This window comes from Anomaloglossus baeobatrachus, chromosome 8 (assembly GCF_048569485.1).
Source record: "Anomaloglossus baeobatrachus isolate aAnoBae1 chromosome 8, aAnoBae1.hap1, whole genome shotgun sequence".
In the NCBI taxonomy this organism is placed as follows: Eukaryota; Metazoa; Chordata; class Amphibia; order Anura; family Aromobatidae; genus Anomaloglossus; species Anomaloglossus baeobatrachus.
This window is the reverse complement of record NC_134360.1, coordinates 128,934,222-129,006,310: the sequence shown is the minus strand read 5'-3', so window position 1 is coordinate 129,006,310 and position 72,089 is coordinate 128,934,222.

Sequence of the window (72,089 nt, the reverse complement as noted above, 5' to 3'; positions counted from 1 at the left end):
AAGACTGTACAGGGTTTTCCGAAAAGGATAAGTATGAGCAGGACGCTCAGTGCAGCTCTGGTTGATTAACCCTTCTACAATGCGAGGTGTGGATCCATAGATTTTTCTGTGGTTGGATCAGGTCCTCTAGTGTTGACTCATGGCTGTTTCTCGCTTGTCCTTTAGGATCAATCAGTCTCCTGACTGGAGACCATATGCTAATAGCTCTGATTTAAGATCTGGAATTGGAGAATACACCTGTTTATGACACTATTCAGTCAATTATATAAAAATATACATGTCTATGCTAAACCAAAAAACATCTTACATAAAGACCTGCTTATTGCAAAAAGAAAACAAAACATATACATTTTGTACACGATTTGCCAGTTTCCACTTTTCTATAAAATATACACTTTTTGTAAACACATTTTTCTTTACATACCACCTTCATGTGCTTCTCAGCAATAATGTCGTTTTCTGCACTGAAATGCCTCTGACCAAACCTGGAGAGAGGGATTTACACAACACGCACAGACTTGCATACAACGTGCTCATGATATACATCTATAATCAGTTTGCAGTCTCTAAGAATGGGTAGAGTAGGTGCAGGGTGTTTCTACGGACTCTTTACAGTTTTTTTCTCACTTTGTTCTAGGCACTTGTCTTACAAGACTGGGTGAGTCAACCCACCTGGGTACTGAACTCTGGCGTCACCAAAGCACATACTGACAATTGTCTTTCACAGATGTTACCTGTGCCATCATTAAGAAGAGCTCTCATGGCAGAGAAAGCTTACCACCCTTTGTCCACAGACCTTCCTCAGTCAGCTGGCTCCCTGCATGTCACACTCCATTCCTTGTTGTATCGCTTGTTCCTGTAGGGATTTAAGAACACAAGGAGTGACAGAAGTCACTGACGTGACCGGTGTCACCAAGGCATGGTCGGTATTGGTGAAAGACTCTCAACTCTAGGCCCGTTCACTGCTTCTTGGTCAGCTGCACCTGTGCGAGGATCTCCATCCGAATCCATCAGCTCAGATCTAGACTTTCTTTTCGGCATACCTAATTCATTTGACAACAGGAAAAAATCTACAACCTACATACACCTCTAAAGACTCTTACCCACTCCTGTTCTACCCATCAAGAGAGGCATTAATGCATCACTGTCTCCTGTATCAATAGGATTGGAGGGAGTGGTCGAATTTAGACTACCTCATGTGGTGTAAACAGCAGCATATCCAGTGCAGAATCGACCACCATCTGGTTTCATCTATAAAAACAAAAACTAAAAAATATACATTAGATCATTCTTATAACTTTATCTCTGACCATAATACAGTTAGTAGTCATCTATACTTCACATCACTGAGAATACTTAATAAATAAACAAACAAATAAACAAATAAACATATAAGACAAGACTTTCCTATTTCAGTTAACAGATATACCTCATAGTAATCTAGTAAACATAACCTATGGAAAAAAGGTAAGCTTCAAAAAAGGTCAACTTCAAAACCTAAATAATATGCCTGCTGCGCCCTCGAAGAAACTGGAGAATATAATTAATACCTTATTCCCCCCTTGTTTAATTGTTTATTTACCAATATGGCAAAATTCAGCGTTTTTATACTGGTATTCCCTAAAAGAAAAGATAAAACAGCAGGTAATAAATTAGCCACATACTAAAACCTAAAATGAACAAACACTGAAAGTAACGTATATCTTACAACAATATACAGTTAGGTCCAGAAATATTTGGACAGTGACACAATTTTCGCGAGTTGGGCTCTGCATGCATTGGATTTGAAATGAAACCTCTACAACAGAATTCAAGTGCAGATTGTAACGTTTAATTTGAAGGTTTGAACAAAAATATCTGATAGAAATTGTAGGAATTGTACACATTTCTTTACAAACACTCCACATTTTAGGAGGTCAAAAGTAATTGGACAAATAAACCAAACCCAAACTAAATATTTTTATTTTCAATATTTTGTTGCGAATCCTTTGGAGGCAATCACTGCCTTAAGTCTGGAACCCATGGACATCACCAAACGCTGGGTTTCCTCCTTCTTAATGCTTTGCCAGGCCTTTACAGCCGCAGCCTTCAGGTCTTGCTTGTTTGTGGGTCTTTCCGTCTTAAGTCTGGATTTGAGCAAGTGAAATGCATGCTCAATTGGGTTAAGATATGATGATTGACTTGGCCATTGCAGAATGTTCCACTTTTTTGCACTCATGAACTCCTGGGTAGCTTTGGCTGTATGCTTGGGGTCATTGTCCATCTGTACTATGAAGGGCCGTCCGATCAACTTTGCGGCATTTGGCTGAATCTGGGCTGAAAGTATATCCTGGTACACTTCAGAATTCATCCGGCTACTCTTGTCTGCTGTTATGTCATCAATAAACACAAGTGACCCAGTGCCATTGAACGCCATGCATGCCCATGCCATCACGTTGCCTCCACCATGTTTTACAGAGGATGTGGTGTGCCTTGGATCATGTGCCGTTCTCTTTCTTCTCCAAACTTTTTTCTTCCCATCATTCTGGTACAGGTTGATCTTTGTCTCATCTGTCCATAGAATATTTTTCCAGAACTGAGCTGGCTTCATGAGGTGTTTTTCAGCAAATTTAACTCTGGCCTGTCTATTTTTGGAATTGATGAATGGTTTGCATCTAGATGTGAACCCTTTGTATTTACTTTCATGGAGTCTTCTCTTTACTGTTGACTTAGAGACAGATACACCTACTTCACTGAGAGTGTTCTGGACTTCAGTTGATGTTGTGAACGGGTTCTTCTTCACCAAAGAAAGTATGCGGCGATCATCCACCACTGTTGTCATCCGTGGATGCCCAGGCCTTTTTGAGTTCCCAAGCTCACCAGTCAATTCCTTTTTTCTCAGAATGTACCCGACTGTTGATTTTGCTACTCCAAGCATGTCTGCTATCTCTCTGATGGGTTTTTTCTTTTTTTTCAGCCTCAGGATGTTCTGCTTCACCTCAATTGAGAGTTCCTTAGACCGCATGTTGTCTGGTCACAGCAACAGCTTCCAAATGCAAAACCACACACCTGTAATCAACCCCAGACCTTTTAAGTACTTCATTGATTACAGGTTAACGAGGGAGATGCCTTCAGAGTTAATTGCAGCCCTTAGAGTCCCTTGTCCAATTACTTTTGGTCCCTTGAAAAAGAGGAGGCTATGCATTACAGAGCTATGATTCCTAAACCCTTTCTCCGATTTGGATGTGAAAACTCTCATATTGCAGCTGGGAGTGTGCACTTTCAGCCCATATTATATATATATAATTGTATTTCTGAACATGTTTTTGTAAACAGCTAAAATAACAAAACTTGTGTCACTGTCCAAATATTTCTGGCCCTGACTGTACATTACTGGGGAATTTTAAAACCTTACGATAAACAACACTGTTTCCATAAAGAAAAGAAAAACCTTTCATAGTAAAAATAACTGAGACATGATGAAATGACAGCTGTGACTAGGCGACTAACCTGCAAAAATATATGAATTGTTTAGAAATAATCGTAAAAACAGAAAAGGTGATAGAGTCACAAAATAAAAATATATTGTTCAAATAAATCGCCATTAAAAACAAAACAACACAAATTATATCGCACATCCCATGAAATCTAATATTCCCTATTCCGGTATAAGCAGTAAACTAAAAATGGGAAATCCTGAACTCCAAGGGTTAAACTAAACTTACGTCACTATTGGGGAAAAACACATTCCATTCTTATCTCTGACTATTCATCAATTCAATAAAAATTTCACTTACTTATCTTTGACTTGCATGTATGGGATAGCTGAGTAAACAAATATACAATTTATACTTATTCAAATGTGTTAGTCATTTATACCACAGAACACCTCCCACCGGGGATGGGTGGAGAGCTTTGAACAAAGAGCCATTGCGAGGGGTGTGGCTTATGAGGTGTACTGCCATCAGTGGGTGTAGCAAGACGGCTGCCACAGGAAGTTCCAGGCACCTGACTTCCGGGTGTAGCATCCATGTTGTGACTCCCTGGGTGTACTGGGAGTGTCTGGAACTACGTAGTAAACCAGGGATACTTTTAGTGCCTGTAAATTTGCATTCCAGCATACAAAGGAGAAATTTGATTAGCACCAGATATAATGACTTCTAGAGAAAAACAATGAGGCACAGCTAGAGAAAAACATTTAGTGATTCTACAAACAGCAACACACAGTGAATAGGGTCTTTGTCCTCCAGTATACTCTCACTGGAGATTAATCTGAACTTCAATACATGGGTTGCAGCCTGCCATCTAGTGGTAGTCCAACGATTTTACACAACTTTTTGCAATCTTTTATATTTTTTCCGTTTTTTGTAACTAGGGCGACAGCGTTCTCAGCTCCTACTAAAAACAACATATTTATTTCTTGAACAGAGTGTATACAAAGTGCTCTAATTGGACCGGCCGGCTCCAACTGGAATTCTTTCCCGCCTCGTTATGAAGACCTACCCCCTCATAACAGTGGCTCACGTTTAATACGCAGGGGAATACGCTAATTCCGACACTTTTACCTTAACTAAAATGAAATCCTTTCCCGTCTCGTCTGCTATGCAAACAGTGACTTGCGCCTGAACCGCAGGGGAATACGCTAATTCCACTTTAACTTAACAGAACCCTTCCCGCCTCGTTTATTATCTATCCAATATTCAATATGCAATATTTAATATTTAATATTTAATATGTAACAAACAGTGGCTGTGTCATCCGCAACACAGGGGAATCACTAGTTCTCATACTTCTGTTCAAAAAGAAAACAACTCAACTGAAAACACCAAAAAATGCATGAACCCGTCAGGTTCTGTTACAATTTAAACCAAAATAACACTTGTCTTTCTTTCAAATCATTACAACTTGCTTTACTATACAAAGGCTGCAACCACCTCCACTGACCCCTCCTCTCTCCTCACTCCAAAGAGCTGTTTTGACCCCTGGTGTCTGCCTCTTCACTCCTCCACCCCCCTTGCTTCTCAGCTAAAAGACAGCAGGGACGTAGCTATGTAATTCGATCTCTGCTCTTTCTCAAGCAGCCGGTGGGCAATGGCCAACACACACACTGACCCCCCTTCTCCTCCACAGAACAAAGACAGCAGCTGCGTCTGTGTGGGCTCTATCAACCCCCCCCTTTCTAACACACACAAACTTTCCTAAAAAAAAAAAAAAAAACTGAGCTGTGACAAATGTTCAATAAACATGCAACATTACAAGCATGTGAATTGCAGCCTCAAGACTAGATAAAAACCAAGGAGAAAATTGTAGAAAAAATACCCTGACTATAAATAAATAAATTGCAAGTGCTTAATAAACAGGGTACTTAGTATATACATTTTTGCAAAAAGGTAAGAAGCTGTCTCACCTCGTCACGGTGTACCCATCTGAGACAGTCCCTAACCTACTAAAGTTAAAAACATATTCTGTACCTGACTAGTGTCATGTCAAAACTTCAATATGGATGGTAAAGTGGTTAGCTGGGTCCCAGATTAAATACACAGCAAAAAGTGAGAAGCAGGTAATTGTTAAATGTATATACTAAGTACCCTGTTTATTAAGCACTTGCAATTTATTTATTTATAGTCAGGGTATTTTTTCTACAATTTTCTCCTTGGTTTTTATACACACAAACTTTCCTCCCTGCTGCCCTCTTAGCAAAAGAACGTAGCTGCGTGAGCGAGTGACCCCCCACCTTTTTCTTGCTTTCCTCTTAGTGGAGAAATGCAGGCAGTGGGTGATTAACTTCCCCCCCTGCTTTCTTTGTCTAAGAGACTGCAGGCACAGCGCGTAATACAACTCCCGCTCTCTGTCCCGTGTAAGCAGCCAGTGAGGGACTGACCCCCCTCCTTTTTGTGTAAGAGACTGCAGGCATGCTGGGCTTCTCTCCACCATTTCTATAGCTGTCTGCTCAGACAATTAACTCTCCGAGAACCAAACAGAGTAATCACAAGCCTGATTAACCATACACTATATATATATAAATCAACAGCTACTCAAAAAGCCCCCCATTTCTACCTTACTTACATCCAGAAATACAGACAGCCGGATCCTATACAAAAGACCTAAAAGCCAGCACCTATAGGGTCTGGGTTTTTCTCTAGGTCACCGGCGAGCGACAGTCACACCGTTAGGTCTCCGGTGCACTACCATTCTCCGGACTAGTGACCACCCCCTTTCGCCAGGTGTCTCTCGATCCACAGGTAAAACAGCACACACAATGTATATGATGCTTACCGTGAAACGGAGGGCGATCAAACCTCGATATCGAGCAACACCTGGATACTTGTGGAGTAGCCCCAGACGTCCGGAAAGTGGAAGCTCTGACTCACTCTTCTCGGTGGCCCCACACTTGGCGCGCCAACTGTCAAGGTCAGAATGACGATGATGATGATGAGACTCAAAGGATCTCTCGAGATCCGGCTGCTGTTTCTAATTAAAATGTCATGAGTACACTTAGAGATTAAATAACTAGACAGCAAGTCAGTTACATCTATCTCCATGACTGGCTCTTAACCAAGTGTACTTTTTATTGTTTGAAAGAAACTCTAGACCAAGCAGTAAGGGGGTGTAAACAAAAGTTTTAGTCCAATCAAGTATCGCAGGGCAGGGCTTCATGACGTAGAGAGATCTACACATCCTCCTTGGATTGGTCAGTCCAGACTCCAGGAATTTCCTTTGTCCATCTGTCTTGGGTGTAGAACAGGAAATAGCAGCCATCTTTACAATTACATGTGCTGGTATATACTGTGTCTAAGGAAAATACACTGAATATGCAATATACATATATACATGTTAGTAAGAAACAAAAGCATTCACAAATATGTGTGTTAGTTCACATCTACTGAACTATATAACTGAGTCTATGAAATGGCTGAATTAAGTATTTTTGGATACTCAATTCTTTATCCTCAACAGTAGCATACCAGGGTCCACCGAATTATTTATTTTTTTTTCCTTCTTTCTTTTCTTCTATTCTCCATTTTTTTTATTTGTTTTTAATTTTTAAATGTATTAATTCCTTTTTTCTGTTACAAGCTTTTCAACAATAAGTAAGACTAAAAGTATAAATAATTTTTATTGTATATAAAAATGCTGTGTCATAGGGGCAGTTGTTTGCCCGCTGATTTTTTTGACCGTGTAGTAGACACATTTACAGTGGTGCTCAAAAGTTTACATACCCCGGCAGATGTTTTGCTTTCTTGGCCTTTTTTCAGAGAATATGAATGATAACACAAAACTTTCTTTCCACTTAGTGGTTGGGTGAAGCCATTTATTTTCAAATTACTGTGTTTTCCCTTTTTAAATCATAATGACAACCAAACACCTCCAAATAACCCTTATCAAAAGTTTACATACCCCAGTGTTATTGGTGCCGGTTGCCAATAACAAATAATAATGCTTGCGACCAAGACCCTGAGCTATAAGCTGCTGCTACCCACTTGGCAAAGCAGAACTAAAATAATGATATATGTGTTCCACTCAGACGTGTGTTACTTCACACACTGAGTATAACCGAACAGAAATATTCCCTGTTACATCACAGAGAATATGCAAAATAATACTAAGTCGTCGTAACCTCTGTTGATAGTGTGACACCTTGGCCTATCAGGTCGTCACAGGGTATTGTGCAATCTGCCCTTCTGTGCAATATCCACCTCCTCCTTGGTTACGGGTCCCCAACTTATGATGTTGCCAATACCAGCTAATCAAAATCCTTGGAACACTCTGCACCACACCCACCAGACACCAGTGGACGGCCTGAGTGGAATAGGGTCGTCCACTTGGGGGGTTGGTAAGGGGAGGTCAGGAGTGTCAGGAGAAGGCAAGTGGAGTGTAGGAAGTGAAGGAGAGAGGAGGTCAAGAGCTGGACTCCATGGAAGTAACTAGGTGGCAGACGGTGGTCTAGGCCTGGTAGGAGCTGGACCCCCGGTCGCAGGGGATCGTGACAAGGGGCTCGGAACTGTCAAGGAGACAGCCGGCGGCCTTGTAGCATCACCGGTCTAGGACCAGGGCACGTCGGGGTACGTGGACCCTAGGTCAGGGAGTAGCTTCAGGCAACCTGATAATTTACCCGACAAGGATGGAGCTTTCAAGATCCGCTCTCCACCCGCTCCAAAATCGGGGTACTAGCGCAACGAGGGGATAGGACTTTCCACAGAAACGGTCCAGAAAATCCCAAGCATAAACCCTGAGAGCAAGTGTGCCGCCCCCGTGTCAGCTGCCGCAGCTGCTCGGGCCCGGACCTTCTGGTTGGTGGCTCGAGGGTCTCCGGACCAGGGGGTCTCGCGGACACGCCGAATAAATAGGGGGTGACGTAGATGTACGGGCTAGGCCATAGTAAGTTTGTGACGCCACCCACGGTGTGTGGTGAGGTGGGACACCACCGCTGCTGTTATGAGGCACCCGGGGAAGATGTTGTGCAGCAAGTTGTTAACCCCTCCATGGGCAGGGATGGTGGCCCAGGGACCCGGTGGTTCAGTGCAGGGGATAGCGACCGCAGGGAGTGTTGGTGTACTCACTGTTAATAAACCACACAAGTCTCTGGTAAACAAAGTTATGGGGAGATAAGGTATTCACACCAGTGACTATGTAAGGGGAATACATGAAATAGCAGAAACTGCTGTGTGAATACTGACTTGAAAAATCCAATAGCTATATGCAAGAGTGAAAATGTGAAAAATGGAATCTGCATTACTGCCATGAACATATGAATCAAGAGAAATTTAGCTACTGAATTGATCAATGCAATAGAGCCCCAACACTACGCCAAAGTATTTCTCTACGTTGGGGTCCCTAGCTTGTGTGTGTCCTCTCATGCAGTTAAAAAACATACCGTGTATGGGAAGCTGAGACCCAGGCTATTTATGCGTATGATATGGATTGGCAATAGGTGTGGTTGGGGAGGGTTCACAAACGAAAAAATACTAACAAATAGGAATAACGTTTGGAACACCATTCTAAGTCCGAACTGGGTGCAAAAACCTAAAAAAAACATCACTATGGGGAGATAAGGTATGCACACCAGTGACTATGTAAGGGGAATACATGAAATAGCAGAAACTGCTGTGTGAATACTGACTTGAAAAATCCAATAGCTATATGCAAGAGTGAAAATGTGAAAAATGGAATCTGCATTACTGCCATGAACATATGAATCAAGAGAAAATTAGCTACTGAATTGATCAATGCAATAGAGCCCCAACACTACGCCAAAGTATTTCTCTACGTTGGGGTCCCTAGCTTGTGTGTGTCCTCTCATGCAGTTAAAAAACTTACCGTGTATGGGAAGCTGAGACCCAGGCTATTTATGCGTATGATATGGATTGGCAATAGGTGTGGTTGGGGAGGGTTCACAAACGAAAAAATACTAACAAATAGGAATAACGTTTCATGTATTCCCCTTACATAGTCACTGGTGTGCATACCTTATCTCCCCATAGTGATGTTTTTTTAGGTTTTTGCACCCAGTTCGGACTTAGAATGGTGTTCCAAACGTTATTCCTATTTGTTAGTATTTTTTCGTTTGTGAACCCTCCCCAACCACACCTATTGCCAATCCATATCATACGCATAAATAGCCTGGGTCTCAGCTTCCCATACATGGTAAGTTTTTTAACTGCATGAGAGGACACACACAAGCTAGGGACCCCAACGTAGAGAAATACTTTGGCGTAGTGTTGGGGCTCTATTGCATTGATCAATTCAGTAGCTAAATTTCTCTTGATTCATATGTTCATGGCAGTAATGCAGATTCCATTTTTCACATTTTCACTCTTGCATATAGCTATTGGATTTTTCAAGTCAGTATTCACACAGCAGTTTCTGCTATTTCATGTATTCCCCTTACATAGTCACTGGTGTGCATACCTTATCTCCCCATAGTGATGTTTTTTTAGGTTTTTGCACCCAGTTCGGACTTAGAATGGTGTTCCAAACGTTATTCCTATTTGTTCCCTCCCAGAACACCTCAGGACCCCTAGGTGGGCGTCACCATCCGCTTGACCCCACCCACTGGTGTGTCCCTATTGTCATGGGGTGACAAGGCTTTGCTGGCTGATGTTGTGTACCTGGGTGTGGGTTTGTGTTTGTATGCCAAGGAGGATGGAGTCCTGCACCTGGAAGATTTGTGCAGTCTCTGTGACAACCTGGTTTTGCCAGGGCGTCACACTGGACAACAAGAAAGGAGCACACTCCAGTTCTAATGCTGAAATGTGGTTTAATGTTTAACTGAAGAATTCACCAAAACCTGGTGAGTGCCGTGGATTCTTTTATGTCTGAGAAGTTGTGGATATTTGGATAATTGTAGTTCCTGATATTTTGAGCACTGCTACATCTTTTAAATAATGGCGTTAATCATAGATGTTTGACAGAGGCTGACTAGTCTACTGTTTGAGTATTGACTTAGTCAATTCTAGAGAATGTTTTTATGTAATTTCTGGCTCTACACACATGTAAGTGAACAGTAATGTCATTTTGTCATGGAAACTTTGAAGTGAAACAGTAATCCATGGAACATTATGAATAAGTAATGAACTGTAACTGTCTATTTAGCCTAGAGATCTATAAACATGTCTATAAAGCAGTTTATACCCCGCTTTGAAGTCTGTATACAATAGTATTGCTCTATTTTTACAGGAAAATGTAACAAAGGAATGAAGACAGATGGCCAGCTTATAAATTTCCTTTATCGAAGTCTATCAAAGTTATGCTATAAAATTCACACTTAAAACACCACTCCAGCGTTTTGTTGTTTTTTAAATTTCCCAGCTGGAGTGGGGCTTATGTGGCACCCCTGAGTGTCAGGTGCCACAGGGTACAACATCTAACCCCGGACTCCTGGATGATCAGTGCTGATAAACACCACAACACACCCACAAACCACGACTTTTTCCCAGACTGGGTAACAGGCTAAAGATGGACTTGACGTATGTGATACAGCCATCGAATTTTGACAACCATAAGACTTGTCTAATTAGCAAAGATAATAGGCGAACTGTAGCTGCGGTGTTCAGGGATCATCTGAAGAAGTGCCCAGAACCTCTAAAAAGAGCAGAAGAACCTCAGTCCCAGCCTCCTGTGAGAGAGGAAAGAAAGAGGGTGATTCACACTATTCTAGTTGATTTTACAGAGGATTGGCCAATGCAGAATGGAGCAGTAATAGTCCCTGTGTTAACATTCCCACAACCCGTGGAGGAACCAGAGCAGGAAAGGCTTACTGACGCTGCACCCACTCCAACACCTAGAGTACGGCCAGTCCCCTTGCCATGCATAAGTAGGGTTCCTGCAGTTACACCCAACCTGGGGGGTGAGGGACCCGTAGAGAGTGTAGATGCTTCCCTAGAAAGAAGCGAGAGCCCAGAACTGAGGAGGTCGACCCGTGCAAACTTTGGTCAACCTCCACAGAGGTATAGGGAAGAATGTTAAATGCTACAGTACTAACAGTTGCGATGCCATAGTATGTTAGGTATCGGTGTTTCGTTTGTTATTTTCCACAGTTTGTTATTTTTCATATAGAAAATGTTAGTGAATCAACCAGTTTTAATGAAAAGAGTGAAAGTTACCTGATTTTCTAAAAAATTTGCCAAAGTGTGTACACCGGTACATGGACTCCGTTACAAGGTTTTATATATTTTAAGTAAAAATGGACCATGGTCACAGGACTGGCGTGATCAACACAAACTTGTGTCTTGTATAATAGTTGCACCTCCTGTGCCAGCCAGAGTCGTCAAAATCACAACACTCGGGACCTTAACCCGGTCACGGACACTTTAGGTTTCCAGGGGGAACAGGTTGTTTGGGTGGCGGGTTATTGGGATCCAGGATGTTGGGACTGGAATGTCACAGGAAGGGGCTGCAACGGAGTAAGTTGAGCCTCCGTTACCAGTAAAACCGGTAGCGTCCCACCGTTGGGCGACGAACTCTAAAGGGGTATTTTAGTAACGTTAAGTGCATTACCTCCCCTGTGTGGGATGGACCCGTTAAAATAAAAGTATGTTAAGCTATTTTCCTTTTCAGTTACAGCAAAACAAAATAAACCTCTGTCATCTTGTAGCTCGCGGACGAGCTACGTTTAACCAAGGGGGAATTTTTTTGCATTTTGGATCCATTTTTGTCAACAAAAACACAGGTCTGCCACATTGTTCCAGAATAAACTAATTCTCTATCTCTCTCCAAGCGCTTCATACTCACTATCCTGGGTTACTATCCTGTTCGTGACGCCATGTTTTGAGGTGTGCCACCCCCACGCCAGCAGCTGCCGAGCTGCTCGGATCCAGATCCGCAGTGTGGCTCGAGGGATCCTCTGGAGTTGGGGGTCGCGCGGACACTTCAAATAAAAGGGGATGTATATGTACGGGGATTGCCGTGAACACTTCGTGATGCCACCCATGGTGTGTGGTGAGATGTAGCACCACCGCTGCTGTTGGGGAGCACCCGGGGGCGATGGGATAGCAGCTAGATATTAACCCCTCAGTGGGTAGGGATAAATGCCCTGGAACCCAGTGTCCCTGTGCTGAGGATGGCAGTTGCAGGGGCCGGCGCGCCCGGTCAGACCGGGGGGTGCTGGTGTACTCACAGTCAAATGAATCACACAAGTCCAACGGGAAACCAAAGTCCCAGTGGCCGGCCGCTGCGGCCGGGTGTATTCTGGTCCTTCACCCGGAGTGATGGTCCGTGTCACTTTCCTCTGCACTACTGTTAGTTCTCCTTGGACTTCTCGGTATAGAACACGGGAGTCCGCTCCCAGAACTACGGGTGGGAGCCTTGCCCGCAGACGCTGACCCATGGGATCTAAAGGGGCCCTGGCGGATGCCCTGTCCCCCGTGGTGGGCTGCTGGTCTGCTTTGTGGGACTTTGGGTGGGACAGGACCTTTAATCCTGTCCTCAACTGGTTAATTAACAAAGCCAGTGGTTTTGGTCTCTGCTTCAGGGTCCAGGTACCCCCTCTGTGCACGGTTTCCGGGTCGGTTTTCCGGTGTCAGTATCCGGTGGATACGGTCCACCTCGGATCTCCGGCAGCCGTCTTCCCGTCTCCTGACAGACACGGACCACCGTCTGCCACCGAGCCAGTACGTCGGGTCTCCAACCCCAATGCCTCTCCTGTCTGGCTTGCACTTCAACTTCCCTTTCTCCTACCCCAACTGTCAGCTCCAACTTCCAACTTAACTGAATTGAAGTACACTCCTCTTTTTCCCGTCCCAGGTTCTCTAGACTCCTAGGTGGGCGTTTTCCTTCCGCCTGGTCCCGCCCGCTGGTGTGCGTTTCCTACCCGGGGGGGGTGACTAGGGTTTTGTCAGCTCGATGTAACCCTGTGAGGGATGGTGTTATGTTGGGGCCTATTCTGTGTGTGACCACCTGGCGGCGCCAGGGCGTCACATGAGCGCGGGCGGAAGTCGGCAGTGACCGGACCCGGAGGCTCCCAGTGTGCCCCAGTCCCCGCAAGAGTGTTGAGAGATAACCGAGGGGGACTGGCAAGATGGAGGCGCAGGGAAACAGTGATAGTCCTGGAGTCGCGGCATCCGACACTGTGCCACCAATCATGCCGGCCACTTCGCCACTGAAGGAGGAGACGGCCAGCAGTGATGAACCAGCCACGGTGGTCGTGGACGTAGACCAAGTCGTCCCAACTCCCACTGCTTGGGATCCAGAGGACATGGACTCAGGCTCCAGCACCACTGAGGCAGCCTGGGTCTTGCGCTTCAGAGGAAACGGCTACCGTGCCTCCCTGTCAACATGTTCTGTGATGGAGATACTGGTGGTGGAGCATGAAGAAGAATCCCCATCAGATGAGGAGCCTCCGTCTGACACCATTCATGTCCTGGTACCGATCTGTCACTGTAGCCTGCCAGGACACTTTGCCCGGGTGTGTTCGGAAAACGCCCGATGCCAGGGAGCCAGGACCAGCCAGTTCCCAGGTGCAGCCATGGTAGCTTGAGCCAGTAAGCTACCAAAACTCTGTGTCACCAGTTACTGTTCTCTTGTTAAAAGTTTTAAGATTGAGTTTTACAATTGTCACCCTTGTTGAACCCTTTTAATGAGTTTCATTGCAATAAAAGGGCCATCAGGGACCTGGGTTATACGAGATGACCCCAGGGACCCTAGGGGGAGGGTGGCAAAGTAGTTTGTGCTTTAAATGTTTATGTGCCATCCTTGCTTAACCTTTCCGCACTGTTGGGTAAAGCTGAAAAGGCCATCAGGGTCATGGGTGGTGCGCCACTAGTAAGTGGCACTAGAGGCCCCACAAAGGGTAATGGCTCCACAAGGTTACCCAGTTAATATTGTACGAGTTCCATCAGAATGCCTGAAAGTAACTGCACCCGTCACCATGGACATGGACCGAGGAGTCTGGGGGAGCTGCACCATGATTAGAGGTGGTACCCGGTATCCAGGTGTTTTGGGTGGCGGGTAGAAGGGGAGTAGGCTATGAAACCAGGCTACCCCAGCAGTTAAAAATATTTATTAAGTGTGTTTCTTATTTTCCTTGAAATGTTATAATAGCCTGCTAAGAGTTAAAAGAAAATTGATAAGTAATTATAGAATGTTTGAATAATTGAAAGAGTTTGAATCAACCGGATAAGTCACCAGATTTACTTGAATTAAAGAGTTAAAAAAAATGGACCATGGCTGCAGGATTGGCAGCAGCCAGCATGAACTTGTGCTTTTTCTATATAGTTGCACCCAGTGTGCCTTCCAGAGTAGTCCCAGGTAACCATCAAGACTTTACCACCATCACCATGGAAAGGAAGGTTGGAGGAAAGGTCTGGGATAGAGAAGGCCCAGACCTGGTCCCCACAGGGACCGGTGACCTTCCTCCAGGACAAAAGGGTTTTGGGGAGACAGGACCTTTTTGGGTGGTGGGTTGATGGGGGATGCTCAGGGGTTGTAACGTTAAAGTGTATTACCTCCCCTGCGTGGGAAGACTGTTATATTTATGCATCTTTTTTCTTAAAAAAAAAACCCAAAAAAACAAAAGACAAACAACAATAAATCTCTATCTTGCTACAGCCTGAGGACGTGCTGTGTTTAACCAAGAGGGAATGTAGCGCCCCTGAGAACATCAGGACACTACAAGGAACTGCATCCTCTTGGGGATTCAGGACCTACCCTCTTGGACCTGGAGTAACTGTACCATTGACTACCAAACACAAATCAAATCCTAGTGAACTCTCCACACCGGGCATAAAGGGTTAACAGAAGGGTTTAGCCAGCTTGGTGGAAGGAGTTAGGGAATCTGAGTCTGAGTCAGTAAGAGTCTGACGGCGCATGTTGAAGTGTGCGGACGTGCCGACACTGGGTCTGTGTAACGGTGACCCCGGGGCACAGGAGAGAGGTCGCCAGGACGGGTACCGGAGATACCACTGAGACCGGAACACAAATGGGGCACAGGGCCCTAGGTCAAATGTCAAGTTTTAAATGGTTTGATAAATACCTGCACGGTGTGGAAACCTTCACGGACTTCACCGAACCAAATAAGCTGGGGGCATCAGCAGCAAACTAGGATCGGGGTTCGGACACTTACCTCCCCGCAGAGTCCGCGCTGCCTGCCGTACAGAGAAGGAGACTGTACCCCAAAAGGCTCAGTTGGGGCCCCCAAATGCTTTAAGCTACGGGGACTCAACTAACAAGAGAGTGACGGGCACAGAGCAACCTGGGTCACTACATTGGTACTGATACTCCTGGGACCGGAACCAGCCTACTGAGAGTCCATGTAAGTAGAGACTGTTAAAGTCAATTTGGTGTGGTCTCCATCATTCTGCACTCTCACAGCTCCCAGACACTGCCCTACCTGTGGAGGGCCCAACACCACAGCTGCCGTTTACCATCAGCTCTGGGAGTACCCACGTTTGGCAGTGGCGGTTCCCATCCTTAATCACAACCCGCAGGTGGTGTCACATGACAATAACTTTCATCCCCTGTAAACACACCCCATTTACAAAAGGGGCCCAGGGCACGGAAACGGGCAGCGGCCACCAGAAGTGACATTCCCCTGTTGTGAATGTTAGTTATGTTTTGGCTGCTGGGAGGCTCCCTCTGGTGGCCAGGAATGGTTTGGACTTGGACCAGGTGTGTTGTGCAATGGGCGTTTCCTTTGCTAACTCTCTGCTTATTTAAATCCTGGTCTGATAGCAGGCTACGCCGGATGTCAGTTGTTCTTTGTTTCACCAGCCTGCTTCATTCTGCTCCACACCACATCTACCCCAGATAAGTGCTTGCTCTTTATTTATTGTTTGGTTCTTTTGCTCTTATCTGGGTTTGTCATTTGCTGTGGTTGTTTTCAGTTTATTTGCTTGCAGGGATTTTCCCCCTCAGTTGCTTGGCTGGGGAACTCCCTGCAGTTCTGTTTGGAGTATAGCTCCTTTGGGTCCATGTGTTTGTGGCTTGTTGAATTTGTAATGATTCTTGTTTTCTGTTCATTGGTATGACAAGAGCACCTGGTATAGGACGGAGTTCATATCGTGCGATCTGAGAGCCTTTTTGTACTATCAGGAATTTGTAATTTTGCAGGGTTTTACTCTGGCCACCATCAGTCCCCTTCCTGTCCTTTCCTATGTTAGTCAGTGGGTGCCTCACCTTTTGCTAATCCTGTCATCTATCTGTGTATTGTGTTTTTCCTATATCACCGCAGTCTTTGAATGTGGGGGGCTTGCTATTCTTGTCTATTTTCTGAGGCAGAGAGTTATTCATCTTTCCTTCCTTTAGGATAGCTAGTTCTCCGGCTGGGTTCGCAGTGCACAGGATGTTAGTTCACCCCTCGGCTACTTCTAGTGTTGATGGTTAGTAAGGGGATGGCGGCCAGATTAGTTGCCAATGCTCTTGTCACCTTTTACCAATGATTTGTGGTGGTCTTCCATGGTACCGGATCATAACATTCCCCATATGCAGAGTCTGCCCAGTACCGAGTACCCCATTCCCTGGGCGCTACAAGGGCATTAAGAGAGCTTTAGGGGCTCTCTGATGTCCAGATAAAAGCAACTGACAAAGGGGGAAACATTGTTGTGTGGCCTAATCAAAAATATGAGAGGGAGGTTATGAGACATCTCCACGATAAAGATACTTATTGCAGATTGGATTTCAATCCACTACTCATATTTGTGGCTCGACTGCAAAAGATCCTGATAAAAACTGTTGAAGAAGGTATCTTTACCAAAAAAGTACTTGATGGCCTCACGGTGAGATCCCCTAAGACCCCAACCTTCTATCTCCTTCCTAAGATGCTCAAAGACCCCGTTATCCCATCGGGGCATCTGATTGTGTCCGGCATTGGCGGCTTATGTGAACCAGCGTGCAGATTTATAGACTTTTATTTACAGCCGCTGGTAGTGACCTTGCCGTCATTTGTTAAGGATACAATGAATGTCTTCAAATGGGTTGATGGGGTCTTTGTGGATCCTGATACATTGATTGTATCTGCTGATGTAGAACCTCTGTAGACATGTACTTCACACAGTGATCGTTTGCGAGTGGTCCGCTATTTTCTGATGGCTAGCGGTCGGGACAGCCTTCTCTGTGAGTTGATCATTGAGTTGCTCTACTATATCCTGTCTCACAATTTTTTTGTATTTAGGGATCGCTTCTATTTACAGACGCGCAGCACTGCCATGGGCGCGGCCTGTGCGCCCTTGTATGCTAATCTCTTTCTCGATTTTTGGGATAAGGAGATATTTGTTGACGAGGTTGCGGGGGCCGCCTCCCATGTGCAGTGTTGGATGAAATATATCGATGACATCCTAATACTTTGGCAGGGTACAGTGGAGTAACTCAGGTCATTTATGGATGCACTAAATCATAATCCATTCAATATCAGACTTACCTTTAAGTTTGATGCTCAGAGGATGGATTTTCTTGATATTTCTTTGATGGTGGATAAGGAGTGGTAGTTACAGAGAGATGTCTATAGATAGGACACGTATGTAAATGAACTCCTGCACGCATCCTCTTCTCACCATTCCAGTATGGTTAGGGCTCTTCCGATCGGACAATATCTATGTATGCAGCGTATCTGCTCTACCCCAGAAGCTTTTGAAAAACAAGCTAATGATTTACGTACTCGGCTTCTTGAAAAGGCACTATAGCCATCGCTGTGTGAAGCGTGGTTACAATAGGGCTAAAAATACACAAAGACAACAGTTACTGCACAGTAAAGGGAGGAATGATGATAGCCAGAATACTCTTAGATATATTGGGACCTTCAATGAACAGTGGGACACCATGAGGTTGATCCTAAAAAACATTGGCCCATTTTGCGCATCGATCCTACTCTTGGGAAAAGTATCTCTGGTGAGCCAGCTATGACACCCAGGAGATCAAAAAATCTAAAGGACCTCCTGGTGCATAGCCATTATGCCCCTATTATTGAGAAGCCCTTTGGGCCACAATGCAGCCTGTAGTAATATATGCAGGACTATAATGTTCAGGGGCGTGGTACTGTGAAAGAATTCTCAATTGAGCATTATGTATCCTGTAGTGCAAAAATGGCAATGTGAAAAAAATGCTTGCCCAGCGGGAGAAATGATTCATTGTGACATTAGACTTCATGAAAGCCTTAGTTTTGCCCATTTTTGTGATTGATTTTTTTCCTTGATGTTGGCTTTCTATGTCTCACTTTGGTAGGCACCTTTTGCATGTTTTATTTGTTTTTAATTATATTTTATATTTCTTTTTATAGTTGTATTTATGGCTATTCATTTCGGCCGGACCAATCAACATTTTCATTTTTCCGCCAGTGGCAGTGTGTACTTCGATTATCTCCTGATGTGTCTTCCTGATTTTGGTCTTATAATTGTTCAGACTCATATTTATGTTTTTGTGGCATCTGTGTGATTTTCTGGAGTTTGTGCATACATGCGAGTTATGTATCTTATGTATTTGTCATTTTTTTCTGCATAATATGTATACTGTGGGAACTTCACATAATGCATTTACAATGCGGTTAGCATGTTTTATATTTCCATAGGGTTTGTATATTCCCATATGCAGTACATGTGGCTATTCTAAAAGTAGTGGTGATGTTTGCCATATGCATTTTCCATGTACATATTTAATGGCATTACTATGAGCCCGAGTTCACTGTGTCTCCTCGGTGTCCGACTGCGTGCGGTGACGCATGAGTGGGAGGGATGGTGACACGTCCCTCCTCGCACTCTGTGCGCGGTGTTCGGACTAGGGTTGAGACACAAAAGGACCTGCTGGTCTCAGAGCGCATGCGCACAATAGTGCACTGAAATTTGTCATGCGATAACACATGACCTAGAAGGCGATTCTATAAAGGTCCTGTCTGTATTTGATTTGACCACATCATCTTTGCCTGGTTTGAAGAAGCGGTACACGAAACGCGCCTCCCGAGCTGGGTGTCCTGTCTCCTTCACCTTGTTGGGTCACCGGTATATGAATGCATCATTATTATCTGGTTGATATTTATCCTCCTTATATATTATGAATATTGTACTGTATATTATGAATGCCACCCTTACAACTTTTGAATGGTGGATTAATGGTTAACCCTGTTTCTTTGTGAGCAATAGGGCATGGTAACTAATGATGTGAAATATGAGCTAATGGCTATACAAAGGCAATTGCCGCATATATTGCACACAATACTTTATGTAGAACACGATCTTATACAGCCTTTGAATTGTTAACCCTGGTTTTCTGTGGGCTAGTGTGCAATAAGGCATGGTAACTAATGATGTCAAATTTGAACCAATGGCTATAAAAAGGTAATTGCCGTATATATTACACACAACACTTTATGGGTAATTTTGAATTGTTTTAGTTGATATTTATTCAAATTGTGCGCTATGTAAAGTGTATTATGAACGCCACTTCATACAACCTTTAAATGGTGGGCTAATAGACAACTCTGTTTCCTTGTGGGCTAGTGTGCAATAAGGCATTGTAAACTAATGATTAGTGTTAAACTTGGGCCAACGACTATGATAAGCTAACTTTTGCACATATTGCACACGTTAATTTAAGAGTACTTTCACCCTACAGGGATGACTATAGCAAGTTTTGGATAATCTAATATATAAAGCTGAATGTGTGTGTGTATGTGTGTGTGTATGTGTGTGTGTATGTCATGGATTGGCATCCACACCGTTACAGCTACAGCCACAAACGTTTGCACACTCACACTTCTGGACCCCGAGAGCGTCATAGGCTATGTTTCGAGGGGAAATTTTAACCCCGCTCTTTACAGTTATTCGCCAAAAAACCTGCCTCCATTAAAGCGAATGGAGCTGGGAGCCACAGTGCAGCCAGAACTTCAGAAGAATGCGCAGCCACGCCCTTATATGGACTGTTGGCGTGTCACAATGCAGCCAGGGAGAGAGACAGACACAGACAGGGAAAGAGGCAGACACAGACAGGGTAAGAAACAGACATAGACAGGGTAAGAGACAGACACAAAGAGACAGACACAGACAAAGAGACAGACTGACAGGGAAAGAGACAGACAGGGAAAGAGAGGGAAAGTGACAGACAGGGAGTGACAGACAGGGAGAGTGACAGACAGGGAAAGTGACAGACAGGGAAAGAGATTGATAGACAGACAGGGAAAGAGATAGACAGACAGGGAAAGAGATTGAGACAGATGGAGAAAGAGACAGACAGGGAAAGAGACAGACAGACAAAGAGATAGAGAGAGAAAGAGATATATACAGAGGTGGAGACAGACAGAGAATGGGAGAGAAACAGAGAGACAGTTACTATCCCGGGCAGCGCCGGGTGCTATGTTGTGAGGTGAAATTTTAATCCCGCGCGTTTCAATTTACCAATCAATTTTGCCCCTATCTACATAATGGGGAAAAAGTGAAACGAAAAGTGTTGGGGGCAAATTGACAGCTGCCAGATGTGAACAAGGGGGACTTAAAGAATGAGAGCGATGGCGCCAAAGAGTATATACTGTACAGTTGCTAAGGTGGGGCCCCGACATGGGATACTCACCGGACTTGGGGATATGAACACACACCCAAAATGCACCACACACTAACACGTGCTTGAACACATATACCACCCTCAGCACACATTTCACCACACATACACCAACCTCGCCACATAATCGCCCTAAACACACACAAGTCTGGTATTATCCTTAAAAAATAAAAATCTGATTAATAAGCAGCCAAACTACAAGAACAACAAATGTACCATATAGGAAATACGGCAGCTGTCAGTCACATGACCTGTCTATTATGTGTATGTGTGAGCTAATATATACTGTCAGGGGGAGGGCTTTCTGTTGCCTGGAGATTTATCAGGCTGATATAGCAACCAATCACAGTTTAGCTTCTATTTTGCTACAGTTAATTAATCTGAGCTCTGATTGGTTAATATAGGCAACAAAGGACATTCTCAGTATGTGTGAGGTCATAGGATGCTAAAGCTGTGTGGAATATCTGTGGTGTTGAAATATATGTTGTGAAATGCTTCTATTAGCTTAGTTTTTGCCTTTTAATAATTACATTTCTATCTATTTGTTTTGTGGTTTTTGTGTGCAGAATACATTTTTGTTAATACATTCTATTTTGTTAACAGCAGCTATTAACCCGGGCGAACCCGGGTAGTACAGCTAGTCTATATATATAATTGCCTAAAGGCCGCTTTACACGCAACGACATCGCTAACGCGATGTCGTTGGGGTCACGGAATTTGTGACGCACATACAGTGCCTACAAGTAGTATTCAACCCCCTGCAGATTTAGCAGGTTTACACATTCGGAATTAACTTGGCATTGTGACATTTGGACTGTTGATCAGCCTGTAAGTGTGAAATGCACTGCAGCAAAAAAGAATGTTATTTCTTTTTTTATTATTTTTTTTTAAATTGTGAAAAGTTTATTCAGAGGGTCCTTTAACCCCTCAAACCACAAGAATTCTCTTTGGTTCCCCTAAAGTATGAAGAAGTATTTCAGGCACAAAGAACAATGAGATTCACATGTTTGGATTAATTATCTCTTTTTCCAGCCTTTTCTGACTAATTAATACCCTCCCCAAACTTGTGAACAGCACTCATACTTGTTCAACATGGGAAAGACAAAGGAGCATTCCAAGGTCATCAGAGACAAGATCGTGGAGAGTCACAAGGCTGGCAAGGGGTACAAAACCCTTTCCAAGGAGTTGGGCCTACCTGTCTCCACTGTTGGGAGCATCATCCGGAAGTGGAAGGCTTATGGAACTACTGTTAGCCTTCCACGGCCTGGACAGCCTTTGAAAGTTTCCACCCGTGCCGAGGCCAGGCTTGTCCGAAGAGTCAAGGCTAACCCAAGGACAACAAGGAAGGAGCTCCGGGAAGATCTCATGGCAGTGGGGACATTGGTTTCAGTCAATACCATAAGTAACGTACTCCACCGCAATGGTCTCCGTTGCAAACGAGCCCGTAAGGAACCTTTACTTTCAAAGCGTCATGTCAAGGCTCGTCTACAGTTTGCTCATGATCATTTGGAGGACTCTGAGACAGACTGGTTCAAGGTTCTCTGGTCTGATGAGACCAAGATCGAGATCTTTGGTGCCAACCACACACGTGACGTTTGGAGACTGGATGGCACTGCATATGAACCCAAGAATACCATCCCTACAGTCAAGCATAGTAGTGGCAGCATCATGCTGTGGGGCTGTTTCTCAGCCAAGGGGCCTGGCCATCTGGTCCGCATCCATGGGAAGATGGATAGCACGGCCTACCTGGAGATTTTGGCCAAGAACCTCCGCTCCTCCATCAAGGATCTTAAGATGGGTCGTCATTTCATCTTCCAAGAAGACAACAACCCAAAGCACACAGCCAAGAAAACCAAGGCCTGGTTCAAGATAGAAAAAATCAAGGTGTTGCAGTGGCCTAGTCAGTCTCCTGACCTTAACCCAATTGAAAACTTGTGGAAGGAGCTCAAGATTAAAGTCCACATGAGACACCCAAAGAACCTAGATAACTTGGAGAAGATCTGCATGGAGGAGTGGGCCAAGATAACTCCAGAGACCTGTGCCGGCCTGATCAGGTCTTATAAAAGACGATTATTAGCTGTAATTGCAAACAAGGGTTATTCCACAAAATATTAAACCTAGGGGTTGAATAATAATTGACCACACTTTTATGTTGAAGATTTATTAAAATTTAACTGAGCAACATAACTTGTTGGTTTGTAAGATTTATGCATCTGTTAATAAATCCTGCTCTTGTTTGAAGTTTGCAGGCTCTAACTTATTTGCATCTTATCAAACCTGCTAAATCTGCAGGGGGTTGAATACTACTTGTAGGCACTGTACTGTACGTTCTCGTTAGCAACGTCGTTGCGTGTGACATGTTCGAGCGACCGCTAACGATCAAAAATACTCACCTTATCGTTGATCGTTGACATGCTGTCCAGTTCCCAAATATCGTTGCTGTTGCAGGACGCAGGTTGTTCATCGTTCCTGCGGTAGCACACATCGCTTTGTGTGACACCGCAGGAACGAGGAACCACATCGTACCTGTTACGGTTGCTGCGAGCACTGGAGACTATGTCCAGATTTCTTGCTACTGCACATGTGCGAGCGCTGGAGACTAAGTCCAGATTTCGTGCTACTGCACATGTGCGAGCGCTGGAGACTAAGTCCAGATTTCGTGCTACTGCACATGTGCGAGCGCTGGAGACTAAGTCCAGATTTCTTGCTACTGCACATGTGCGAGCGCCGGAGACTAAGTCCAATCTTGGAGCCATTGCACATGTGTGGGTGACATCATCGCTGACACGAGGTCACATGTCTCTGACACCTTCTATGCCGATTGGTCGCTGGTCATGTGCTTGTGACGTCTTGCTCGGTGATAGGCCAGCATGACGTCACTCCTGTCGTTCTGGCAGCGGATTGGCTCTGGTGTCCTCCATCTTGGATGAGGCACAGAGTCTATATAAGACCCTGACACACGCCGCATGGTGCTCAGTCCTCTTGGTTCATGCATATGAGTAGACGCTCTGTGCGCGTTCCTCTAGGCATTCCTCTGTCTATGCTAGGTGAGCGCTACCGGCAGGGTAGCGTTCTTATACCTTACAGCTTCGGCTGCTGTCCGTATCCTTACCTCTTAGGGGAGCGGACATAGGCAGGTGCCTGAGGCACATGGTCTGGCTGGGCCTTGTGATTCTACTCGTAGGTGGACGTTGCCGCTAGGGTAACGTTCCTTATACTGCGTCTGGCAGTTGTTCGTATCCTCGCACACTAGGGGAGCGAACAGAGGTAGGAGCTTTGTGCGGCTTACGCTGCTGTTCGTCTCTTTTGCACCACTAGAAGAGCGGACCTAGGCAGGTGCCATATCTAGTGGTTCGTGTCCTCGCACACTAGTGGAGCGAACGCAGGTAGGAGCTTTGTGCGGCTTACGCTGCTGTTCGTCTCTTTTGCACCACTAGAAGAGCGGACCTAGGTAGGTGCCATTTCGCACACATTGCCTTTGTCTCTGTGATTGTTAACAGAGATCATTCCACACACCCTCCAAGTAAGGGAGGAATTGCTTTACTTACTTATTATATCCTTCTGTGAGTTAACAGAGGTATTGCACTCTGCCATAGTCTGCAGCAAAGTCTTTGCACGGTGGACCCTGACTGTCTGATACTCCTTTCGGTTATTATCAGACAGCCCCCCGTAACAGTACCTGTGGCTGCCCGCAATGAGAAAGGAAGGATGTGGGCGGGATGTTCGTCCCGCTCATCTCCGCCCCCTCTGCTTCTATTGGGCAGCCGCTTAGTGACGTCGCTGTGACACCGAATGAACCGCCCCCTTAGAAAGTCGACGGTTTGCCGGTCACAGCGACGTCACTAGGCAGGTAAGTAGTGTGACGGGTCCGAGTGATGTTGTGCGCCACGCACTGGCCGCTCGGCCCCGGGCCCCGCACAAATTGGCCGCTCGGCCCCGCCAACCGCACACATTGGCCGCTCGGCCCCACCCCCTGCACACATTGGGCACCTATACACCTCCCCCCAGGACTACTCCACCTATTAGACACCTCCCCCCAGGACTACTCCACCTATTATACTCCTCTCCCCCCAGGACTTCTCCTCCTATTATACTCCTCTCCCCCTAGGACTACTCCTCCTATTATACTCCTCTCCCCCAGGACTACTCCACCTATTAGACACCTCCCCCCAGGACTACTCCTCCTATTATACTCCACTCCCCCCAGTACTTCTCCTCCTATTATACTCCTCTCCCCCTAGGACTACTCCTCCTATTATACTCCTCTCCCCCAGGACTACTCCTCCTATTATACTCCTCTCACCAGGACTACTTTTCCTATTATACTCCTCACCCCCCAGGACTACTCCTCCTATTATACTCCTCTCACCAGGACTACTTTTCCTATTATACTCCTCACCCCCCAGGACTACTCCTCCTATTATACTCCTCTCCCCCCAGGACTACTCCTCCTATTATACTCCTCTTTCCCCAGGACTAATCCTCCTATTATACTCCTCTCCCCCAAGGACTACTCCTCCTATTATACTCCTCTCCCCCCAGGACTACTCCTCCTATTATACTCCTCTCCCCCCAGGACTACTCCTCCTATTATACTCCACTCCCCCTAGGACTTCTCCTCCTATTATACTCCTCTCCCCCCAGGACTACTCCTCCTATTATACTCCTCTCTCCCCAGGACTACTACTCCTATTATCCTCTTCTCCCCCAGGACTACTCCCCTATTATCCTCCTCTCCCCCCAGGACTACTCCTCCTATTATACTCCACTCCCCCCAGGACTTCTCCTCCTATTATACTCCTCTCCCCCCAGGACTACTCCTCCTATTATACTCCTCTTCCCCAGGACTACTTTTCCTATTATACTCCTCACCCCCCAGGACTACTCCTTTTATTATACTCCTCTCTCCCCAGGACTACTACTCCTATTATCCTCTTCTCCCCCCAGGACTACTCCCCTATTATCCTCCTCTCCCCCCAGGACTACTCCTCCTATTATACTCCTCTCCCCCCAGGACTACTCCTCCTATTATCCTCCTCTCCCCGCAGGACTACTCACCCTATTATCCTCCTCTCCCCCCAGGACTACTCCTCCTATTATACTCCTCTACCCCCCCAGGACTACTCCTCCTATTATACTCCTCTCTCCCCAGGACTACTCCTCCTATTATACTCCTCTCCCCCCAGGACTACTCCTACTATTATCCTCCTCTCTCCCCAGGACTACTCCTCCTATTATACTCCTCACCTCCAGGACTACTCCTCCTATTATACTTCTCACCTCCAGGACTACTCCTCCTATTATACTCCTCTCCCGAAGGACTACTCCTCCTATTATACTCCTCTCTCCCCAGGACTACTCCTCCTATTATACTCCTCTTTCCCCAGGACTAATCCTCCTATTATACTCCTCTCCCCCAAGGACTACTCCTCCTATTATACTCCTCTCCCCCCAGGACTACTCCTCCTATTATACTCCTCTCCCCCCAGGACTACTCCTCCTATTATACTCCACTCCCCCCAGGACTTCTCCTCCTATTATACTCCTCTCCCCCCAGGACTACTCCTCCTATTATACTCCTCTCTCCCCAGGACTACTACTCCTATTATCCTCTTCTCCCCCAGGACTACTCCCCTATTATCCTCCTCTCCCCCCAGGACTACTCCTCCTATTATACTCCACTCCCCCCAGGACTTCTCCTCCTATTATACTCCTCTCCCCCCAGGACTACTCCTCCTATTATACTCCTCTTCCCCAGGACTACTTTTCCTATTATACTCCTCACCCCCCAGGACTACTCCTTTTATTATACTCCTCTCTCCCCAGGACTACTACTCCTATTATCCTCTTCTCCCCCCAGGACTACTCCCCTATTATCCTCCTCTCCCCCCAGGACTACTCCTCCTATTATACTCCTTTCCCCCCAGGATTACTCCTCCTATTATACTCCTCTCTCCCCAGGACTAATCCTCCTATTATACTCCTCTCCTCCCAGGACTACTCCTCCTATTATACTCCTCTCCCCCCAGGACTACTCCTCCTATTATCCTCCTCTCCCCGCAGGACTACTCACCCTATTATCCTCCTCTCCCCCCAGGACTACTCCTCCCATTATACTCCTCTACCCCCCCAGGACTACTCCTCCTATTATACTCCTCTCCCCCCAGGACTACTCCTACTATTATCCTCCTCTCTCCCCAGGACTACTCCTCCTATTATACTCCTCACCTCCAGGACTACTCCTCCTATTATACTTCTCACCTCCAGGACTACTCCTCCTATTATACTCCTCTCCCGAAGGACTACTCCTCCTATTATACTCCTCTCTCCCCAGGACTACTCCTCCTATTATACTCCTTTCCCCCCAGGACTACTCCTCCTAATATACTCCTCTCCCCCAGGACTATTCCTCCTATTATACTCCTCTCTCCCCAGGACTACTCCTCCTATTATACTCCTCCTATTATAGTCCTCCTATTATACTTCTCTCTGAGGGGTGCGCAGTATGGGGGATGGAGCACGATGGGGGGGGGTGCAGCATGGGGGATGGAGCATGATGGGGGTGCGCAGCATGGGGGATGGAGCACGCCGCACACACACAACACCCAACACAGAAACACCACAGCACACACAAATATACACACACACCGTGCAACACAGACACACTGCACAAAACATACCTCCGCCCAAAACACACACACGCAGCCCACACACACAGCCACACAAACCACGCAATACACACAGCACCACACACACACAATGTTGCAGACACACAGCGCTCTACAAACAATGCAACACACACAACGCAACACACAAACAACACCACTCTCATATACCCCCATACCCAGACAACACCCAGAACATTTACAGCGCCCTACACAAACACTTGGCAACTACACACAACAACATCTACATATATAACAAAAATCATACATTAACTACAGCATAAATTCTAGAATACCCAATGTGTTAGAATCGGGCCACCATCTAGTTGTAATATAAACATGCACATGAATTGTTTTTGATGTGTATTGATGTATACGTGCACCTGATGTCCTTTTTTCCCCTCATTTATTTGCAATATGGATATGTTCATATTTATGTAAAGCACTTGCTAATTAAATAAAATGTACTGTTGTTTCCCTTTAAGCCACTTTTTGTGTCTCTTCTTGCTTACATAATTTGTCAGTGGTGGGAACTAAAATTTAAAATTACGGTATGGTACACCTTGGTGATTTTGGTTTTTGAACCATTTTTTTGTTAAGCAATAGACAATATGTAGGGGGGACTACGCAACCCCTACATAACAGGATAAATTCTCATAGGTCCAATGTACACAAGTGATATCTTCTTCATTGCCTCTCTGAGCATTGTGTACTCATCCACAGTAAAGAATTTAGGGGTCTCTGTATTACCCCAATCTAACATATTCCCATTGGAAACAGCAATGAACAATTGAACAGAAAATAAGTGTTTTGGGGATTTATAAGCTAAATACTCTGCATCCCAATCGTCTTAATGAGATATCAGATGTTTTGTATTAATTAAGAAATTTATATGGTTTTTATTTTATTCTGTAGAACATATATTTTCAGATAATTGTATTATTGATATTTACATTCAAAATACCATTCTCTATATTTATCATTAATTTTTGATACCGGTTATATAATCCTTGGTATTTAATCCCCATATGTTTTAATATACTGTATCTTTATTGCCATGTCTGTGTGTTCATCACGGATTCATTATCGTAACACCTCAGCTATACACAGTGTGCAGAATTATTAGGCAAGTTGTATTTTGGAGGATTTTTGTTATGTTCTCAATCAACCCAAAAGACTCATAAATATCAAAGCTTAATATTTTTGGAAGTTGGAGTAGTTTTTTTTTAGATTTGGCTATGTTAGGAGGATATCTGTTTGTGCAGGCAACTATTACTGTGCAGAATTATTAGGCAACTTAATAAAAACCAAATATATTCCCATCTCACTTGTTTATTTTCACCAAGTAACCCAATATAACTGCACAAAATTTAGAAATAAACATTTCTGACATACAAAAACAAAACCCCAAAAAATTAGTGACCAATATAGCCACCTTTCTTTCTGATGACACTCAACAGCCTACCATCCATAGATTCTGTCAGTTGCTTGATCTGTTTACGATCAACATTGTGTGCAGCAGCCACCTGAGCCTCCCAGACACTGTTCCGAGAGGTGTACTGTTTTCCCTCCCTGTAGATATCACATTTTATGAGCGACCACAGGTTCTCTATGGGGATCAGATCAAGTGAACAAGGGGGCTATGTCATTATTTTTTCATCTTTTAGATCTTCACTGGCCAGCCACGCTGTGGAGTAGTTGGATGCATGTGATGGCGCATTGTCCTGCATGAAAATCATGCTTTTCTTGAACGATACCGACTTCTTCCTGTACCACTGCTGGAGGAAGTTGTCTTCCAGAAACTGGCAGTAGGTCTGGGAGTTGAGCTTCACTCCATCCTCAACCCGAAAAGGTACCACATGTTCATCTTTGATGATACCAGCCCATACCAGTACCCCACCTCCACCTTGCTGGCGTCTGAGTCAAAGTGGAGCTCTCTGCCTTTTACTGATCCACCCTCTGGCCCATCCATCTGGCCCATCAAGAGTCACTTTCATTTCATCAGTCTATAAAACCTTTGAAAAATCAGTCTTAAGATATTTCTTGGCCCAGTCTTGATGTTTTATCTTGTGTTTCTTGTTCAAAGGTGGTCGTTTTTCAGCCTTCCTTACCTTGGCCATGTCCCTGAGTATGGCACACCTTGTGCTTTTTTATACTCCAGTAACGTTGCAGCTCTGAAATATGGCCAAACTGGTGGCAAATGGCATCTTGGCAGCTTCACACTTGATTTTCCTCAATTCATGGGCAGTTATTTTGCATCTTTCTTGCCCAACATGCTTCTTGCGACCCTGTTGGCTATTTGCCATGAAACGCTTGATTGTTCGGTGATCACGCTTCAAAAGTTTGGCAATTTCGAGACTGCTGCATCCCTCTGCAAGACATCTCAAAATTTTGGACTTTTCAGAGCCCGTCAATCTCTCTTCTGACCCATTTTGCCAAAGGAAAGGAAGTTGCCTAATAATTAAGCACACCTAATATAGGGTGTTGATGTCATTACACTACACCCCTTCTCATTACAGAGATGCACATCACCTGCTTTACTTAATTGGTAGTTGGCTCTCAAGCCTATACAGCTTGGAGTAGGACAACATGTATAAAAAGTATCATGTGATCAAAATACTCATTTGCCTATTAATTCTGCACACAGTGTACATGCACTGTTTTTTATTTATTTTTTATGTCTTAAACTACCTCCAACACCACCTTTCATCTACTCTGCTGCACCTACCTTCGTCATGGTGCCTTACTGTTGTTTATTCACTTTTGTGCCTTTATCGCTGTGAACCTGTGTTTCCGAGCGACTCCCACCTTTCTCCATTGTAGCACATGCCCCTTGACGAAGGAAGCCGAAACACGTGTTGGGCGTTTACACGTGGGGACCGCTGACTAATGCTGCAAAAATAATTGGGTAAATATATATTTTAAACCATGACATGCTACAAGGACTTTATACTAAACTAACCTATGCTAGATGGTGAGCTCGCTATGGGCTTACTATAAGCTTATTATAAGCACTATTGAAAGAGCCCATATGTTAATATAGTGGCTTTGTAGTCTGTTAATGACCCCTAGTGGTTTGTGTTGGTAATACATGTCAATTGGATCCTCTATATTCTAACTTTGGTTCTATGGGATTCCAATGACTAAGTATGAACTGTGCCTATTTGCAGCATTATTATAATTCTCTTATACTTTAATTATGCGGACCCGGTCAATGTGAACTATATGCTACAAGATGTATGTCGTATTGTCTCACTTTTAATTTGTAAAAATGTAATAAATATTTTTGATAATTAAATTATTGGGCGTCTGATCGCTTTTTGTCTCCTTTTGTTCATTGTAGCACTCTGTGGGTTACTTTTTACAAGGTTCCGCAACATATATTATATAAATCATTTTTGTTTCGTATGTTCGTTTAACACACTAGAAACCTTGTATCGCTACATCCTCATGTTACAATTCTCATTTCCCTTGTATATCTCATCGTACATTTAATACACTTTCCCTTCCATTTTCTCCATGTCCAAGCCCATGCATACATATACTTTTTTCTCCCTTAATATCACTTTACACACATGTTCTGACATTCCAAGTACACTTCATTGCTTTATACTTCCACTAACCTATCGCAAGAGATTGTCTCCAATTCTAATTGATGGCTCCATCTATGTACAGTACATTTCACAATGATACTTCTTCAAGCCTGCTTATCATCTTCAAATAAACATTACACATTTTCATTTCTTTTCCTCCTTTTTATTTCTATTTCCTTTTTCCTGCTTTCTTTACACTATTTCACTAGTCTCTGCATTCCTATTGTATATTTACCACCATAGTCTCTCTTTATCTTAGTTTATTCATAATATTTATCTTCCATTTCTTTTTCCTCTTTCTCCTAAACACCTTCACATTATTTCTCACTCCTCTGCATTGCTCTGATTAGCCCATTGTCCATGCTCTGTCCCAGGAGACCACAGATAAGGGATTCCTCTGTCTCAGCTGCTCTGCAGTGGTAAGTGAATCCTTTTGCTTCTGACAGCACTTTCCTAATGTATCTCAACCATACTCCTTAATATTACTTGTCTAACTCCATCTGACACATTGCTCCTCTGAACATCATATAGTGGAACACTACTTGTTTCACTACCGGTAGTTACTTTATTATAATTACACGGTTGGCTCCCCACTTTCACTAGCTTCACTTACAATCTAATAACTTTACTTTCACTGACATTTAGTAATATTCACTGGATTTTAGTGGCACACTGCTAAAAGGTCTGTAGCACCCCACGGGGAAGGTGGTTAACTTACTCGTTGCCAGGCCATTTTCGGGTTGGGTCAAGCGATGTCACGGGTGGCCTTGCCCGGTTCCGTTGCCCCGAGGTGTACAGTAAATGGTGGGGGAAGCGGGGTATTTGGGAAAGTTTGTCGTGGCGCCACTTGTGGATTGCTGCCAGGGAGTAGCCGCTATTGCAGGGTTCCTCGCTGGGACAGGTGTTATGGCAGCCGTGATGGTGTCGCTCCCCCCAGCTCTTTGCTGTCTCCCAGTCAAATTGAGACTGTCTCTTTTCCCACACCAGATCGGGCATGGGTTCTCCCGACGCCTTAGTGCTTACCTTCGCTGTTGTGAATACGATTTCCGGTTTGGGGCTCTCTCTTGTGGTTAGTGCTGGTGGTGCAGTTGATGTGTGGAATGAAAGCCACACACCTGTGGAGGACTGGCAATCAGGGTCAGATTGGGCTATTTAACTGAGTAGTTTTTTCTTGTTACTTACCGGTGGTCAACGTCTCCTGTGTGTTAAGGACATTCTGTAACCAGCTCTGCTCACTACCAGAACTCCTCTCAGAGAAGCGTTCTTTGTACCTCTGCTGTTTATTTTCCACTTCCTTGTTGTTTTTTTTCTGCTTTGATACTAATGCTTGATTTTTATTTTGTCTGTGTGGAGTTCTTTGTGGAATGGGATCATTCCCTACTGGGAGTGTCTGTATACTTAGCTCCATGATTCTGCAAGGTATTGTGTTTGTCATGCTTGTTATTAATTTAGTCCCTCATCTGTATTAGTGTTTTTGGATCCCAGTAACATAGTGCTGATACAGTGGGGTAGAGGTTGTGGGACATCAGGATTTTTCCATATCAGAAGGGCTGGTATATATTAGGGTTTTTATGGCTGCAGACAGTTGCTCTTTCCTATCCTTTCCTATAAAGATAGTTTGGGCCTCACCTTTACTGAATCTGTCTTTTCTAGCTTTGTATTGTGTTTTTCTATATCACCGTAGCCTTTACATGGGGGGGGGCTATCTATCTATCTTTGGGGACTGCTCTGAGGCAGATTAGCTTTCTTATATCTCTATCTGTGAGATTATTTAGTTCTCCGGCTTTGTTGAGGCATCCAGGTCATCGTAGGCACGCCCCACGGCTACTTCTTGTTGTGTGTCAGGATTAGGTCTGCAGTCCGTTAAGGTTCCAGCCACTCTGTTACCTTTTGGGATTCTGGATTTTTTGATCCTCCTGGGTCCCTGAATCATTGAATCATAACACTCCGCTTCTGATGGCTGGTGAGTCTTAGATGGGTTAGCAGCCTCTTGATTGATGGTCACCGGATCCTCCGTGACTTGGGGAACAGTCACCGATTCTTCAGCAACCTGGGGGACGGTTACCGGTACTTCAGTGACCTGTGGGAAAGTCACCGGTACTTCAGTGACCTGGGGGAAGGTCGTCGGGTCTTCAGCAACTGGTGGGGTAGCTCTCAGGTCCTCGGCAACTTCGATGGCGGCTGCCGGGTCTTCAGCAGGAGATAGCTGGTGGTGTGAGGGATCCTGGAAGGTGTCAACGGTTTCAGTGGTGACTGGAGTCTTGGTCTCCTCCACCGCAGACCCTTCCTTTGATATTTCTTCATCCAAGATTGGCGGCAGATGTTCCTCGTAGGTCCGTATGGCCCCCACCATCCCCATCATGGATGCCCTCCAGTTACGGTGACGCCCAGCTGAGATCGCTGAAGCTCCTGAGTCACCCAGTTCACTTCTTCCTCCATTTCCCGAGCACTCCAAAACATTGGATGCACCGGTGTTCCCCCTTGATGGCCAGGGTATGCTATGACTGATACCCTGCACCTCCGGTGGGCCTGGTATATCCGCTCTCGAGCTCCTCTAACTCTCGACTTCCTTAACTCTTTTAGTCTCTCTGAGAACTGGTTCCACCCACATTCTCTGTTAGTTTCGGTTCTCCTTCTGGACCATCGGAAGGGGCGGGCTTAGGCTTTCGCGCCATTTTTTCCTGCCAACCCACAAAGGGCGGGCACACCCTGGCCACTTGTTGTCTTTTAATGGCTGCTGAGGTGTAATTTTTTAAATAAACAGTCCAGAACTAGGTAGTCCATAAGGCGAACTGTACCCGGTTAAGGGGGCATGATATCCTGTTCGTGACGCCAAAAGTAGCGCCCCTTGGGGCAGGTGGTTAACATACTCAATGGCAGGCCATTTTGGGTTAGGTCAGGCGATGTCACGGGTGGCCTTGCCCGCTTCCGTTGCCCTGAGGTGTACAGTAAATGGTGGGGGAAGCGGGTATTTGAAAAAGTTTGTTGTGGCGCCACCTGTGGTATGTGGCCAGGGAGTTGCCGCCACTTCCGGGGTCCTTGCGGGGCAGGTATTATGGCAGCCGGGATGGTGTCGCTCCCCACAGGCGGAATGGGCCCCAGGTGGATGATGAGGGGGTTAATGGCCATTGGCGCCTAAGAGCTGGGTGGTGGAGCCAGTAAGGATAAGCCATCACAGTCTCTGCAAGTTCAGGGTGTAGTTTACTCACAGCTTCAGTCGCCAGCCCAGTAGTACTGGTCACTGCCGTGATGGGCGCAGGTCGATCCCGGATCCGTGGGAGGTCAGAACCAGTCCAGTAGTCTGTGGGCCCTTCCTCGCTGTGCTTTGTACTGTGGGTCCCTGTGGCTTGAAGCACTTAGAGTCCCTTCCGTACTAAGTAGAGTACTGTTCCCTATGTTAGTGGTGTGGATCCCCTTGAGTCTGACCGTGATCAAGGCCCGGGAGTCCTAGGCGCCACTTGGCTCTGGAAACTTGGGTGGTTGAAGAAGCAGAGAACCTCTCCGTCCGACAGAATCTGGTGATGCAACATGGAATTACACCACCCTAGGGTGCTGCTCACTGAACTGCCCTTGTCCCAGGGGAACTGACACGGTATCCTCCACAGCGATCATTCAACTCCGATATCCCACAGGAGCTACTGGGAAAGATGTCCGCTCACTGTCACTCCTGCTGGAGAGCTCCCTAAACTACTGTGTGTGTGAGACTCCTAACTCCCCCTAGTGGCTGCCCCTCACTCTATCCAGGTCCTAAGCTAGTGGATTCGGGCCCCAGTTGTGATGGCATCCTGTAAATGTTTTCAGGCTCATTTGCATTGATCAATACTTTTGCTAAACATCTCTACTATTTTCAAATATTCATAGCAGTTTTTGCAATACCATTTTTCATGTATTTCATTTTTTCCAGATAGTTAAATGGATTTTTCATTCTTCACAGTATCCCTATAGCAGTAATGCTTTACCATTTATCATGTTTATATTTTTATAGTGGTTAGTGTGCAGCTTATAATCTGTATTATAGTCATGTATTTTTAAGCTAGCACCTAATTCACACACATAGGTGTTCCAGTCAGTCTTTTTTTCTGAGTAATATGCAGTATCTTCTGACTGAGAACCCAGAACCCCACCCTATTACCAGACTCTATTCATAATCCTATATAGCTAGGAGCCTGTCTGCCCACACTTGCAGAATTTTAATAGCATATAGAGAGGCTCTAAGGTTAGGTTCCCAAAAAATTAGAGATTACCTTGTCGTTGGTTTTGGGCTCATTTGCATTGATCAATACATTTACTAAACATCTCTACTATTTTCAAATATACCATTTTTCATGTATTTCAGATTTTCCAAATAGATAAATGTATTTTTCATTGTTCACAGTAGCTCTATAGCAGTACTGCTTTACCATTTTTCATGTTTATATTTTTATAGTGGTTAGTGTGCAGTTTATTATCTGTATTACAGTCATGTATTTTTAAGCTAGCACCTAATTCACACACATAGGTGTTCCAGTCAGTCTTTTTTCTGAGTGTCCTGTAAATGCCACACTGTTGGCAACCTCTTTGGTACCCAACCCTAGCCCAGTCCCCAGTGGGGAAGAGGCAACCCATGTGTGTATGTGGTTGTGTATGATGAAACTGGTACCAACCTCCCTTGTATCCATGATCAGTAATACACCCCAAGAGGAGTGCAGTACCCTGTGGCGACCCGAGTCTCAGGGGAGCCACAGGTCCAATGGACTGGCCTCACATACTTCACTCCTTCATCGCAGCCACACTTGTTCGCTCCCTACATTCTCATTCCTCTTTTTTCACTATAAGATCACTTTCACACATCCATGTAATGTCCGCTTTCACACACATCGGAGACACGGACACATGTAAACCCATTAAAATCAACGGGTCTGCGAATACCTCCGTGTTTTCACTTCCGGCACGTGTCCAAGTGCTCCACACGGCGACATGTCCATTTTTCTCCGGCAGCACTGATGTCACAGATAAGACCCTATTTGCACTTGTCTTTCATTTAGTTTTTTCTGCTGTAGCTTTAGGCAGAGACTGACTGAGCCACAGATGTGATGTCACTCAGTTTATTTGTTAAAAAAAAAAAAAGTTTTGGTACCATGTTAGCCAGTTGAAAAATGATTGATTGCTCTCTGAGAGAAACAAAAATATATATATTCTTGAAGTTGTGATACCTTTTAATGGGTAACTAAAATAAAATAAAATGGTGTTAAAAAGCAAGCTTTCAAGACTACTTAGGTCTCTTCATCAGGCATGGTATGACAAAATATCTGAAGAAACACATATATACACAAACAGAGAAGAGGGATGGCATAATAAAAGGATATTTAAATAAACAAACACTAAGCTTAGAGAGTGAATCCTTAATTAGTTTTGATTAGTGGTGTGAAGGTTTTAGTGTCCCAATATTCATGTAGGATCAGAGGCCTGGTGCCCTCACAGTCTCTGGAGCAGACTACTCAGATTTTGTAGTGAGTCATAAATCCTCCTGACAGGTAGAGTCCTGTGTGGACAGAGTTAAACACTGTAATAAATTTGTATTCCCAGACCCTTTGATGGTTCTGTGATATGAAGTTGCCTTGTAATATGACAACTTTCAAATGGTTTATGTTGAGTCCTGAGGCACAGAAATGTTTGCAATTTTTTGGTCATACCATGCCTGATGAAGAGACCTAAGGAGTCTCGAAAGCTTGCTTTATTTTGTCATACCATGCCTGATGAAGAGACCTAAGGCGTCTTGAAAGCTTACTCCACACAATTACATACAAAAAAACATTTACCTGTGGCCAAACATTTCTGTGCTTCGGGACACAACATAAACCACATAAAAATTGTCATATTAACAGGCAACTTCAGATCACAGAATCATCGGGGAATACAAATTTATTACAATTATTACAAATTTTTTCCACACAGGACTCAACGGATTTATGACTCACTACAAAATCTGAGGGGTCTGCTCCAGAGACTGTGAGGGCACCAGCTCTCTGATCCTACATGGATATTGGGACAATAAAACTTTCACACCACTAATCAAAGCTAATTAAGGATTCACTCTCTAAGCTCAGTGTTTGTTTATTTAAATGTCCTTTTATTATGCCATCCCTCTTCCCTGTTTGTGTATATATTTGTGTTTCTTCAGATATTTTGTCATACCATGCCTGATGAAGAGACCTAAGGAGTCTCGAAAGCTTTCTATATTTTGTCATAAGCTGATCTAATTGAACTCAGTGACCTCACTTCAGGTGAACTCATTCAGTTGAATGAGACCTCATTTTCCTGGCAGAAAATGTGTTGGTTTTTTTTTTGCTAAGAGATGCAGGTATGGTGTTAAAATTTATACATCAAATTCCAGCACCAAAGCTGCATCTCCTGGCAAATAAACGCATGTAAACACAATGCGGTATTGATGCGTTTATTTAGGTAGAAGATGCAGATTTGGTGCAGGAATTTGGTGCATAAATTTTAGCACTAAATCTGCATCTCTTGGCAAACTAAAGCACAAAAGCAGTTTTGACGCCTTTTCGGGCCAGTTTTCTGGAGATGCAAATTTGGTGCAGATATCTGAATATCTGATGCAGACATTTCAGCACCAAATTTGCTAACTAATATAACACAAGACGTACGCCTACTTCTGAGTAAATTAAACATTGATAAATCAGCGAGGCCAGATGGAATTCATCAATGGATATTGAGGGAATTGAGAACAGTAATTGACAGACCGCTGTATCTCATCTTCTTAGACTCGCTTGTAACAGGGTTGGTGCCTTAGGATTGGAGGATTGCTGATGTGGTACCGATATTTAAGAAAGGTAAGAGGGTGGATCCAGGCAACTACCGTCTAGTAAGCCTGACATCAGTAGTGTGCAAAGCTTTGAAGGCATTTTAAGAGATGACATGCAAAAATATATTGCAACAAATAATATAACTGACAGACAGCATGGATTCATGAAAGATAAGTCGTGTCTAACCAACATGTTGGGGTTCCATGAGGAGGTAAGTGCAAATCTGGATATTGGTAATACAGCTGATAGGATTTATTTGTATTTTGCAAAAGCATTTGATACTGGACCACATAATAGCCTTAAGGGTACTTTACATGCTGCGACATCGCTAGCGATCTCGTTAGCGATGTGAAATTCTAGATCGCAAGTGCGATCATTCGAGGTCGCACATGTGTAAAATGACCTATGTAGGATCTCAATTTCACATCGCTAATGAGATCGCTAGCGATGTCGCAGCATGTAAAGTACCCTTTATACTGAAGCTCCAAGAGCAGGGACTAAGGGAAACTATATGCAACTGGGTAAGGTATTGGCTAAAAGACAAGATGCAAAGGGTCATCGTAAATGGTATATTCTCTAAATGAGCTATAGTCAGCAGTGGGGCACCGCAGGAAATCTGTGCTAGGACAGATTCTTTATAATTTCTTTATTAATGACTTTATGGATGGGATTGATAGTAAAGTGTCAATTTTTGCTGATGACACCAAACTATGTAGGATATTAAAAACTGACCATCATAGTACAATATTACAAAATGATCTGGATAAAATGCCTGAATTCCTGGATGAAATGCCTGCAAACAAGATTTAATGTTGATAAATGTAAAGTAATGCACCTAAGACGGAGAAATCTTACAGCTACGTATACATTAAATGGAACACAAAGAAAAAATGAGTACAGAAATGCCCAAACATTATCCATGTGAACAGGGTCAGACTGGCCCACCAGGGTAGCAGGGAATTCCCCGGAAGGCCCCGGGCCCTCAGTGCCCCCCCTCTCCTGGCCGCGGGGCCACCTGTTTCTCAGGGCCGGCGTTTATTGTTGGGCAGACTGGGCAGCTCATCCAGGACCCCCATGCTTTGAGAGTCCCCCAGCCTTTCAATCATAAACGTCAGTGATTGTACGAGTTCTGTACGATCACTGAAGTTTCCGCAGTTGCAGAAGGACCTTTAGTAACATCACATGTGTGTCATGTGACTCACCAAAGATTCTAACGCTGCACTGCGGAAGTCTCCAGGCCTGCACAGATGAGGTGTGCAGGACATGGAGACCGCGCCGCTATTCAAATATATGCGTGTCTTTCAGACGCGCATACATTTGAACAGTGCAGCCAGTGACAGGAGGCAGAGCAGCGCTGCTCAACCCCGCATCGCAACGAACCGTCGTCATCTCCGGGTCCGGGGCTGCAGAGGAGGAGGACGTGACAGGCAGGACTGAGACTAAAGAGCTTCGCAGGCCCGCATCTACATGCCATCATCACTGGGGCCGCAGCTGCAGAGATGAAGAGGAGGAGGACGCGCAGGCACAGGTAAGCGCTCCAGAGGAGCTGAAGAGAACATGTACAGTAATTTTACATGAAAGGCTGTGGTGGGGGAGGAGCGGTGTTATTTTAAAAGGGGCATTAAGGGGAGGTGGGGGACTTTATGGAGCATATTATGGGTCAGTGGAAGACATTGTAGGGCAGTGGGGGACATTATAGGGCAGTGGGGGACATTTTGGGGCAGTGAGAGATATTAAAGGGTAGTGGGGGATATTATAAGGCAGTGGGGAACATTTTAGGGCAGTGGGGGACATTATATGGCAGTGGGGGACATTATAGGGCAGTGGGGGATATTATAGGGCAGTGAAGGACATTATAAGGCAGGGAATTTATACAGTGATGTAGTATGGGAGAGATATTATAGAAAGGGCAAATATAGGGGGGACATTATGGAAAGGGGGACTTTGTGGGGCTATTTTGGAGAGGCGCAGTGTGGGGGGATATTTTGTGCAGTAAGCAATTAACAACCCCTTCTCATTCCACTAGTTTCCCCAGACATTATTAAATAAAAGGGGCCAGGATGAGGGACATAATTACTATATGGGGCCAGAATGAGGGACATACATTATTAGTGTATGGTGGCACGTGGGACATAATTATTGTAGGGTCAAATTAGGGGACATTATTACTGATGAAATATAAGTTAATTTTGAGGATACTGTCTCCAATGGGGGAACAAGAGTCTGATATAGTGTAGAAATTGGGAAAAAAGTGTAGAATGTGCTTTGGGAGTCATCGGCTATAGGTGACTGTTATTTTCTGCAGAGTCGCTTCATGGCAGGAAGAAGTGATGGCGGTCAGCGCCGGATGAAGAGAAAAAGTAAAGATGAATAACTTTAACTAGAACTAGAGACGTCACTGGTAAATCAATGTATTACATGTACACACACATACTATACTCTGTATACAGAGCTCCTGTGTATAATGTCACTGCTGAGCACTGTATTACCTATACACTATATACAGAGCTCCTGTGCATTATGGCACTGATGATAATATTAGTGTTATTAGCATTGTAGTTTTTATTCATGATCATTATTGTAGTATTATATGTCCTTGTGTGGTAGTAATATGTCATCTGATCATGTTGTACTGATATTTGTCTCGTGTGTGGTATTATTTGGTCATTATGTGGTGTGATTATAGTGTCGTGGTACTTCTCCCTTGTATGTGGTTGTATTCGGTCACTATGTGGTCTGATTATGGTGTGGTGCTATTACTCTCTTGTATGTAGTTATATTCGGTCAATATGTGGTCTGGTCATAGTGTTGCGGTATTTCTCCCTTATATATGGTAATATTCAGTTATTATGTGGTCTAATTATGGTGTGGCGGTATTACTCTCTGGTATATGGTTGCTTTTGATCACTATGTGTTGGTAGTAACTTATCTGGTCATAATGTCGCCGTATTTCTTCCTTGTATGTGGTAATATTCGGTCACTTTGCGGTCTGGTCACGGTGTGGCGGTATTTTTCCCTTGTGTATGGTATTATTGGTTTTGGTATAGTGGATTGTGCTGTGTATGGAGGTCACTTTTTCTCTCTATAAGGGGGAGATTATTTCCAATAGAAATTAAATACTTGAACATTTAACCCCTCCTTGTCCTGTGATTATTACACTGCAGCAAATATGCACTTACAGAGGTTCTCCGGTCGAAACAAGTAATCACCTTTTCTAAGTCCACGTGCACACGCTCAGTATTTGGTGAGTTTTTTATTTCAGTGTTTATAGCCAAAACCAGAAGCGGTAAAATCGGAGAAAAAGAGTAATAGAAACTCGAACACCACTGCTGCATTTTTCACCCGCTGCTGGTTTTGGCTACAAATACTGATGTAAGATACTGACCAAATACTGAACATGTGAACGTGGCCTCAGGATAAGTAATAACCTATTTATCAGCGGGGGTCTGACTGCTGGGACCCGCACTGATCGGCAAAATGTGCAGCTTTTATCCCCCATTAAGCCTGCTTTACACCTTTCAATTTCGCATACGATATCGTATGCGATGTGACCCACCCCCATCGTATGTGCGGCACGTTCAATTTTTTGACCATAGTGCACAATCGATTAAAAGCTGTCACACGTACTTACCCGTCCATACAACCTCGTTGTGGGGGGCGAACATCCACTTCCTGGAGTGGGAGGGACATTCGGCGTCACAGCGACGTCACGCGGCAGCCGGCCAATAGAAGCGGAGGGGCGGAGATGAGCGGGACATAAACATCCAGCCCACCTCCTTCCTTCTGCATTGTCGGCGAGAGCCGCGGACGGAGGTAAGCTGTCGTTCAATGTTCCCGGGGTGTCACACACTGCGATGTGTGCTACCTCGGGAACATTGCACAACCGCACGTTCAATTTGTGAGGAATGAACGATGTGCATGCGATGAACGGATTTTCGTTCAATCGCAATTGCACGGAGGTTTTACACGCTACAATTATACTTACGATGCCGGATGTGCGTCACTTACGACGTGACCCCGCCGACACATCGTAAGATTTATTGTAGCGTGTTAATCGCCCTTTACACTGGAGCTTGTGTCCGACTTGACCCCTGATCCATTCATTCCTCAGTGGTTGTCAGCGCTGCACTTGTTTTTATCTGGCTGCCCCAAAAAAGATGAATGGAGCTGCGGTCACACATCCCACCTGCCGCTGCAAAAAGTTCCCCAATCTTCCTATCGGTGCGCTAATGGGTGTTTATATTTAGCTGTAGGGTGGGCCCGTGGAGTCAATTCCCCTGGTGGGCCCCAGACAGCCCAGTCCGACCCTGCATGTAAACCCTGCAGAAAAAATATCACAATCTTTATTAAATGTACTCAGACAGGGAACAAATGATACAAGATACAAAAACAATTATGTCCAGGTGGGTAAAAGCACAGATTAAAAATGGCTAGGTATACACCTCAATAATGCATAATAAAAGTATATCAGAAAAAGTACTAGATTATTGTAAGTGAAAGTATGGTATGGTATCAGTGTGCACTACATGGTAGTAAAGCAATCAGAAAGTATCCAGAAGGCCTGATGCACTACCACCCAAAGCCACAAGATGGCACTCCAGGATCAGATGTCCAAACCAACTAGCAATGAGAATGGCTAAATAACATGCATGGAGTAACAATCAACATGCATCTAAAGGGGGCTTTACACGCTACGATATCGTTAATGTTTTATCGTCGGGGTCACGTTGTTAGTGACGCACATTCGGCGTCATTAACGAGATCGCAGCGTGTGACACTTTTGTGCGACCTAAAATGATCGCAAAAGTGGCAAAAATCGTTTGCCGTGGAGAGCTCGTCCTAAAACCAAATATTGTTTATTTCTAATTAGAGATGTTGTTCCTCGTTCCTGCAATAGCACACATTGCTGTGTGTGAAACCGCACGAGCGAGAAACCTTACCTTACCTGCGGCACCCGCAATGAGGAAGGAAAGAGGTGGGCAGGATGTTACGTACCGCTCATCTCCGCCCCTCTGCTTCTATTGGATGCCTGCCGTGTGACGGCGCTGTGACGCCGAACGACCCACCCCCTTAGAAAGGAGGCGGATCGCTGGCAAGAACGACATCGCAGGGCAAGTAAGCCGAGTGACGGGGGAGGGCGATTTTGTGCACGACGGGCAGCGATATGCCCGTGTCGCACAAACGAGGGGGCGGGTACACACGATAGTGATATCGTTACCGATATCGCTCCCGTGTAAAGCCCGCTTAAGGCTATGTGCCCACGTTGAATTTTTATGTGCAGAAAATATGCACATAAAAAGCATGTTTTGTCAGGAAAAAGCAGCTGAAAAAGCGTGAATTTTTTTTATTGCGTTTGCGTGTGTTTACTAGAGATGAGCGAACCGGTCGCGGTTCGGCTCGAGGTCGGTTCGCCGAACGGGGGTCCCGTTCGAGTTCGGTTCGTCGAACGTTCGCCGAACCGAACTAGAACCAATAGGCTATAATGGGAGGCAATCACAAACACATAAAAATGCATGATAAATGTACACAAACAGTTAATAAACATTGCCATAACACTTACCGGTCCCCGCGATCCCTCCTGCACTCTGTCTCCTGCCGCTATTCCATCCGATGATCGCTGAATCCTCCCGGTGACCGGCACTGCCAGCAGAGAAGCAGGACCTATCGTGACGTCAAAATAGCCATGTGACCAGTCACGTGGCTATTATCTCATTGGCTACAGACTGGTCACATGACTATGACACGTCATGTAGGACCTGCGAGTGCATCTCTCCGGTACACGGTGCACATTTGTTTATTGCCATGTACTGGCGATATGCTCTAGCACACGGTCGACTCCCCATTCCGTTAGGGACCGGCTGACACAGCCGGTCATTAACGGAGATCACCGTTGCCATAGCAACGCAGTTAGCGGTGACGTCACCGCTAACCGCGGCTCCGGGAGCACCGTTGTTATGGTAACGCATCTGTCAGCGTTACCGCTGTTACCACTAGCAGCACTGATCACTCACGGAGTGAAGGCTGCACGCTGCTTCCCGATTGTAGTGAGGATTGTAGTGAGGATGAGGTGCCCAGCCCATGATGGGCTGGTGCACCTCATCCTCACTACAATCGTCACTACTACTACTACACTAGTGAGGATTGTAGTGAGGATGAGGTGCCCCAGCCCATCAAGTAATGGGCTGGGGCACCTCATCCTCACTACAATCCTCACTACAATCCTGAAGTGCAGTTTCTTCAAATTCATTTAAAGGCACTTGGAATGCTGAAATTGCTGCTTATAATTTAAGCCTCTATTAAAAACCTCTTATCAGCGCTGGTTTATTGGGGATTTATTGGGCTGACAGGTGGTAATAAAGATGGAGTCTCTGATGTATCTGTGTATTTATTTCTATTAAAGTATTTTTTCTCTGTGTGGTGTCTTTTTTTTAACCCTTTATTGGAGATTCTTAGTGGCCGGGTCAAACGTGCCTGACATTAAGAATCTCTGGCTTAATACTGGCTAGTAAAACAAAGCCAGTATTAACTCATGATTACCCAACAAGCCACCCGGCTCCAGGGCTGTTGGAAGAGTTGGATACAGTGCCAGATGATGGCGCTTCTATGAGAGCGCCATTTTCTGGGACGGCTGCGGACTGAAATTCGCAGCAGAGGCGCCCAGAAACCTCGGGCTAACCTGTGCTGCGGATTCCAATCCCCAGCTGCCTAGTTGTACCCGGCTGGACACAAAAATGGGGCGAAGCCCACGTCATTTGTTTTTTAATTATTTCATGAAATAAGTGAAATAATTAAAAAAAAAGGGCTTCCCTATATTTTTGGTTCCTAGCCGGGTACAAATAGGCAACTGGGGGTTGGAGGCAGCCCGTAGCTGCATGCTGTACCTGGCTAGCATACAAAAATATGGCGAAGCCCACGTCATTTTTTTGGTGGGCAAAAAACTTCTGCATACAGTCCTGGATGGAGTATGCTCAGCCTTGTAGTTCTGCAGCTGCTGTCTGCTCTTCTCCATACAGACACACAGCAGCTGCAGAACTACAAGGCTCAGCATACTCCATCCAGGACTGTATGCAGAAGTTTTTTGCTGAAAAAATTATGTGGGCTTCGCCATATTTTTGTATGCTAGCCAGGTACAGCAGGCATGTACGGCTGCCCCCAACCCCCAGTTGCCTATTTGTACCCGGCTGGGAACCAAAAATAAAGGGAAGCCCTTTTTTTATTATTTCATGAATTTCATGAAATAATTAGAAAACAAATGACGTAGGCTTCGCTCCATTTTTGTGTCCAGCCAGGTACATCTAGGCAGCTGGGGATTGGAATACGCAGCACAGGTTAGCCTGAGCTTTCTGGGCCCCACTGCTGCGAATTGCAGTCTGCAGCCGCCTCAGAAAATGGCACTTCCATAGAAGCGCCATCTTCTGGCGCTGTATCCAACTCTTCCAGCACCTGCCTGCTATACCTGGCTAGCATACAAAAATATGGCGAAGCTCACGTCCTTTTTTTGTAGTTTTTTGGCCAAAAAATTAAAAAATGCTTCCCTGGATTTTCCATTGCCAGTGAAGGTAACACCAAGCAGTGGGGGTTAGCAGCCAGTAGCTGCTTGGATTACCCTTAGCTAGCAATACAAAAAATGCAGCAGGAGCCCATATATATTTTTTTTAATTATTTATTTAAATAACTAAAAACAAAATGGGCTTCCCTGTATTTTGATTGCTGGACATCACAGTGCTGTAAAAATAAATCTTTAAAAAAAATGACATAGCGCTCCGCGGTATTTTTGATTCTCAGCGCAGATAAAGCAGACAGCTATGGGTTGCCACCCCCATCTGCCTGTCGTTACCTTGGTTGGCAATCAAAATACAGGGAAGCCCATTAATTTTTTCTATTTAAAAAATAGTTAAAAAACAAATGACGTTGGGTCCCCCCATTTTTGATAGCCAGCTAGGGTAAAGCAGACGGCTGTAGCCTGAAAACCACAGCTGGCAGCTTTACCGTGGTTGGGGATCCAATGTGGAGGTCCCCCCAGGCTCTTTTTTTATAATTATTTTATAAATATTAATAATTACACAAAAAAAGTAGGGTCCCCTCCAAATTGGATCACCAGCCAAGGTAAAGCGGACAGCTGTGGTCTGGTATTCTCAGGGTGGGAAGGTCCATAGTTATTGGGCCTTCACAGCCTAAAAATAGCAGGCCGCAGGCACCCCAGACGTGGCGCATCCACTAGATGCGCCAATCCTGGCGCTTCACCCCAGCTCATCCCGTGCCCTGGTGCAGTGGCAAACGGGGTAATAAATCGGGTTGATACTAGCTGTAAAGTCACCTGAGATCAAGCCCAGCAGTTTGTGATGTCATGGCGTCTATTAGATACCCAACATCATAAACTGTCAGTACTAACAAAAACAAAAAATCGACAAAAGAAATTTATTTGAAAAAACAGTCCCCAAAACATTTCCTCTTTCACCAATTTATTGTAAGAAAAAAAATAAAGGGGTCCCACGACGACTCTGGACCGTCTAGAATATGGGGGGAGACACTCAGGGAACGTATCCCCCATTTTCTAGGAGTGCGGACCCTTCATGTGAGGAGTGTGGGTGCAATGAATCTGCACTCACTCTCCCCGGGTCCACAGCAGCAGAGTCCATGTCGTAATGGTTGCTACCAAAGCTGCAATGCCCTGCTCATGAGGTAAGGGCATGCCTAATCAGGAGAACTACTGTAGAGGAAGCTCTGCTCACTGGTATATAGGTGCTCAGAGGTAATAATAGATAAAATTAGTGAGTAACCTCGGCACTCTAAATCTCCCAGACTAAGTCAGTAAGTCACAACGGATAGTAATGCAAAATCACTCTTTATTGGTCCGTATTAAGAAAAAAAATTTTTTCATAAGCATATATGTTTTTGTCCAAAACAAGTTACAAATGACGTTTCGGCCTGAGCCTTCGTCAGATTGGACTTATCTGCATGTAATCATGAAAAATGACAATAATCAGTATCACATAAGAGTGAGAGAACAATAACATAAACTCGAACAATGTAGAGGTACAATTGGGATGCAGCAAAAAAATTGCAACACAGCAAGAAATGAAACACATGATACAAATGTCATAATACAGTACAAGGACAATATAGTAATGACAAATATGGGGTCAGAGTAGGCTTAGACAGCTCTGGTACGAAAGAGATGTCAATCATAAAGTAACATGTGCAGTAGGTGTAGAGCTACACTATGCATGGCAGAGCTAATGGGTAGACCGACCATAGAAAAAAAACGGAGAAAAAGTGGAGAAAAAGTGGAGAAAAAGTGGAGAAAAAATGGAGAAAAAGTGGAGAAAAAGTGGAGAAAAAATGTAGAAAAAGTGGAGAAAAAATGGAGAAAAAGTGGAGAAAAAGTGGAGAAAAAGTGGAGAAAAAATGTAGAAAAAGTGGAGAAAAAGTGGAGAAAAAATGTAGAAAAAGTGGAGAAAAAATGGAGAAAAAGTGGAGAAAAAGTGGAGAAAAAATGTAGAAAAAGTGGAGAAAAAGTGGAGAAAAAGTGGAGAAAAAGTGGAGAAAAAGTGGAGAAAAAGTGGAGAAAAAATGGAGAAAAAATGGAGAAAAAGTGGAGAAAAAATGGAGAAAAAGTGGAGAAAAAATGGAGAAAAGTGGAGAAAAAGTGGAGAAAAAGTGGAGAAAAAGTGGAGAAAAAATGGAGAAAAAGTGGAGAAAAAGTGGAGAAGTGGAGAAGAAGTGGAGAAGTGGAGAAGTGTTTGTTCATGCCAGATGGGAGATAAATAATTTTTTACCGGCGCTGTCATTTACTGTAACGTGATAATCGGTATACGCTGTATACCTGTGATCACGTGAGCGGGGACCGGAAAAACCGTCCTGAATCATGATCTCCAGGGCCTCAGCTAGCCCTGAAACCCCGGAGATTTTCTGACGCCGGGGGGCGTTATTCACTTATTTCTGCCTGCTGTTTATAAATGGCAGATCAGAATAAGGCTACATTAACACGACCGATCCATTTTTGTGGTCTGCAAAAAACAGTCCGTTTTTTTTCACGGGTGCATCCGTGTGGCATCCGTTTTCGTTCCGTAGACGGTCCGTATGTCATCTGTTTGTCATCCGTGTGCCTTCCGTTTTTTTTGTGTACTGCAAAAAAACTGAATGAGGGTAAATGCATAAATTTACCCAAGATCCATAGCTTCATCCTACATGAGGCGGTCACATGTTCACTCCAGTGCCATTTTCTACTGCTTTTCACAGCGTAGAGCGCTCTGGTGATTTTCTTGTGCTTGTGCACTTCATATCAGTCTTTTCTGTCATTATAATGGCAGAAAGACACATAATGTCCCACTCTCCTGCATTTTGTAATTTTGCACCCTTTGGTGCCTTTCATGTGGCACTAAGGGTTGCTTAACTTTGTATTTAGCCAAAAAAATGAAAAAAAAAAAATGACGTAGGGTTCCCCCTATTTTTGTAGCCAGCTAGAGTAAAGCAGACGGCTGCAACCTGCAGGCCACAGCTGGCAACCTCACCTTGGCTGGTAATCCAAAACTGAGGGCACCCCACGCTGTTATTTTAAATTAAATAAATAATTTAAAAAAAAAAACACGTAGGGGTCCCCCCAAAATTGGATCACCAGCCAAGGTAAAGCAGACAGCTGGGGTCTGATATTCTCAGACTAAGGAGGTCCATGGTTATTGGACTCTTTCCAGCCTAAAAATAGCAGGCCGCAGCCGCCCCAGAAGTGGCGCATCCATTAGATGCGCCAATCCTGGTGCTTCGCCCCAGCTCATCCCGCGCCCTGGTGCGGTGGCAAACGGGGTAATATATGGGGTTAATACCAGATGTGCAATGTCACCTGGCATCAAGCCCTGGGGTTGGTGAGGTCAGGCGTCTATCAGATACCCGACATCACCAACCCAGTCAGTAATAAAAAAAAATAGACGACAAACACATTTTTATTTGAAAAAACACTCCCCAAAACATTCCCTCTTTAACCAATTTATTAGAAAGAAAAACAAATCCAGGTCTGGTGTAATCCAAGGGGTTGCCATGACGATCCACACTGTCCCAGTCAATGAAGAGCAGGATGTTCCCCATTGGCTGGGAGAGCAGTGCAGTGACCTGAGCTAACATCAATGGGTCAGCCCAGGTCACTGCAGGGGATGACAAGTGCTGCTGTCAGCGAGGTACATTACCTGCGCTGATCTCCAGCACACTGACAGCCCCTGTCACTGAGGTCAATGACCGGCGCCTTCACACCAAGTATCGCGAGAGGCCCGTGACGTCACCGCTAGTCAGTCTCGGGTCGGAAGCGAGAGGTGATGTGACAAGCGGCGGCCATGGAGGACAGTGACAGCGCTGAGGTCGGGATGGCGGGACTTCATCACCACAGGTAAGCCGAGCGGGACCATGTGTGTGTGTGTGTGTGTGTGTGTGTATGTATGTATGTGTACATGCCGCGGGCAGGAGGGTGCGGAGCGAGCTGAGCGGGGAAGTGTGGGCTTCCTGCATGTAACTAGGATAAACATCGGGTTACTAACCAAAGCGCTTTGGTTGGATACCCGATGTTTATCTTGGTTACCAGCTTCTGGCAGGCTGCCAGCGATGGCTCCTGCACACTGTAGCTGTAAAAAGCCCTGCTTTTTGCTGCTAGAACCGTTCTCGAACGTATCTAGAACTATCGAGCTTTTGCAAAAAGCTCGAGTTCTAGTTCGATCTCGAACAGCCCCCAAAATCACTCGAGCCTAGAACTGGAGAACCTCGAACCGCGAACTGCGCTCAACTCTAGTGTTTACACATACTTTTTTTCCATGCTTCTTTTAGTGCGTTTTTAATCATGGCGACTGCGGAGGTTCAGGCGCTGTACCCCCGCGCTCACTGCTGGATCTCTGACTGATGTTACAGCCGGGACCCAGTTCTCACTGCCCAGAGCAGTGACTGCGCTGTTCCCAGCAGTTTAACCCCCCTGAATGCTGCAATCAGTGCGATCACAGCATTCAGAAGGCAGGGAGAGGGATCTCTTACTCTCCCTGGTGATTGGGTCCCTGGAAAGCGATCACAGGGGCTAAACGCTGCCATAGTAACTCTGGGTAATCACCATGATGACCCCGGATTACTGAGCTACGGAGAACCTCGCACACCATGCTGTATGCATAGTGTGTGAGGCGAAGTGCTGTACTATTGCAGTGTACTATAGAAACTCAGAAAATAAGAGCAGAAACAATTGACATGTTTTTTTTTTCAGCAACAAAATCTGCAAGAAAAAAAGAAGCAGTGTGAGCACACCAAGTCAGTATTGTCATAGACTTTGCTGGGATGCTTTTTTCTTCTTTTTATTGATTAAAAATGCAAGGAAAAATGCTAGAAAAAATGCAAAAAATCTGGCACAAGTCCTAACTCCCTACCAGCTGACAGTACAATGGCCAGAACTTATTCATGGTGAAGCTGTAGTAGAGACACAGGAAGGTGTGTATGCGCCCCAACGCGCGTTTTGCTATGACTTCCTTGGGTGGGTGCCATGATGTGTGTGGAGTGGGCGCTTTTAAAGAAGCTGTGGGATGGGGAGAAATACCGCCACCTGGTGCGGTGACATGTGAGCAGCAATCTGACTGGAGGTCGCATAGGGTGGAGTGGGTCAGAAGAATACTTCTTGTGACGTCATGTGGACCCGCTTCTCCCCGTGACAGAAGCCTTCTATCGTATACTGCAGATGCGGACCTCGCGGTAGCCATTTTAACTGATGGAAGTGAAAGGGCAAACTTCAAACCGAGGCATAAGGTTAAAGGATACAGCCTAATACAATAAAAATTCATGGCTGTTATTTGGAACCAAATCACAAAGAAGAAAAAAGGGGGGAAGGGGACACTGTATACATATGTGTCAATATAGTAAGTGTTCTGCATGAATGTATGGTGTAAACCCAGAGTATATACATATGACCTACATAGGTGGCATGATATATACAACCCACACATAATATATAATGTAAAGTTTAAATACATACAGCCTACATGACATAAATAATATTCATAATAAAAAAAACATATGGATCCACAACAAATAAGGTCTGCCCATGCACCCAATTCCATCACTGGCACAAAATATTATTACTGATGATACATGCTCATCCAATTTCTAGGTTCCACAGATCCCATAAAAAAACAGTATGTGACAAGATAACTGAAAATAAAAAACAGAATACAAAACTGTTGGCCTAATGCATATTGATCTGTATGTATTGCAACAACTATTGTTTGTTTAATATGATGTGATTTTATGTCTGCATGCATATTGTTCAGATGTTAACAAAGTTAAAAAAAAAAAAAAAAGGTCCTCATTCACAGGACCTCCTTCTTCTCCCAGTGTGTTCTTTCTAGTGTGGAGCTGGAAGCTGAAGGTCACAGCAGATTTCTCTCTCTCTCCCAGAAACCAGACTGATCCTATTCTCATGTTGTAAGCTGGATGTTCTTAATTCTCAATAAATAAATATTCTCTGTTGCTCGCTGTGGACATCATGCTGATTAACCTGCTGCTAACAGGTTATGGGCCCAGAGTCACAGCAGTCCCAGACCTCCAGAGCACAGAGATAGAAAGACAACAGCGAACTGAGAAGAAGTAAAGATGGCAACCAGCAGCAACTCAGCAAAGTTTACAGTGCCAAGCCTGAATAACCAGAACTACCAATCCTGGAAATTCAAGGTGAAGATGTTGCTAATAAGAGAAGGTACGTGGAAATATACTCAGGAGCCTAAGCCTGACCCAGTACCAGAGGAATGGCTGGAGATGGATCAGAAAGCACAGAGCACCATATCACTCAGCATAGAGGATGATCAGATTGTGCATGTGTGTAAGTGTGAATCTGCAAAGGAAATGTGGGAGCAGATGCAGAAAGTACATGAGAGGATAAATCTAAGTAATAAACTCTATCTAATGAGAAAGCTGTATCAGTCTAAGCTGCACAATGACCAGGACATGCAGGACTACATTAGAAACACTCTAGAGACCGCAGAGCGCCTGCGGGGCATTGGGGAAGATATGAAGGACTTCCATGTAGTAGCACTACTACTTAGTGGTCTCCCAGAAAGCTATGACACGCTTGTAACTGTCGTGGGCGGAGGAGGGGACGCCGCGCTCTCCCTCTGCTGCTCGGGTCCGGCCGCCGCGGCCGCTGCGGCCTGCTGCTGCTCGGTGGCTCGAGCGATGAGCCGGATCCCGGGGACTCTAGCGGCGCTCCTCGCCCGTGAGTGAAAGGGGGTTGTTGGGTGTGGGGATGGTTTATTGTCCGTGACGCCACCCACGGTTGTGGTGATTTGTTGGCACCACCGCTGCTCTGTATGGGGATCCCGGGAAGGATGGTATGGAGCAGCCAGTTGTTGTGTTGCCCCTCCGTGGGTAGGGGTTGGTGATCCCGGGGCCCAGTGATGAGGTGGGAGATGCAGGGCTTGGTGGGTGCAGGGACGCGGGGGCAGCGCGGTGCCTTGCGGCACTGTGGTACTCACTCAGCCTGAGACGTTGACACAGTTTTACGGTAAACCACACGGCTGGAAAGACGGTTCCCACGGACGGCTGTACTTGCTCTCCCAGTAGGTAACGGTGATGTCCCTTTGACCTGCACCTAGTGTTTCTGTGTTGGTAGCGATGGGTTCCCACCGGTAACCCGCTCCCCGGCTTGGATATGGGCCGGAGGAGCCCTGCTTTGCCCGCAGACGCTGGCTCCGAGGAACTGATGCCCTGGCGGTGGCGGTGTTCCTCCTTAATGGTTGGACTTTTGCCTTCAGTCGGGACTTGGTTGTTGGGGGATCGACGTCCCCTTCACTGACGGATTTGGCAAATTATGGCGACTCCTAGCCTTGCCGGGGTCCGAGAGGCCCCTGCCCTGGTGCTGACTGTCCTTCGTATACTGCTCCAGACCGCCGGGCCACTACCCGTCCGCGGTCCTTCCAGCAACCTCCGAGCAGTCCCCCTCCATACAATCACCGCTGTTGCTGACCTTGCTGACACTGTCCTGCACTTAGCCGGACTCTCTTCAGGGCTTTCTACGCTCACTTTTACTCTTTTCTTCTTTGCTCCACTACCACTTCACTTTCACTTAGCTGTTTACTCCTTTCTGTCCCTAGCTGGACTGCCTGGTTCTTCCCGCCTCCAGAGCTGTGAACTCCTCGGTGGGCGGAGCCAACCGCCTGGCCCACCCCCTGGTGTGAACATCAGCCCCTGGAGGAAGGCAACAAGGATTTTGGTAGCTTTGGTGTTCCTAACTGGGATGTAGGGTGTGGTGGTGTGATGACCTGTGACCCCTGGCTGGCCCATGGCGTCACATAACTGCACTAGATGCACGCCCAAATGATGAGCTTACATTGGACTATGTCAGAGGAAAGCTTGTAGATGAATATAAGAGAAAGGCAGAAAGTGTGAGCGGAAAGATATGCAACAAGGAAACTGCTTTAAAAACACAGAGTGTGCCCACCAGCAGAAACCACCCTAAAGAAACACGTGAATGTTTTGTATGCAAGAATCCAGGTCATTTAAAAGCTGAATGAAGAGTCTGGAAAGCTAAAATGAATCAGCTGAAGAAGCAAAACAGTCAACAAAGAGTTAAGAACGCTGTATCTGAAAATAATGATCCTTTAAATACTGAGGCTACATTCACATCAGTCAATGCATTTAAATCAAAGCATGCGCGGTGTATAGATTCTGGTGCAACCAGTCACATGACCAATGACAGAGACTTCTTTACTAAGCTTAACCAAAGCAAGTCAGAGAAAGTGATAATGGCGAATGGTCAGTGTATGAACTCAGAAGGCATAGGAGATGGTTATAATGATTGTAACATCTCTGCAACACAAAGCAGAAGGATCCATGTAAAAGATGTGCTATATGTGCCTAGTCTTGAAAGTAATCTATTATCTGTGAAAAAGCTCACAAAACAAGGGAATGAAGTTACATTTAAGGACGATAGCTGCATCATCTCAAAGGAGGGTCACACTAGCAAAAGGAAAAATCAGAGATGAACTGTATCAGTTGAAATGTAAAGAGTGTGTATACACAGCTAAGCAAGAACTGCACAAGAACTGTATTCATGTATGGCACAGGCGGCTTGCGCATAGAGACCCAGAGGCAATAAGAAAGTTATTCCAAGAACAATTAGCTGATGATATTACAATTGATCCATGTAACCAGACAATGAGGTGTACCAGCTGTATCAAAGGGAAAATGTCCAGAAAGGCCTTTCCTAAGAAAAGTACTACAAGAACAGAACAACCACTAGATTTAATACACACGGATATCTGTGGTCCAATGGGTACTCAGACCCCTGGAAAGAAGAGATATTTTCTTACATTTATTGATGACAATTGAAGATATACAGTTGCCTATCTACTTCACAGCAAAAATGAAGTTCCAGAGAAACTTGAAATATATCTAGCTGAAGTATATAACAAGTTTGGGAGAATGCCAAAAATTCTATGCGCAGATAATGGGACTGAATATACAAGTAATGAGATACAGAGCATTTTAAAGAAAAATGGAATCATATTTCAGGCTACTGTACCATACAACCCTGAGCAAAATGGTGTAGCAGAAAGAAGGAACCGAACACTCTGTGAAAGCGGAAGGAGTATGTTATTTGGTGCAAATCTGCCTACAGTATATTGGGGCGAAGCTATTATGACGGCTTGCTATCTTCAGAACAGACTACCAGGTAAAGCGACAGAGAAAACTCCATTTGAGCAATGGAATAGTACAAAGCCAAAACTACAACACATAAGGATTTTCGGAGGTAAAGAAAAGCCCGGACGCCTGCCCTGAAGGGGCTCAAGGGAGGGCAACATGACTGAGGAGGGATGCTAGGCCTGAGGGTTAGCAAGGGGTTAAAGTGTAGGGCATTTTGTGCGGGAAAAATGGGAGGTGGAGTTAAGTGCTGTGGGGACATGTAATTGGTCAGGGGGTTGTCAGTTGTGGGATAGTATATATAGGGCCGAATTATGAGGTGGGAGGCTCATTCACTACCTGGAAGACGTCCGGAATTGTTGCTGAATCGCTTGGATCCTGAAGATCGAGGGCCTCATGGTACAGATGAAGAGAAGGAGCAGCTGCGGCGATGGTCCAGCGAAGTCGGCGGCGCTGTAGATGGGACCCCTCTGCCTCCAAAGCGGCAGTGAAGACCGTGGCCTCCTTAGCGCCTCACCCAGAGACGATGCCGAGGAGCCGACGGCGGAGAAGGAGCCCCAGCGGCAGATCCACGGGAGCGGCGGCGGATCCAGGAGACGGGGACAACGCAGGGCCTGGGCCGGAAGTCGGGCTGCGGGATCAAGGCAGCGGGGGGGTGAGTGACGTGGCCGGCCCCCCAACCACTTCCGGTTCGCGGCGCACAGTGGTGACGCGCACGTCGCGGCTGCGTGGCCCGCCGCGGTCACCTGACCCGCCGCGCTCGCCTGCCCCGCTGCGCTCGCCTGCCCCACCGCGCTCGCCTGACCCGCCGCGCTCGCCTGACCCGCCGCAGTGTCACGTGGGTCGGCGGTGTCACGTGGGTCGGCGGTGTCACGTGGGTCGGCGGCGTCACGTGGGTTGGTGGCGCGGTCACGTGGTCGGCGGCGCGGTCACGTGTGGATCCAGGAGAGAAGACGGAACCTGCATCGGAAGTCGGCAGCGGGGCGGTGAGTGACGTGACCGGCCTCCCCTCCACTTCCAGGTCGGGGCGCGCACTGGTGACGCGCGCGTCGCGGTCACGTGACCCGGCGCGGTCACGTGGTCTGGCGATGCGGTCACGTGCTTCGGCGCCGGTGTCAGGTGACCCGGAAGTGTCAGCGATGAATCCTGCAGCGATCATCGGCGGCTGCAGAGCAGGATGTGGGGAGGATTTCACGAACCCAGATGTCAGTCCGGCAGCGGTGCGGGTGGTGGTAAGTGACATCACTGGCCCTGACAGCTTCATATTGGTGCGGTGCAGGGGTCAGTGTGACACCATGGGCGACGCGGCCACGTGACTTGTGGCGCGGTGCGTGGTCTGGTGGCGTGAGCGCCGGCCCCTGGCATCATGGCTATTCGGATCCACCAGAGGTTTAGTTCGAGTGGCCATACAGGGTCCACCGGGCAGCGGCGGCATGTCAGTGCTGAGCCAGAGCGACACGTTGCTAGAACATGACGGGTTGGGGGTGCCAAGCTGCGGGAGGCCCCCGAGACTCTGAAGCTGGGTTCGGCGGGGACCCAGGGGCGGTTGGCTCCCTGCACGGATTCAGTCTTACATCTGCGCGGCCGGAGCCCCCGACTACGGCTCTGGGTCGGTGACCATCTCCTGAGGCGTCCTCCGGGTGGTGCAGCAGATTGATCTCACCGGCAGTTGCTGGCGAGGTCCCAGTCGCCTGTTTTCTGCCCAGGAGGAGGACAGCCTGCGTCGTTCGGTGAGGTTTCCAACGGTGCTCGACGCGGAGGACACGTGACGGCTGTTCCGGGGGTTACCCCGGAGTCAGCCTGGTAAGCTTAAGGTTCACTTGCACCTCTTATTTAATTTACAGTTCTTTGCAGGTGGTGGGGGTTTTCAAATGCTTCTGGTTGTTGGTTGGTCTTAAGTCGTACGTTCCGGGGCATCGCGGGGTTTTAATACCTGATGTGGTTTTAAAGGGTGGACGGCCATGAGGCGGTACTACGGTGAGGTCCAGAGTGGTTTGGGGGTTGCGGGGATTAGCCGCACCTCTGGGGGTTCCATAGCCCAGTAGCAGGTGTTGGTGGGGGGCCTTTTGGCGGATGGGTCTGCGGTCACGATTGGATCATTAAGGACCGTGGTGTTGTTCCCTGAGAGTGTGGCTATAGGTATTCATTCGGTATAGGTGACTCAGAAAAGGGGCTGAGTGGTTGTGCGGGGTTTTGTTGGCTGTTGTTAGACCGGCTGGTGGGTACAGGGAGGTTGCTTATAATCAGACGATGGAAGGGGGTGTGTTGTCTGCCGACATGACATTGGTTTTCTCTTCTTTTGCTGCGGCAGCAGATCTTCATTGTTCATGGGGGTTGTTTCGAGGCAGGAAGGCTACCGGTTTAGGCATTATATACTTGCATGTTGTAATTTGAGCGTATTCGGTGCAGCAGGCTTTGTCCGGGTATAAGGGGTGGGTGGGGATCCCCCTCTGCCTGAACTGGATCTTCTCGGCCACTGTTCGTTGGTTGCCGCTGCTGTTAAGCGCCCACCTTGGGCTTCATTGGGGCACATAAGTATCGAGTACAGTTTTGGTTGTGGGCTTCCCACCCTATTGGTTCTTGTGATTGTCTGGGGTCCGGGCTGGTGGATGATGGATGGTACCAGTAAGGGGCTATTGATGGATTTGGGTACAGGGGCCGGGTACCGGGCTTCCGATGTGCTCCTAGTTGTTGGGTTGTTCGTATATCCAAGGGTGCGTGGCTTTTATATTGCTGGTTACTTGGCGAAAATGTCGCCGGTTGCTAATAGGCTTTTGGTGGATAGTGGGCTGCTTGTCGGGGCCCGAGTTATATGCACGAGTAAGGCGCTTGGTGGCTTAACGGCATTTGACGGCGTATTTGCCGTTGCCTATGGGGACGGTTATCAGATGCCACTTTCCGGGTCTGCGTGGGAGAGACCTTCTCACTGGCTGGTACGCGGGCAGGTAAGGTGATTCTACTGGTCGTTTACCATGGTACAGGTGGTGGATTTGACAGGGTGTTGCTTTGTTTCCAGCCTTTGAACACACAGACGCCATGGCGGCAAGGGGTTCCTTATAGGAGATTTGGGTTTGTGATCACTACGGGCCTGCGGCTTTGGGCCGCTTGCTGGTCTAGGGGCCCAGGCTTGGCTGGACTAGGCTAAAATTCCGTAACCAGGACTATTTGCCTGGTTGGATTTTGTTTCCCATTGTGCAGCCCCGACAGATTGGGGCTGGGATGCGTGAAGGACGGGTGATGACTGCGGGGGTGTTTGGCGTGTTGATCAGTGCGTCTGGGTTCACTGATGGTGTGGTTGGGTTTTACTCGCCGGTCTGGGAAGCCTGTTTGTAGTTGGCCATTTGCGCCAGTCCACTGGGCGGGTATGTGGCGCCCACGGGAGTGACACTTTGTATTGCTGTAGGGGGACCGTTTTCACCTAAGGGCAGCTGTCACATGATTGTGATTCAGTTTGTATGCCTGGTGAGTTTGATGCAGTGGTTTTATGTGCTGGACGTCAGGAGTATGACCGTCACATTGTGTAGCCAGTAAACGGTATTGGAGTGGTAATTGCGGTTAAGCAAGCAGCGAATATGGTCTTGTTGTGTCGTTGGCGGGGGTTGCGGCCGGTTCTGACACAAAAGATCTAGGGATTAAAGTCTTTGTCGCTTGGGGCTTCGGGGTTTTGGAAGTGAGCGGTGGGCCGGGCGCCATTTCGGCGTACCCGGTGGATACTTTGCATTTTCAGTACGGGTGATAGCAAGCAATTTGTTTGGATGCCGTAATTTGAAGGAGATTAGCATCCAAGGCTCGTGGCATAAATAGGGCCTGGCGTTGGTTGTGGTAGTTTAAGGCTTAGTTATGGTTGGTGCCGGGTACTGCTGTATGCAGGGTTTGGCAAAAGGTGTGGTTAATGGTGCCCCCAGTCCTGGAATAGTAGGGTGGGCCTTTAGACTCTTTTGGTATCCCGGGTCGGGTCTTGGTCGCCCTCATGTTGTGGGCGTGTATTCAATGGGTCTTTTACTGGGGCAGTTACAGTAAGGAATTTCGTGTACATTTATCTTATAGGGGCGATGAGTGCTTCTTTGTGGTTCAGGAATGCGATAACGGTCTTTCATGGTTGTGGTTAAACTCCTTTGGTACTTCGGGAAGAGCCTTATTGTCTTCTTGCGGTTGGAGAGTATTCAGCAGATATGTGGGCATTATAGTGGCGGCATTGAGAATAATTCATGTTCCTTTTTGTAAAGGGGTAGTGGCTTCGCCTACTTGTTTCAGGCTTCCTTTAAGGGATACGATTGGTTGTGATTATGCGGTTGGCCGCGGATGGTATGCCAGACCTTATACGTTGCGCGGGCTGTTGGGCAGGGCATGGCAGTTGGAGGTTGGATGTGTGCTTCCTTTACTTTAGGTTTGGCACATTGGCGATAGTAGTGGGGTCTTTTCAGACCTAGGATTGGTGATTGACTTGGTTTTGGTGTTGCCGGGGTGTCCAGGATAATTTATGGCTTGGTTTGGTAATGGTCATATAGTGAGGTAGATTAGGACGGGTGTTACTAATTAGGGAGGAGGGACCTCCGGATGATTTGACAGGGCACCTGTGTGGCACTGACTTGGGTGCGGAGGGGCCCCTGGTCTTGTTCCGTTTCCTCAGGCATGACGGCCTTGGGCCCCTGGTATGCCGCCAAGGTGTAGTGCTCGGGTGTTCGGTTGCAATGGATCACTTGTTTGGAGGCTTGCCGGGTTTGTCGACATGGCAAGTTGTCAGGGAAATGCTGGAGATCAAGGAAACATGGCGTGTGCCCATTGTTACCATTAGGCAGGTCGGCTTTGCCGAATTATTAGTTGGGGTGCTTTTCGAGGTGCCTGCAGTGTTGCGGTCTCAACGAGGCCCAGTTCGCGTCCCATTCTTTCGGGGTCGGGTCAGCGACTCAGGCTGCTCATTGGGGACTGGTCGCGCAGGCTTAGTGAAGGATCGGGCCCTGGGTGCTGGCTGGGTTCAGGTACATATTCGGTCAGTTCTTTTTGTGAAGATGGTTCGGGGCAGGGGAGTTTGTGTCTGTGGTGAATTGTGCGGTCTAATGGTGTTCGGTTTAGTCCTATTGGTATTGCAATTAAGGCTTTGGTTACTGGAGCCGTGGTCACGGCCCTGGTTGGTCTTTGGTGGTGGGACTCGCACGTACAAGGTGTCATACGTGCTCGCGGTGGCGTAAAGGAGGGGGGTATTTGAAGTCGGTGGATTGCACAAAGAGCGGGGACGAACCCAGTGCAGGAACGGGTTACCCTTGGTGGTGCAATGGTATGGTTGGTGGGTCCCTGCTGTGCTCGGTCACAGTGGGACATGTTAACGTGGGACCCTGCTGTGCTGGGTCACAGCAGGGCATGTTAATGTGCTGGGTGTCTTCGAGCCGGTGTGGTGCGGCTGAGGGCACATGGTGGAGCAACACTCGGCTGGGTGTCCTCGAGCCGGTGTGGTGCGGCTGAGGGCACATGGTGGAGCTGATGTTGCAATCATGTACAACGGGACTCTTCACTTACCCCCCCTCCTTTGCTGGTGGTTATGTTTTATGGAGTTATTACTATATTTATGAATAAAATGTTATTGATTATTTTGGTGATAATAAACGAGGCCGCTGTGGCCTTTACATCCAATGTCATACAGTCTGTGTCTTATTTTGGGTTGAGAAGCGGTAATACGTGGATAACTGGTTTGGGTCAGCACGGCAAGATAGGGCCGTCAGTCAGACGTTCCTAAGTCAAGAAAAGCCCGGACGCCTGCCCTGAAGGGGCTCAAGGGAGGGCAACATGACTGAGGAGGGATGCTAGGCCTGAGGGTTAGCAAGGGGTTAAAGTGTAGGGCATTTTGTGCGGGAAAAATGGGAGGTGGAGTTAAGTGCTGTGGGGACATGTAATTGGTCAGGGGGTTGTCAGTTGTGGGATAGTATATATAGGGCCGAATTATGAGGTGGCAGGTTCATTCACTACCTGGAAGACGTCCGGAATTGTCCCGCCCACCCGCCCTTTTCAAGAATTCTGGAGATCGACATGGAAGGACGAAGAGGATTGACCTTGTTGCAGCAGTCGGCGTAAAGGAGGGGGGTATTTGAAGTCGGTGGATTGCACAAAGAGCGGGGGCTAACCCAGTGCAGGAACGGGTTACCCTTTGTGGTGCAATGGTATGGTTGGTGGGTCCCTGCTGTGCTCGGTCACAGCGGGACATGTTAACGTGGGACCCTGCTGTGCTGTGTCACAGCAGGGCATGTTAATGTGCTGGGTGTCTTCGAGCCGGTGTGGTGCGGCTGAGGGCACATGGTGGAGCAACACTCGGCTGGGTGTCCTCGAGCCGGTGTGGTGCAGCTGAGGGCACATGGTGGAGCTGATGTTGCAATCATGTACAACGGGACTCTTCACTTACCCCCCCTCCTTTGCTGGTGGTTATGTTTTATGGAGTTATTACTATATTTATGAATAAAATGTTATTGATTATTTTGGTGATAATAAATGAGGCTGCTGTGGCCTTTACATCCAATGTCACACAGTCTGTGTCTTATTTTGGGTTGAGAAGCGGTAATACGTGGATAACTGGTTTGGGTCAGTACGGCAAGATAGGGCCGTCAGTCAGACGTTCCTAAGTCAAGCATTTGCACACATTCCCAAAGAAAAACAAACTAAGTGGGAATCTCACGCTAAGGAAGGCATCCTGGTAGGCTACAGTGAAACCCAGAAAGGTTATAGAATTCTACACCCAGAGACAAGCAAGGTCACAATAAGCAAAGATGTAGTGATTGATGAAAACTTCGTGTCACCCAAGTTTTATGACATTATGCCAGTAGTCCAGATGAAGCAACAACAACAATCTCAGTCACAAGTAGAAGACAACGAAATGGAGAATATAGAAGTCTGGCTAGATTCTTCAACCACTGAAGGAACAACAAAAAGCCTAAGTGAACCTGAAATCAGACGATCATCAAGATCAAACAAAGGAATACCAGCTAGACGTCTATCCTACATTGTCAAGACACTACCTGAGTCAGAGCCACAGTCATGGGATGAAATGCAAAAACTACCTGCCCATGAAAGAACAAAGTGGATCAATGCCGCTAATGAAGAAATGAACTCGCTTCATCAACTTCAAACTTGGAAACTCACTGAGTTACCACAGGGTAAAAAGGCAATCAAGTACAAGTGGGTATTTAAAACCAAATATGATTCTGAAGGTAAAGTCCACAGATTTAAAGCGAGGTTGGTCGCAAAAGGATATTCTCAAAAGTATGGCAAAGACTATGATGCTACTTTTTCCCCAGTCGCCAAGCAGACAACATTTAGAGCCTTGATGGCCGTAGCAGCTGTACAAAAGATGTTTGTCAGACATTTGGATATCAAAACTGCATTTTTAAATGGTGACATTGAGGAGGACTTATACATGACTCAACCTGAAGGTTATATAAAGGAAGGTGAATAGAATCTTGTTTGCAAACTACAAAAATCTCTTTATGGTCTTAAGCAATCGGCAAGAGCATGGAACACCAAAATGAACAAAGTCTTGTTAGAAGAAGGATTTAAAAGAGGTCAAGCGGATCCGTGCTTATATACGAGATATTCAGATGGAAAGTGGATGTATATTGTCTTATATGTGGACGATGTAATTGTAGTTCATCAAGAAGAAGCTGAAATTGGGAAAATTACTTACATTTTGAACCAGCATTTTGAAACAAAAGACCTTGGAAATGTGACATATTATCTAGGAATCCATATCCAGAGAGAGGAAGATGGAAGTTTTCTTCTAAATCAAAGTGCAAAAATTAATTCAATTTTGAATCAGTTTGGAATGAAAGAAACCAAAGGTGTATCAACGCCAATGGAATCATCCTACCTGAAACTGGAAGATGACCTGTTGCCTAACAATGAGAAATATCGACAGGCAGTGGAGGCACTTCTATACATATCGACTATGACTCGACCAGATATTACAACAGCAGTTGGAATATTGTGCAGATATGTGGAGAAACTGCGCCAAAAGGACTGGAATGCCGTTAAAAGAGTTCTCCGATATTTATAAAAGACACACAAGGTGTAAATTTAAAATTATCTGCAGCAGGAAATCTAAAACTCACCGGCTATGCTGACGCAGATTGGGCTGGTGATTCGCATGATCGTAAATCCACAAGCGGATACGTATTTAAACTTGGAGAAAGTTCAATCTCCTGGTCTAGTAGAAAACAAGTATCTGTTGCTTTGTCATCTACAGAAGCTGATTATGTGTCCGCAGCCTATGCAAGTCAGGAGATCATTTGGCTAAGACAACTGATGGATGATCTTGGTAAACCGTTAACTCAGCCATCGGTGATATATGAGGACAAACCAAGGATGCATTAAACTTGCATGCAGTGAAAAGATCAGTGCTAGAACTAAGCACATCGATGTCAGATATCATCATCTACGTGATTTGATAGATCGTGGCATAATTCAGTTTGTTTATTGTGAGACTGATAAAATGATAGCTGACATTTTGACCAAGCCATTGCCACGACCTAGGTTCCAAGGATTGAGAACCACTATGGGACTTACAAAATAAGTAGTTGTTGAGTGGGGGTGTTGGCCTAATGCATATTGATCTGTATGTATTGCAACAACTATTGTTTGTTTAATATGATGTGATTTTATGTCTGCATGCATATTGTTCAGATGTTAACAAAGTTAAAAAAAAAAAAAAAGGTCCTCATTTGACAGACAGGATGTTCCTCCTTCTTCTCCCAGTGTGTTCTTTCTAGTGTGGAGCTGGAAGCTGAAGGTCACAGCAGATTTCTCTCTCTCTCCCAGAAACCAGACTGATCTTATTCTCATGTTGTAAGCTGGATGTTCTTAATTCTCAAAAAATGAACATTCTCTGTTGCTCGCTGTGGACATCATGCTGATTAACCCGCTGCTAACAGGTTATGGGCCCAGAGTCACAGCAGTCCCAGACCTCCAGAGCACAGAGATAGAAAGACAACAGCGAACTGAGAAGAAGTAAAGATGGCAACCAGCAGCAACTCAGCAAAGTTTACAGTGCCAAGCCTGAATAACCAGAACTACCAATCCTGGAAATTCAAGGTGAAGATGCTGCTGATAAGAGAAGGTACGTGGAAATATACTTAGGAGCCTAAGCCTGACCCAGTACCACAGGAATGGCTAGAGATGGATCAGAAAGCACAGAGCACCATATCATTCAGCATAGAGGATGATCAGATTGTGCATGTGTGTAAGTGTGAATCTGCAAAGCAAATGTGGGAGCAGATGCAGAAAGTACATGAGAGGATAAATCTAAGTAATAAACTCTATCTAATGAGAAAGCTGTATCAGTCTAAGCTGCACAATGACCAGGACATGCAGGACTACATTAGAAACACTCTAGAGACCGCAGAGCGCCTGCGGGGCATTGGGGAAGATATGAAGGACTTCCATGTAGCAGCACTACTACTTAGTGGTCTCCCAGAAAGCTATGGCACGCTTGTAACTGCACTTGATGCACGCCCAGATGATGAGCTTACATTGGACTACGTCAGAGGAAAGCTTGTAGATGAATATAAGAGAAAGGCAGAAAGTGTGAGCGGAAGATATGCAACAAGGAAACTGCTTTACAAACACAGGGTGTGCCCACCAGCAGAAACCACCCTAAAGAAACACGTGAATGTTTTGTATGCAAGAAGCCAGGTCATTTAAAAGCTGAATGCAGAGTCTGGAAAGCTAAACTGAATCAGCTGAAGAAGCAAAACAGTCAACAAAGAGTTAAGAGCGCTGTATCTGAAAATAATGGTCCTGTAAATACTGAGGCTGCATTCACATCAGTCAATGCATTTAAGTCAAAGCATGCATGGTGTATAGATTCTGGTGCAACCAGTCACATGACCAATGACAGAGACTTCTTTACTAAGCTTAACCAAAGCAAGTCAGAGAAAGTGATAATGGCGAATGGTCAGTGTATGAACTCAGAAGGCATAGGAGATGGTTATAATGATTGTAACATCTCTGCAACACAAAGCAGAAGGATCCATGTAAAAGATGTGCTATATGTGCCTAGTCTTGAAAGTAATCTATTATCTGTGAAAAAGCTCACAAAACAAGGGAATGAAGTTACATTTAAGGATGATAGCTGCATCATCTCAAAGGAGGGTCACACACTAGCAAAAGGAAAAATCAGAGATGAACTGTATCAGTTGAAATGTAAAGAGTGTGTATACACAGCTAAGCAAGAACTGCACAAGAACTGTATTCATGTATGGCACAGGCGGCTTGCGCATAGAGACCCAGAAGCAATAAGAAAGTTATTTCAAGAACAATTAGCTGATGATATTACAATTGATCCATGTAACCAGACAATGAGGTGTACCAGCTGTATCAAAGGGAAAATGTCCAGAAAGGCCTTTCCTAAGAAAAGTACTACAAGAACAGAACAACCACTAGATTTAATACACACGGATATCTGTGGTCCAATGCGTACTCAGACCCCTGGAAAGAAGAGATATTTTCTTACATTTATTGATGACAATTGAAGATATACAGTTGCCTATCTACTTCACAGCAAAAATGAAGTTCCAGAGAAACTTGAAATATATCTAGCTGAAGTATATAACAAGTTTGGGAGAATGCCAAAAATTCTATGTGCAGATAATGGGACTGAATATACAAGTAATGAGATACAGAGCATTTTAAAGAAAAATGGAATCATATTTCAGACTACTGTACCATACAACCCTGAGCAAAATGGTGTAGCAGAAAGAAGGAACCGAACACTCTGTGAAAGCGGAAGGAGTATGTTATTTGGTGCAAATCTGCCTACAGTATATTGGGGTGAAGCTATTATGACGGCTTGCTATCTTCATAACAGACTACCAGGTAAAGCGACAGAGAAAACTCCATTTGAGCAATGGAATAGTACAAAGCCAAAACTACAACACATAAGGATTTTCGGAAGTAAAGCATTTGCACACAATCCCAAAGAAAAACGAACTAAGTGGGAATCTCACGCTAAGGAAGGCATCCTGGTAGGCTACAGTGAAACCCAGAAAGGTTATAGAATTCTACACCCAGAGACAAACAAGGTCACAATAAGCAAAGATGTAGTGATTGATGAAAACTTCATGTCACCCAAGTTTTATGACATTATGCCAATAGTCCAGATGAAGCAACAACAACAATCTCAGTCACAATTACAAGACAACGAAAGGGAGAATATAGAAGTCTGGCTAGATTCTTCAACCACTGAAGGAACAACAAAAAGCCTAAGTGAACCTGAAATCAGACGATCGTCAAGATCAAACAAAGGAATACCAGCTAGACGTCTATCCTACATTGTCAAGACACTACCTGAGTCAGAGCCACAGTCATGGGATGAAATGCAAAAACTACCTGTCCATGAAAGAACAAAGTGGATCAATGCCGCTAATGAAGAAATGAACTCGCTTCATCAACTTCAAACTTGGAAACTCACTGAGTTACCACAGGGGAAAAAGGCAATCAAGTACAAGTGGGTATTTAAAACCAAATATGATTCTGAAGGTAAAGTCCACAGATTTAAAGCGAGGTTGGTCGCAAAAGGATATTCTCAAAAGTATGGTGAAGACTATGATGCTACTTTTTCCCCAGTCGCCAAGCAGACAACATTTAGAGCCTTGATGGCCGTAGCTGCTGTACAAAAGATGGTTGTCAGACATTTGGATATCAAAACTGCATTTTTAAATGGTGACATTGAGGAGGACTTATACATGACTCAACCTGAAGGTTAAATAAAGGAAGGTGAACAGAATCTTGTTTGCAAACTACAAAAATCACTTTATGGTCTTAAGCAATCGGAAAGAGCATTGAACACCAAAATGAACAAAGTCTTGTTAGAAGAAGGATTTAAAAGAGGTCAAGCGGATCCATGCTTATATACGAGATATACAGATGGAAAGTGGATGTATATTGTCTTATATGTGGACGATGTAATTGTAGTTCATCAAGAAGAAGCTGAAATTGGGAAAATTACTGAAATTTTGAACCAGCATTTTGAAACAAAAGACCTTGGAAATGTGACATATTATCTAGGAATCCATATCCAGAGAGAGGAAGATGGAAGTTTTCTTCTAAATCAAAGTGCAAAAATTAATTCAATTTTGAATCAGTTTGGAATGAAAGAAACCAAAGGTGTATCAACGCCAATGGAATCATCCTACCTGAAACTGGAAGAAGATGACCTGTTGCCTAACAATGAGAAATATCGACAAGCAGTGGGGGCACTTCTATACATATCGACTATGACTCGACCAGATATTACAAGAGGAGGGGATGGAATTGGAGCGCACCACTAATCATGCAAATAATCAAGGTGGGTGCTCCCTGATGCGGTGTGGAAATGACCAGGAGGGGAGAAGAAAAGATACCGCATATGAAACAGGGACACACCTACAACAATAATAGGGTGTACAAATAGGCTTTATTCAAAACACACAAGGGTAAAAACATTTAAGAGAACATGAAGGACAGCACACTCTGAGCAAAGCTTAAACCAATGTCCATGGCAAAATAATTATACATGCGCAAATATAAGGTTATCTGTATACATATACGTACATTCATATGTAATTGCACATGTCCATAATAAGACACAATGTGTTCCTGTAAGTTTAATACCTTAAAGGTGGGGAACCACAATATCCCCTGCAGGGGGGTCAATCTATCACCAGCATTCATATATAAATGTTTAAGAATGGATAACCAAGGAAATGCTAGTATGCCAGACTCTAGGGATGGAATATGCACATATCCCATAAATAGCAGCTTGTTCTAATAAAGCTGATAACATGGAAGGGACAACAGTGTCCTGTAGCAGCAGATGAACATTACTATATGTTGGAGTGCAAAGAAGTAGCCAATATATTGGGAGACACTATGACCGTGCTGGTATGCAAAGAGTCCGGCGGTGATAAGACTGAAACAGCCTGTCCTCGAACGCCGCAATCAGCATATGATATTTGTAACCCTCAGCTTGGAGCCCTGAGGCTCAATATATATGGTCTAACCAATGTATGAGGAGCAGTATGACCGTGCTAGTATGCATAAAGCTGGGGATAAAAAACTTAAGCAGCCTATCAATAAACGCCGTAAACAGCATATAATATATGTAACCCTAGGCTTAGAGCCCTGAAGCTCAGCTTAGTCATATCAATAATGCAAAATAAAGGATAGGACAATAGCATCACATGCTGCGGAAGATTGCAGAGAAAAAAACAATTATAGCATGTTGGTACTACCCATATAGAGGAGCGAGAATGGTCAAAAAGAGCTATAAGGGGGGCAAAAGCCCCTATAATGCGGAGCGTCCAGCAATGGGGAGCTCACACGGGCAGATTATCATGATGAATCACAGGCAGTAAGAAGCCATAGGGTTACCATTGAGGCATATGGCCATAAAGCACAGGATGGCTAATAAGGGGAACACAAGGTCCGAAAAATGTTATTACCATGTGGTAAGCATAAAGTGGCTCAGAGTGGGCGACCCCACGCGTATCGCCACGAAAGTGGCTTCATCAGGGAGAGGTGCTGGGGTGTGGAGAGAGACGCCTATATATATTAGAAGTAAAACACAACAAATGCACCCACCTGTGGTGTCAGTAGCATCGCACAAATAGTATTGAAAAGCGCCATGTGTGCGCACGCGCAGCATGACCGGCGGAGGTCTGGAGTGATCAAAGAAACAGCTGAGGACAAAAAAATCGTCCCTTATGCGCATGCGCGGGGCTCTGCAGAGCTCGTACAAGGGGAACACGCGTCAGTGAGAATCTCCCCTGCAGCAATACCATATATAGAAAGAAACCCATGCGCATGCGCGAGATGTTATTTCAGGGACCGCAATTATATAGTGTCATTCAAGTACACCTATGGTAAAGGCTATTTGTAGACAAAACTGTAAACAAGTTTTAGAGAAAATACATGGAGAAGTAGAGTCTGGTGCCGGACATATTAATGAAGGCATACTGGAGGCAGAGTAAAAAATGCAGATGTACATATATAAAGGTATATGCTCTATGCCAACATAAAAAGATACCAGGCACAAGACAGTATAAAAATGGATTGTAGTCATACCTGGTTAAGATGTAATACACACATACCGCATTTTTTACTCTGCCTCCACTATGCCTTCATTAATATGTCCGGCACCAGACTCTACTTCTCCATGTATTTGCTCTAAAACTTGTTTACAGTTTTGTCTACAAATAGCCGTTACCATCGGTGTACTTGAATGACACTATATAATTGCGGTCCCTGAAATAACATCTCGCGCATGCGCATGGGTTTCTTTCTATATATGGTATTGCTGCAGGGGAGATTCTCACTGACGCGTGTTCCCCTTGTACGAGCTCTGCAGAGCCCCGCGCATGCGCATAAGGGACGATTTTTTTGTCCTCAGCTGTTTCTTTGATCACTCCAGACCTTCGCCGGTCATGCTGCGCGTGCGCACACATGGCGCTTTTCAATACTATTTGTGCGATGCTACTGACACCACAGGTGGGTGCATTTGTTGTGTTTTACTTCTAATATATATAGGCGTCTCTCTCCACACCCCAGCACCTCTCCCTGATGAAGCCACTTTCGTGGCGATACGCGTGGGGTCGCCCACTCTGAGCCACTTTATGCTTACCACATGGTAATAACATTTTTCGGACCTTGTGTTCCCCTTATTAGCCATCCTGTGCTTTTTGGCCATATGCCTCAATGGTAACCCTATGGCTTCTTACTGCCTGTGATTCATCATGGTAATCTGCCCGTGTGAGCTCCCCATTGCTGGACGCTCCGCATTATAGGGGCTTTTGCCCTCCTTATAGCTCTTTTTGACCATTCTCGCTCCTCTATATGGGTAGTACCAACATGCTATAATTGTTTTTTTCTCTGCAATCGTCCGCTGCATGTGATGCTATTGTCCTATCCTTTATTTTGCATTATTGATATGACTAAGCTGAGCTTCAGGGCTCTAAGCCTAGGGTTACATATATTATATGCTGTTTACGGCGTTTATTGATAGGCTGCTTGAGTTTTTTATCCCCAGCTTTATGCATACTAGCACGGTCATACTGCTCCTCATACATTGGTTAGACCATATATATTGAGCCTCAGGGCTCCAAGCCGAGGGTTACAAATATCATATGCTGATTGCGGCGTTTTGCATTATTGATATGACTAAGCTGAGCTTCAGGGCTCCAAACCTAGGGTTACAAATATTATATGCTGCTTGCGGCGTTTATTGATAGGCTGCTTGAGTTTTTTATCCCCAGCTTCATGCATACTAGCACGGTCATACTGCTCCTCATACATTGGTTAGACCATATATGTTGAGCCTTAGGGCTCCAAGCTGAGGGTTACAAATATCATATGCTGATTGCGGCGTTCGAGGACAGGCTGTTTCAGTCTTATCACCGCCGGACTCTTTGCAGACCAGCACGGTCATGGTGTCCCCCAATATATTGGCTACTTCTTTGCACTCCAACATATAGTAATGTTCATCTGCTGCTACAGGACACTGTTGTCCCTTTCATGTTATCAGCTTTATTAGAACAAGCTGCTGTTTATGGGATATGTGCATATTCCATCCCTAGAGTCTGGCATACTAGCATTTCCTTGGTTATCCATTCTTAAACATTTATATATGAATGCTGGTGATAGAGTGACCCCCCTGCATGGGATATTGTGGTTCCCCACCTTTAAGGTATTAAACTTACAGGAACACAGTGTGTCTTATTATGGACATGTGCAATTACATATGAATGTACGTATATGTATACAGATAACCTTATATTTGCGCATGTATAATTATTTTGCCATGGACATTGGTTTAAGCTTTGCTCAGAGTGTGCTGTCCTTCATGTTCTTTTAAATGTTTTTACCCTTGTGTGTTTTGAATAAAGCCTATTTGTACACCCTATTATTGTTGTAGGTGTGCCCCTGTTTCATATGCGGTATCTTTTCTTCTCCCCTCCTTCTCGACCAGATATTACAACATCAGTTGGAATATTGTGCAGATATGTGGAGAAACTGCGCCAAAAGGACTGGAATGCCGTTAAAAGAGTTCTCCGATATTTAAAAGAGACACAAGGTGTAAATTTAAAATTATCTGCAGCAGGAAATCTAAAACTCACCGGCTATGCTGACGCAGATTGGGCTGGTGATTCGCATGATCGTAAATCCACAAGCGGATACGTATTTAAACTTGGAGAAAGTTCAATCTCCTGGTCTAGTAGAAAACAAGTATCTGTTGCTTTGTCATCTACAGAAGCTGAGTATGTGTCCGCAGCCTATGCAAGTCAGGAGATCATTTGGCTAAGACAACTGATGGATGATCTTGGTAAACCGTTAACTCAGCCAACGGTGATATATGAGGACAACCAAGGATGCATTAAACTTGCATACAGTGAAAAGATCAGTGCTAGAACTAAGCACATCGACGTCAGATATCATCATCTACGTGATTTGATAGATCGTGGCATAATTCAGTTTGTTTATTGTGAGACTGATAAAATGATAGCTGACATTTTGACCAAGCCATTGCCACGACCTAGGTTCCAAGGATTGAGAACCACTATGGGACTAACAGAATAAGTAGTTGTTGAGTGGGGGTGTTGGCCTAATGCATATTGATCTGTATGTATTGCAACAACTATTTTTTGTTTAATATGATGTGATTTTATGTCTGCATGCATATTGTTCAGATGTTAACAAAGTTAAAAAAAAAGTCCTCATTTCACAGACAGGATGTTCCTCCTTCTTCTCCCAGTGTGTTCTTTCTAGTGTGGAGCTGGAAGCTGAAGGTCACAGCAGATTTCTCTCTCTCTCCCAGAAACCAGACTGATCCTATTCTCATGTTGTAAGCTGGATGTTCTTAATTCTCAATAAATGAACATTCTCTGTTGCTCGCTGTGGACATCACGCTGATTAACCCGCTGCTAACAAAAACACATATTAAAACCAGATCTAAAGATTGGATTCTTATAGTGGCCTTATACAATCGTGATAAGGTTCCAGAATACGGGGTAATAAAGGAAGGGAGGGTGGGAAGAATTATTTCTCAGGAAAAAGAGAGACTTCACAGAACTGGAAAGAAGCTTAACTTCTCATTTAACCAGGTATAGCAAAGGGGTTATCTCAAAAAACAAACAATCAAAACTTAAAACATAACTTTTAATATGTGTTCATTAATAAATGATAAAAAATCACTATGTTAAAACCGTGAATCTAAAAACTGACAATTACACTACTTGGCCACCAAGCTCAATTGGACCAAAGTAGCATGTGAGGCACACCAAAAACAAACATACCAAATATCACCATAAAAATGGTTGAAAGACCCCAATTTACCCACACAGAAGGAACCGATTTCGCCTTTTTCACAGAAAGCTTACTGGCTGGCACATTTTGATTGAGTCCAGTTACATGGGACA